General features: G+C 42.9%; 1 protein-coding gene across 1 annotated transcript; it reads right to left on the bottom strand.

Annotated features, from left to right (window-relative positions):
- Positions 1-12185: 12185 nt before the first annotated feature.
- On the bottom strand, positions 12186-66263 carry LRIG3 (leucine rich repeats and immunoglobulin like domains 3). Its single transcript, XM_083699052.1, has 19 exons — positions 65813-66263; positions 55649-55720; positions 55235-55309; positions 32882-33016; positions 32232-32375; positions 30883-31026; positions 30479-30622; positions 29931-30074; positions 29251-29331; positions 27845-27916; positions 26646-26717; positions 23988-24151; positions 19583-19903; positions 18306-18587; positions 16997-17449; positions 16620-16784; positions 14824-14967; positions 14423-14698; positions 12186-13570 (listed from the first exon to the last, which is right to left on the bottom strand). Exons 1-19 carry the CDS (start codon positions 66115-66117, stop codon positions 13323-13325), a joined length of 3441 nt encoding a protein of 1146 aa, XP_083555178.1. The 5' UTR covers positions 66118-66263; the 3' UTR covers positions 12186-13322.
- Positions 66264-72089: the final 5826 nt, after the last annotated feature.

The raw sequence follows: 72089 nt of genomic DNA, 5'->3' as shown, positions 1-72089 counted from the left end.
TGTTGCCTTTTCTTATCCTTTGTGTTGTTTACAAGAACACCATTTAAATCAAGCACAACAACACCATTTAAATCAAGCCATAATTCGATTCAACTGCTGTTCTTTTTTTTGAAGTAATTATTTGTTTAATGTTTGATGATGGCAATGCTGGCTAAATTGACTGGCATTTGCTATCCAAATAATGCATTCAGTTACCAGAATCTTTTGACATAAAGCAGTAAAACAAATACTAAACTATGTGTTTTATGTGAAATTTCTGTTTGAGAAGGAAATCAGGACATACATTTCAAGATGAATGAAGATGAGTTTGCCCTTCCATTTCCCCAGGAAAACCCACAGTTTAATACTGAATTGGACAAACAGCAATGGGATTTTCCATGGATTGCTGTTTGTTCCGATTAACGCTAAAGAACAGGTTTTCCAGGGTAATGTGGCAGGGCAAAGTCAAAACCACTTGAACCTGTGCCTAGAAAACCATTTGTACCCATGCTTTCTAGGTATGGGACAAGTGGAAGCGTGAATGAGCAAAATTATACTGAGCAAAATTGTGTACCAAAATAAACGAATTGGGGGAAATGTGCATGAAAATGCATATGAGATTTGGCTATCCTCAGGATAGAGGCAAGCTGCACTTGACTGTTTGAATAGCATCAGATCTTTCCTCACTTTACATATGGAATTGATGTACTATTTACTTGTTAAATTTGTATCCTACCTTTGAACCCAGAAGCCTATTTTTCCTCATGGTCAGTGCAGGAGTTGCCTGTATGCTGGTGATTTGAAGAGGAGTGAGCAGCTAAAAATTGCAGGAAAATGTCTCAAAACCGTTGCTTACTGTAGTGTGGCCCCTCTCCTTCTGGCTTAAAATAAAAATAAGAAAAACCTGGCAGTTTGAGTCTTAGGGAAGTTAAACAGAAAAAGGATTTATTTCACAATAAGAATGGTAAACGGAAATATTTTGGGAGTTAGAGAGCTTCGAAGTATCAGCAAAATGTACACACCAAACTCAGCAGATATCACAGACTTTTCAATAAGATGGTAAGTGTACACATTAGATTTACTTTGGTTACTTAAACTTATCACAGAGATGTTCCAGCCAGTGGCGTAGCGTGGGTGGTCAGCACCCGGGGCAAGGCAAGTAATTTGTGCCCCCTAACCCGTGGATTTGCGCCCCCTAACCCGTGGATTTGCGCCCCCTAACCCGTGGATTTGCGCCCCCTAACCCTACCCCCAGATGTTGCGCCCGGTGCGGCCGGGCCCCCCCCTGCACCCCCCACGCTACGCCACTGGTTCTAGCTTAGGTTTCAATAACTTGTGAGTTCTGAAACAGGCTGGTACTTTCTGTTAGGCTAGTATTAATCTGCCTATTGTCCTTCTGATTTGATTCCCCACCTTTAGAAATCTCACACCTGAGGCTCCTCTACAGTGGTACCTTTGATTAAGAACTTAATTCGTTCTGGAGGTCCGTTCTTAACCTGAAACTGTTCTTAACCTGAGGTACCACTTTAGCTAATGGGGCCTCCTGCTCCCGCCATGCCGCCACTGCACAATTTCTGTTCTCATCCTGAGGTAAAGTTCTTAACCCAAGGTACTATTTCTGGGTTAGTGGAGTCTGTAACCTGAAGAGTTTGTAACCTGACACGTCTGTAACCTGAGGTACCACTGTATTTGACTCAGCAAGGTTTATTTCTTTTAGCTGGTACTCACCAGAACTCCGTTCCGACACTTCTCAGGTGGGTGCCATTGCCATTATAAGAACAAGAGTGGCATTCATGGTGAGTTCTAGCACCTCTTTTTTCTAGAAAAATAGCACTTTCTAACTGGTTTGGGATTCTTCTTCTCTCATTAGGAAATATATCCCCTTCCTATGGAAGTGGGATTTAAGTAGAGTGTTCCCTGAGAACTCCACTTCTCCCAGAATTCAGCTTTCTCGTGTCTGTATACCCTTTGAAAGACAATAACCACTCTCTTTCAATCTAGCCCCCAGCTCAGAGACTGCCTTCTCTGGCTGCAAATATCCCCTCAGGGTGGGTTTTCCACAGCTCAGAGGTTATACTGTTTTCCCAGCCCAATGCCATGAACAGAGTCCTGTCTCCACCCTCCTTCTGGCTAGCTGTACCTACCACCAATCAAAGTGAAGCTGTAGCTCAGCATATTCCACTCTGGTGGAATTCCACCTGTACTGCTTTTTCCTGGACTTTCCATCACACCTACGCATTTGGAAACTAATGCAAACAACACCATTACCCATATGTGTTAACATGTTCAGACGTAGGAACAGAACAAACCATCTGCTTCTGTAAATGAAGAAACAGTAAAAAACAACAACATAGAAATGCATGAAAGGGTAAGTAGACCGAACATCCCAGCTCCGCAGTAACACAACATATGGGCAACCCAAGGAACAGTAACAGCAACTCGTGGCATACTACAACTCTGGAAAACCATAAGACCACCCACAGTCATCGGCAGTGCTGAGCTTAGCACACATTTTTAAACTGGCAAGCCTCTCCTCATTTCTCAGATGGTAAGCTGGTAATTTGTATTCAGCCAATGCACCTCCCAAAATATTCTTTAAAATGCACATGATCGTATGAGCCTAGAGGAGGAATGGAAGGTGAGGGACTTTAGTTGTTTAAAAAGCAAACAGAAATTATTAAGGTTGTTGTTGTTGTTTTGCAATTGCCTGACCCAACTGAGGACATCTCAGAAGTTTGCTGATAGTGTGACTGACTGGTTCGTTCTATTTTTATATTTCCAGGTAAAGTTCAGAGAGGTGTGCATTTCTCATGTAGGGAAAAATATCTAATGCATGCATCTTTGTGGAATTGACTGAATGCCAATAATGGCGGCAAATTCACTGTTGGAAGTCCACACTGTACATTTGAAGCTGCATCATACCACTTGGCTTTTCCCAAAACATCTTGAGAACTGAGAATGCTGAGAGTTGTTATGAGACACCTATTCCCCTCATGGAGCTACAGTTTTGACAGGGTTTAACAATCAATCCTCTTTTCCCAGAGAACTCTTAGAATTGTAGCTGACAAATCTCTCCAACTTTAACGAACAACAGTTCCTGGGATTCTTTAGGGGAACCCATTACAGTGGTACCTTGGGTTACAGACGCTTCAGGTTACAGACTCCACTAACCCAGAAATAGTATCTCGGGTTAAGAACTTTACTTCAGGTTGAGAACAGAAATTGTGCTCCGGCAGCACGGCAGCAGCGGGAAGCCCCATCAGCTAGAGTGGTACCTCAGGTTAAGAACAGTTTCAGGTTAAGAACGGACCTCCAGAACGAATTAAGTTCTTAACCAGAGGTACCACTGTACTGTTTAAAGTGGTCTGTTACTGCTTTAAATGTCTATATCAGCAACGTGACATCAGCCAACATGACATTCCTGAGCTAAGTTCAATGTATTAGTGTTAGTGTACAAAGCCCTGAATGACCTAGGATCAGGTTACTAGAAGGAGCACCTTGCCTCCTTATACACCAGTCAGGTCATTGTCATCATGCAGAGAAGCTCTCCTGACTGTCCCACAGGTGTTTGTTTAGCAGTCAGTGGTGTAGCATGGGTTGCCTGTGTCCGGGGCATGCAGGGGGTGGATGGGAGAGAGAAAAATGGATGGAGTACGCATGCACATTCAACTGCCTAGCAGAGATTGCAGCCAGAGAGATACGAAGAGTCGTTCTGTTGTCTGAAGAGGTCACTTCCTGATTTGCAAGGAGAAGCCATTTTTAATGGAGCCCGATGACGGAAGCGCGCAACTGTATTGAGGCAGCACCGAGTGTTGAATTTTTGCACCCCCTAACAATTTTGTGCCTGGGGCAACCACCCCCTGCCCCCCATGCCACTATTAGCAGCTTCTGCTGGAACTAAAGCTTTCAGAACAGTAGCACTAACCCTTTGGGATACACTTCCTGTTGAAATTAAACAGGCACTTGCAAATCCTGATCTGTTCCATTGTTTGCTGAAAACATTTTTGTTCTGTCAAGAGTGTTTAGAGAACACACTTAATTGAATTCCTTGTTGGATCACTTGATCCTGTCCATTTGCAAAATGAAATGTGACTGTAGATTTTGCTTTAATTTGGGGGAACACTTCCACAATATTTTATTATAATGAGCTGCTGGTTTAGAAATGCCTTTATAAGTAAAAGTGAATATTCACATGTAATGGCGTCAAGCTAGCAGTCACCTTTCCTGTATTTGTGCATTCGGTTCTTCCTATCAAATTTCAAGTCACGTTGACACCACTTTGGATTCATAACCAGTTCAATATAAGCTTCACCATTTCTTCACTACCACTACCTCCACAAGTCTCAAAAGCTTGAAAAACCTCTGATATGACAGCATGGGCACTGCCAAAACACGTCTTGTTTTAGTTATTCCATACCAGGACCAGATGTAGGTTAGATGAGGCCCTAAGCTACTGAAGGTAATGGGGCCCTTTATATGCCCAGCTGTCCTTTGTCAACAACAAATTGTCACTGTTTTTTTGTGTTGAATATATGCTATATGGTAATTTATGGACCTAACAGGTATCTAAAGCCATTTGCACATAACAAAATATGTATTTTATCAAAGTAATAGTTGAACTGAAATACAATGAAGAAGTATATTAAAAGTGAAATAATGATTAAGCTCTAACATAAAATGATTTTTTATTCATAAAAACTTAATAATGCAAACACATTGGCATTACATCATAGGAGTCTACACAGCACAAAACACTGTTGCTGTATGTAGGTTTTATTTTATTTGTTTTTTATCTTGTATTTTGGAAATGTAGATCCAGTTATTTTTCCTTTAATTTTTTTTGAGGCCCACAAGAGAAGTAGGACCCTATGCCAGGCATCCTCATCCTCGGCCCTCCAGATGTTTTGAAACTACAATTCCCATCATCCCTGACCACTGGTCCTGCTAGCTAGGGATCATGGGAGTTGTAGGCCAAAAACATCAGAAGGGTCGAAGTTGAGGAAGCCTGCCCTAAGATATAGCTTGTTTAGGTTATACGTAAATCTGGCACTGTTCCATACTACATGCACCAAATTCAAAACTTTACCCATTTCCTTCATCCTGCAGTATATAATTCCCATAAAATGCTTGGCAGGTTAAACCAAGCTATTATTATCCTAGAATTATCAATGTCTCTTAGCACATTAAAGCCACAGACAATTGCAGAGTTTCCTTCCTTCCTTCTCTGTTGGATTCTTACCACCTCCCTGTCCCTCCTATCAAAATACACAAAACTCTTGTTTATTTGATATCATTAAGGTTTCTTGCTGGGACACCAGTCTCCCCCAGTCTCTTTCCCATGCATGTATGCTTCTAAGCAGGGCAGTATGGATGCTCATCAGATGCCCAATATACATTGTAGACCATTTCTAACACTAAAAATGTAATTAAGATAATGCTAATGACTTTATCAGATTTTTTTTTTAAAGTAGTTGAATGAAGTCATGGAATTTGGCTCATAGCAAGAGATCTCTCTACACACTTTTTATTTATGACTTGCTTTCCACCTACGCTGACACAGCTGGGAATTTACAACGGCACCAAAAGCATTACAAGTAGTAACCTCAGAAATTCCACATTTTTATCGGACTGCATTATTATGGAACGTTTGTCATGCAGCCCAAACGCTGTCAGTTCTGTAAGTGATTTACGGCAACATCTGAAGGAGAGAAAAAACCGAAACACAAAACACGGGGGAAGGGATAGGAACTCATCCCTGTATTGGACCCTACTGTTTCAGAAGATATTCTTGCCACATCACATTGAGGAACATGCAGAACTAGAAAATGCAGCATGCTTACAAGTGCATATCAGGAAAATGTGGCTGAAGAGGTCTAAAAGCAAAGCCCATCCTATGCCTGTCTACCCAACAAATTCATTGAGACTTGCTCCAGAATCACAAGTATAGGATTGTGGCTTTAGAAATGTCACACACTTGTCGTATAAAACCTCTGTTGAGGGAAATATATTGATTTTAGGTCCTCCCTGAAAAATACACACAATAAAGATGCAGCCAAGGGTGAACATAATTATTTAACAGGTGGGGCTCAATGAGAACACTGGTTTAATATTTGATAATATACAGATACACACAAATCAAAGCAGCAACCAAAAAAAATGAAGCAGTGTCTAAGCAGTGTCTATTAAAGCTAGTGAAATTCTAGGTTGCATCCACCAAAGTATAATGTCCAGATCAAGGGAAGTAATAGTTCCACTCTTTGCTGCCCTAGTTAGACCACACCTGAGTTCTGTGTCGTGTTCTGGGTGCCACAATGTAAGAAGTGTTAAGTTGTGGGTGAACATATCAGACGACACAGCAATTCTTCAAACAGCTCTTGTTTATTCACAGGCCCGAACAGAACTCAACTGAAGGGTTCAGTCAGCCTGCTTATATAGAGCTCCAGTACAACGTAACTGTAACAATCTTCTAAAACTATCCAATCACTGAACTTCACTTTCGATCCCTTATTTGCATAACTATCTACAGAACCCCCCTGCTTGCCCAGGGTGAGAACTTCAGTACATAAGGATATTGACAACTTGGAAAGTGCAGAGGAGGGCGAAGAAGATAATAAAAAGTCTGGAGACCAAGCCTTATGAGGAATGGTTGAGGAATGTTTAGCCGGGAGAAGACTGAGAGGTGATATTAAAGCCATCTTCAAGTATCCGAAGGGGATTCAAATGGTAAGAAAAGAGCTTCTGACGAAACATTCTGTCATTTCAAACTCATGTCCTATCACCTCCGCTACACCTGTATGAATATCAAGCCACAAACTTTATTTTATATCTGCGTCAGAAGGAAAAATAGCATAACATAGTTCTGCATTCCATGAGCGCAGAGTGTCACGGCCAACCGTTCAGCCTCTTTCTAACTAATAAAACTCAGATGCCTGAAACTGTGTGCGGAAGCAAACTAAAAATATATTTTTGCAATGTTTCTACCTCCAAAAAATAATGTGTGACAACATGTACTCTGGAACTGGTTCCTCCATACAGGCACATGTCAGAATGAAGGGTGCCTTGTGAAGAAATCATAGCTCTTCCTTTCAAAATGTGCACAGTGTATTTGTCCAGAGGCAGCCTTCACAGCCAACACAAGCGGCAAATGTTTTTTTACTCAGGAATTTCATCTGTAAGACATCTTAAGAGGTCCTCAGTGTCCAGCAATTGGGAGTTGACAATTGAAACTGGAGCTCCTCTATTAGCTGAAAAGTGTTGCAATATGCTTAACAGCATGATACACTTAAGCACCATTAAGGCCCATTGATGTTAATAGGAGATTTAAGTACAGTATTTGCTCTACTTAAAATCAATGGAAATCAGAAGTGCCCAACTTTGGGTAGACTGGGCCTTCTGACAAGATGTAAAGCCATAATACGAAAAGCAGAATTTTACACTTGTTCGGGTCCCACCCTCCTCTATTTTGGCTTGGTGTCAATTCTTTCTCCTCTTTTCTGGAATTTCCCAGGACTGGAAAGCCAACTTGTTGAAAGCCCTCATCTAGGAAGAAGAGGAAAAGAATCCAAAAGTCTGCCTATCTATGCACATCTCACCATGCAGATCTTTTTTTTTATATAAATATTTTATTTGAGTTTTTTAAACATAAATGCAAAAATAAAAACAGTATAACATATATCATAACATCTTTTCTTGACATCTTTGGACTCCCTCACGCCTCCCGCTCCCATTTGCATCATTTTAAATTCTTGCCAGCAATTTATCATCTTGTTTATACTCTTGTGTCAAATTCATTTAAATATAATCTGTAAATTCTCCAATAGGTTTATAATTTTTCCTCAAATTTACTTATCATCTTAATTCCTTCTAATTTAGTGGTGCACAGTTATTTATGATCTAACATCCTTTCTTAACATTCAACCAAATTACAGTATTTTTTTAAGTAAATCTTGAATTTCTTCCAATCTTCTTCGACCCTCTCCTCTCCCAGGTCTCGGATTCTGCCAGTCATCTCAGCTAGTTCCATATAGTCCATCAGTTGCATCTGCCACTCTTCCAGTGTGGGTAGTTCTTGGGTTTTCCAATTCTTAGCGATGAGTATCCTTGCTGCCGTTGTTGCATACATAAAAAAAGTTCTGTCCTTCTTTAACACCTTCTGGCCGACAATGCCCAAAAGGAAGGCCTCTGGTTTCTTGGTAAAGGTATACTTAAATACCTTTTTCAGCTCATTATATATCATTTCCCAGAAGGCCTTCACCTTAGGGCAGGTCCACCAGAGGTGAAAGAATGTTCCTTCATTTTCTTTACATTTCCAACATTTATTATCAGACAAATGGTATATCTTGGCAAGTTTAACTGGGGTCATGTACCATCTGTATATCATCTTCATTACATTTTCCTTCAAAGCATTACATGCAGTGAAGTTCAGCCCAGTGGTCCACAACCTTTCCCAGTCCTCAAACATAATATTATACCCAATGTCCTGTGCCCACCTTATCATAGCTGATTTAACCATTTCATCTTGTGTATTCCATTTTAACAGCAAGTTATACATTCTTGAAAGTACCTTAGTTTTTTGTTCCAACAATTCTGTTTCCAATTTCGATTTCTCCACCTGGAACCCTAACTTTTTGTCATTTTTAAAAACTTCTTTAATCTGAGCATAATGTAACCAGTCTCGCACTTTATCCTTCATTTTATCCAAACTCTGCAATTTCCAATTGTCTCCATCTTTTTCTAATATTTCCCAATATTTTGGCCATTTGGCCTCCATATTGGGTCTTTTTCGGGCCTTAGCTTCCATGCAGATCTTTAGGTCTTTAGTCCAACTTATGGGTAGGCAAACGAAGGCCCGGGGCCAGATCTGGCCCAATCACCTTCTCACCTTCTAAATCCGGCCCGATGGTCCAGGAATCAGCGTGTTTTTACATGAGTAGAATGTGTCCTTTTATTTAAAATGTGTCTCTGATGTTATTTGTGGGGTCTGCCTGGTGTTTTTACATGAGTAGAATGTGTCCTTTTATTTAAAATGCATCTCTGGGTTATTTGTGGGGCATAGGAATTCGTTCATCCCCCCCCCCCAAAAAAAAATATAGTCCAGTCTCCCACAAGGTCTGAGAGACAGTGGACCAGCCCCCTGCTGAAAAAGTTTGCTGACCTCTGGTCTAACTGTCTGTAAAATTAAACTCTGATCTGTCATTAGTGTAATTCTAGATAGAAGTATTGAAAATTGTTGAGTATGAGCATCCAATGAATAATGAGATTACTCTTAGGAAAGTATAGGATCGCACCACGAGCAAGCAAATCTAATTTAGGGTTTCTTACATTACTGTCTCGGAGCTGTGTGTCTTAACCCTGGAAAAATTAATTTCTCTCAAAACACCGTTAATTATCCCCAAATGCTGATATCAGTGTCTGCCACCACATAACCACATCTGGCAACAATGAAGACAAATTAACAATAACAGTCAGAAAACCTGGCAATTCGATAAACAAAAGCATGAAAAATCCATTCTGTACAGTTAGACCACCGGTGACTGAAGATGGATTAGCTTCCTGTCTCCAATGCTAGGGCTGAAATTAAAGAGGGAAATTACACTGCAATCTGGATGCCAGGTTCCTGGATGGGGAGAAAAAGAGAGAGCTTTGACTTCACTGGGAGGGGCAATGGGGAGGGGAAAGGACCTTTTGCTCCAGACTTACTCTCTGAAAGATGCAGCCTACAGAGTTCTGTTCCAACAGCTGCTTTCAATTAAGCTTTAAAAAGTCTGACAACTATATAAATTTGCACCTTCAAAGTGAAGGGATTTTTTTTTATTTAAAAAGAGACTCATAATATTAGCCTACAGGGAGCCATATGGGTCTAAGCACATTGTTGAGATGAGGATTCACAACTTTCAGGAGCCCTCAAGTAATGAAAACAGATGAGGGCAAATTAGGCTTTCAATACCTTGATATACATTTCTTACCACTCCACCATTTTTGCTTAAAAATGGTGTGGTTGCAGGGTTCCCCCACTTAAAACCTGGTCTAGATGAATTGTACCATTTAACTGAAGAATACCTAAATGTGTATTTTTAAGACAATAGGGAATTATGTGCTTCCTCCATAAGTTGGCCTCCAATTCCTATCAACTGCAGCTACCATGGTCAATGGTCGAAAATTGTAGTTCAGCAGTATCTGGAGGCCACAGGTTAGCCACCCCTACTTTACTTTAGAGTAATACATGGATAAAAAGGTAAAGGGACCCCTAACCATTAGGTCCAGCCGTGGCCAACTCTGGGGTTGCGGCGCTTATCTCGCTTTATTGGCCGAGGGAGCCAGCGTACAGCTTCCAGGTCATGTGGCCAGCATGAATAATCCGCTTCTGGCGAACCAGAGCAGCGCACGGAAATGCCGTTTACCTTCCCGCTGGAGCGGTACCTATTTATCTACTTGCACTTTGACGTGCTTTCGAACTGCTAGGTTGCCAGGAAATACAGGGATAACCTCGACTTAATATAGGGCTGCAAATACAATGGCTTCTCTGTAATATATAAACTTTGCACATGCAGGGAGAGTAGAGAACGTTTTCAAGTAAGCCCTCTACCATGTGCATATTTGGAGGTGATGAAAATCATACCACACACCCTGAAAAATATTTGAGTCCCCCTTAACACATTATACACAGAGACGCGGGTGGCACTGTAGTATAAACCACTGAGCCTAGGGCTTGCTGATCAGAAGGTCGGCTGTTCGAATCCCCGCAACGGGGTGAGCTCTCGTTGCTCTGTCCCTGCTCCTGCCAGCCTAGCAGTTCAAAAGCATGTCAAAGTGCAAATAGATAAATAGGTACCGCTCCGGCGGGAAGGTAAACGGCGTTTCCGTACGCTGTTCTGGTTCACCAGAAGCGGCTTAGTCATGCTGGCCACATGACCTAGAAAAATTGTCTGCAGACAAACGTTGGCTCCCTCATCCAGTAAAGCGAGATGAGCGCCACAACCCTGGAGTAGTTTGCGACTGGACTTAATTGTTGGGGGTCCTTTACCTTTACAGCATTATACACATTTATTTTACCAATATACTGAGTGCGTGGAGGGGTGCGGGTGGTCAAATCCACAGGCATAGGATGTGGGATATCTGGCATGACAGTGCTATATGAGCAAAGAACCTTGAGCTTGTAGTCAGTCTCAGGATGATCATGCCAGCAGTGTTAATGCGGCTGCAAAACACAATTTTAGGGTGCATGAACAGAACCATCATTTCCAAGACTCAAAAAGTAATCGTTCTAGCCAGACCTTGTCTGGAATACTGCGTAAGGTTCTGGTCACGGCATTTTAAGAAGGATATAGACAAATCGGAAAAGGTTCAGAGGAAGGCAACAATGCTAGTCAGTGGTTGTAGGAAGTAGCTTAGTCTCTATCGTAGCACTGAGGAATCTCTGGCCTGCAGGCCAAATGAAGGCCTCGTTTGGTCCATGAGGTTGCTTAGGCCAAACCATGCTCACCTGTCCTGTATGATCACAATGTGGGGCAAGTGAAGATGCAGCTCCCTACCAAAAGGCCCCAGCTGCCCATAATCACCTTCAAAACCCTGTGCCTTTGCCCTTTCGGTCTGTGGAAAGGTAGTTTCCCCAAAGGTATTGGGACCTGTGATTTTTAACTTGTAACCTGGAATGCACTGTGGACATCAAAACTGTTCTGGGTCTTCCCAAGCTGGGTGGACAAGCATTGAAATGGCAAATGCGATTCAACATAAGCAAGTGTTAAGGGAAGTACAACAGGGCAAAACAGTCTAACTTCCCATATACGGTGGTACCTTGTGTTGCGTAACCTCCAGGTTCGGGTTACGGGTATACTTCTGGGTTTTGCCGCTCGCACATGTGCAGAAGCGCTCTATAGCACCACGTGCAGAAGTGGCGCCTCTAGTTATGGATTTTTAGGGGTGCACACGGCACCCCAAAACGAATTAAATCCGTAACCAGAGGTACCACTGTACAGCTTTGGAGTCTGAACTGACAGTGACTGATGGCAAAAGTGTTTGGATATGTGCAGTGTAGCCCCACAAGTACTTTGCCCATCAAAGTGTTTTGGCTCAAACAGAGCAGGGTGCCTTTTGCTGTTTTCGACTGAGGATACATAAGTAGTAATGTTCCAGTTACTTCTTTACAATTAGAAGACTTCATCAGTTGTAAGCTTTGTTCTGTTCCTAGGCAGGTAACCTTCTGAAAGTGTTATGAAAATACTTTATTGGGGTATGCTTTCATAAAGCAGGCTTAACAGACTGTTGAATGACTTGATAAACAGGGTTTAAAACTATTTTTCGATCTTTGGCAAAAATAGTAATAATTGGACGTTGCTACATTTTTAGAGATGATTTTGTTTGGGAAACTGAAATGGTAAAATAACAAGCATAAAATGATTAACTCATATTGGTTTGGGAATGTTTTCCAGTGGTACGCAATCAAAGATTCATACAAATCAAACATGTCTGCCTTAAGGAACGCATCACATGTGGATGGCTGTTCCTTTGCATGTGCAAAGCTCTACATACAACTTGGAATTAGGCCAATATATGGTGGGTTTGAATATGCTGTTGCTCATTTTGCTCTGCAGAACTGTGATGCACATTGGCGAAGCTGCCTAAATCAAAAGTAGCAGCTCAAGTAAAATAATGAACACTATCTTGCAAAGGAGACTTACAAGTGCCTTTGTTCAGATGCCAAATATTCTGCTATGGGCGCTTATGCACTGTAGTGCAGACAAATTGGTGAAAAGATGGTTGGAGGAGGGAAACGACTTTTTAATTTCTCTGAACATAAAAAGCCGGCTGTATATTTCTTTTTATTACAGTGCTTCAAGTGCACAAGGCAGCCCAATGTATTAAAAAGTGATATGGAAATATGACCATTTTACCTGCTTATAACTTTGGAATGACCATTAAATGCACACACACACACACACACACACACACACCCCTTGGAAAGAAAACGTGTACATATGTTGGTATTCCTTTAGAACACTTTAGCACCCATTTCAAGAAAATGAAATCTGTCTTAGTAACAAATGCATAGTTATTATTCACACCGTTAATTTACAAAAAGGTACCATTCAGTTAAAACAAAGCTATAAAATTATTAGAAATATATTCTATAAGGAATGTATAATCTGCATAAAAAATGTATAATGTTTTGGCAATAAAACTGCATCTGTATAAAAAAAATGTATTTCTTTCTTTCTTTTTGAATCATAGCCCTAATAAAAAAACAAGTATGGAGTGTCTTCTTTCCTCTCCTTTTTTAAATAATGTCCACTTTGAGGTAGTATATTCCTTTGGTTCATAAATCAGCTTGCAGGGTAGAGGGGGAGCTATGCATCCAACTCAGAGAACCGAAAAGCAGGAGTCCTAAAATTTTCAGCAGCCTGTTTGTATATACAATTGCCACTGTCCCCTTCATGAAACGTCCGGTCTTTTCTGTTATCATCCTCAGACTCTGAGTCAAAATTCAATGATTCACGAGGATGATTTTGAGAAGCTCTTGGCTGCCAAATCGAAGGCTGCCTACAACTTGAGAAGGAATCAAGCTGGTGTCTCCATATAGGTTTCCCAAACGTTCCTGAAAGACACGCACAAGAGAGAAAATATGTTTGTCAAGTGCTCTCCATTAAGAAGGGACAAAAGGCCACCCCACAGACCAGTGAAATGTTCTTAAATCAGATTCACCTTTCTACCTCTGCCTTTTGACACAGTTAAATGTTGAAGTTAGTAACAAGATGCATTTCTAAAATAGTCAACTCCCTGAGTTTAGCCAGAGGCGGTATACATGTGGCTGCAGATTTTCACTCAACACTATTGCCAGCTGGTTGGGGAATTCTGTGTGAAATGGGTGCTGAATGCTGAATTTCCCAACCAATTTTGAAATAATAATAATAATAATTTAAGGTAAAGGTAAAGGTACCCCTGCCCGTACGGGCCAGTCTTGACAGACTCTGGGGTTGTGCGCCCATCTCACTCAAGAGGCCAGGGGCCAGCGCTGTCCGGAGACACTTCCGGGTCACGTGGCCAGCGTGACAAAGCTGCATCTGGCGAGCCAGAGCCGCACACGGAAACGCCGTTTACCTTCCCGCTGGTAAGCGGTCCCTATTTATCTACTTGCACCCGGAGGTGCTTTCGAACTGCTAGGTTGGCAGGCGCTGGGACCGAGCAGCGGGAGCGCACCCCGCCGCAGGGATTCGAACCGCCGACCTTTCGATCAGCCAGTCCTAGGTGCTGAGGCTTTAACCCACAGCGCCACCTGCGTCCCATTAAATATTTATTATTTGCACCCCGCCCATCTGGCTGGGTTTCCCCAGCCACTCTGGGCGGCTTCCACAAAGACCAAAAATACACTAATAAGACCAAAAATACACTAATAATGGATTCACATTTATTTGCTTTTTCAAAGCTATTTTAACCACTGAAAGCATACCCATGAAAGTGCCGCTTGTAGTAAAAGGAGGCAGCTCTTGATTTCTGCTAAATTCACATGTGTCCAAATTCAGATGCAAGCTTCTTGTCCCACTGTCTTCACGCTGAGTGTAAGCAGAGGGGAGCAATTTACTACTTGGAGGGTGTATTCCAGAAATGCTGATATACTGGTCAAAAGGATCTTCAGGCGGGTGGGGATAGGGGTAGCATTCCTTTTCCTTCAAGCAGCTTGAGTCATACAGGTCCGCAGACACTGTCCTTTGCTCTGGATTGCAGCCTTAAACAAACACCATAAGCAAAAAAACAAGGTTAGGTTAGCTTCGCTAAGCAAAAGAGAGCCTTCAAAAAGAGACAATGAAATGCAGCAAACTATTTTAGATATACATATGGAATGAAGATTACCTGCGTGGTATACGTCAAACATATCTGGGCCACATATATTGCTTTTCAAATATATACTTCCTGAAGTTCCCAGATAATGACATAAGAATGGATCTGTTACAGCTTCCAAGTCATTTTCGCTGCAGTTATCTGTATGGCAGATTCCTTCAAAAGAGAAATGGTGTATAGGTCTGGATCCCTTTATTTTCACTTTAACAGTCATATATGAATACATTTTATAATTTTTTATTGATTTCAAAGCAATATTATTTTGAGGTACTCGTTGATTTCTTTATTAAGTGTATTTAGAGTCCACCCTTCACCCAAAGGTCCCAGATATCATACTAATTTGAGAACTTAATGAGATTTTTCAGAGTTAGTGGTTTCCAGCGTTAAGAGTTGTGCACCCTTAACATGCAGTTCCACAGAGTCTATTTAGACGGTGTAGCACTGACCACGCTGTGGGACCTCTCAGCTTTCTGTAAAAATGCCCCTAAATTCTAGAAGTAGCTTGTCAAACGTGTGGAAAAGCTGCTGCTTGGGCAGGGTGGTGGCGGAGAGGATCTCCTAACAACATTCCTTACAAAGAACTGGCTGTGCAGCCCTCTAGATCACAGTCATTGCCAGGGTCACTGTGATAATGTTCCTTGTCAAGTTAGGTGCACTTATTCTGGCACAAGATTTCCTCAACAGCGAAAGCTATAACAAGGCTGGGGAATCTGTGGCCCACAAGCTGTTGTCCCATCATCTCTGATCATTATTTGAGGCTGATGGGAGTTGCAAGATAATTATTATTATTATTATTTACAGTAATACCTCTGCAAACATCCACCTTGTCTAGCATCCATTCCAGTGAATGTCTGCAGCAAACCCGGACGTACCAGAATGGGTCACTTCCGGGTTTGCCACTCGCGCATGTGCAGAAGCTCTAAATTGCGCTACGTGCATGTGCAGAAGCGCAAACCACTCCATGTGAGCGCGCAAATGCAGCGCTTTGCCCTGCGTCCTTTTCAGCTAGCGGCTGGGGCTCTGGAACGGATCCTGGCTGCAAAACGAGGTACGACTGTATTGTTTATACCCCGCCCATCTGGCTAGGTTTCCCTGGCCACTCTGGGCAGCTCCCAACAGAATATTAAAAACATGATAAAACATTAAACATTAAAAACTTCCCTAAACAGGGTTGCCTTCAGATGCCTCTGAGGGGCCACAGTCTCCCCACCTCTGATCTAGAGCGTTATGTAGGGCACAAAATATGGCTGCCACACCAAGTCCTTCTGTTGCATCTCACAGAAAGAACCAGTGGATACAGACTTTGACTTCTGGAGATGGAAGACTTGGGAAAGTACTAACTTGGAAAAAAGCACCTCTGCTTGATGCTGGGGAATGGAGAAAAACAGAACTTATCCTGTCAAGACCGAAAGGTCTCAGCTGACTCTCTTGCTGAAGACACTTGGTAGCATTAGAATCACTGCTGTATTGATGTCCTTGGCCAATGGTTGAAAAGTTTGGCTCCAGGTGGTGGGGAAAATGAAATAAAATGCACAAGAAAAATCTTCAAGCCATTTCCTGGAAGCACTCCTCAGCAGGATAAAAACGTATGAATTTGCATCTGTACACACCGATGATCTATTACTGAATGCTAAAAGATGGCAGGTGTTTTGATATTCGAATACCCTTTAAGGGACCATAGCCATTAGTTGACAATTTTCTCATCAACAGAGCCTATCTGTCGGAGAAGGTACCCTCCATGAATTAAGGACAATAGTGATTGGATCTCTAGTTTTCAGATGGTACACTTCAACATTTTGAATGCTTACCACCGCTGTCTCTTTGTTGTAAGAAATATCCTCCCACGGATGAGGATGAAGATACAAAATGATGTTGACTTCCATTCTCCAATGACCCATATCCATCTTGCCTTTCAGCTAGAGTTCCCTGGGATGACAGATAGCTTGGAATATCAGCAGGCAGATTTGTCTCATCTGCGATTTAAGCAAACACACGGAGCTATCAGCATCGAAATTCTTTGCCGCATTTTAAGGCTAATGAGCAACAGAGGGATGTATTTGAAAAGCTATTTGCTCTTCTGAATCGGAGTCAAGAGACACAAATAAGCCTGGAAGAAAAACCTCTGTAGGTTAACCACAAACATATTTCAGTCTGCTCTTCCGGTGCCAAGTTTCAGTTTACACACCTGTGTTTGTGATGCTGCAATCTTCATTTCTCCTTCTTGTGTGGTATATGATGACCACCCACACGAGGGAAGTGCCCACCACGCAGCACACCACAGCTATGATCACAACGCCCACAGTGGCCCATCCATCATCGTCCAAAGATGGGGCAGCGTTCTGAGGAGAGTCACAGGTTGGTGTGGGAATTACGCTGAGGCGGATGTTGCCTCTCTCTGTCCCAAGAGTATTAGACATTTCACACGTGTACTTCCCAGCATCTTCAAAGTCTGTGTCCACAATGATGAGCAACTGGTTTCCTGCTGCAAAGAAATGCCTCTCGGTCACCATCAGAGTGCTGTCGTCTTTGGTCCAGTTAAGCCGAGGCGGGGGGCTACCACCGGCGATGCACTGCAAGACGGCCGTTTCACCTTTCGTCACCGTTCGGTCCAGCAAAGGCCTCAAAAACGAGGGCGTTTCTGAAGGAAAGAGGAGGAGCAGCAAATATATGAATATATGAATGTTGCCAAGAATGAATCTTTATTTGCGTCAGCCATCAGCAATAAAACAACAATATGATATACAAAGAATAGAAAGAAAAAGTCAATTATATAAAATACATTTTAAGGTTTTGAATCAATAGTCAAATAGTGGATCTTATTCTGATTGCCCCAGCTAAAAACCTTGCAACCTTTGCTGTCACCTGCTCATCTTGATCTGCCATGAGAAAGGACACTGTGACAGTGGTTGGGCGACCCGGAATGGACATTAAGATAATCTCATTCCTCAAGTCTTTATAAAGAGTGCAAGCCAGAAGGGCATGCGCCACCGATTTGGTACTGCCATCTCCGCAAGGACGTAAGCATTTTTCGTGTGGAATCTGTTGGAATCGTCCCTCAAGTACAGCTGAGGGCAATACATTCAATCTTGCGAGAGTAAAAGCGCGCCTATGTTTTAGAATTGCAAGGTTATGCAGATAGGGTGCCAGAGAGTCGAAATGGAAAGGTGGAAAATAATCATACCATGGGCAAAATTTCCTTATAGTGCCCAGGTTGTTCTGACGCTCGATATCATTTAGGCGCTGACAAATTAGACTGTTTGCTTTACTAAAACCCAAAGTGAGTAGCTTTTGTGGTGATAAACCACAAGAGTGAAGTTTTTGATAAGACAATTTTAGTCCAGGCGCTCTTGTGACAATCTTGCAGCACTAGATATTAGGCCGGGGGGGATTTGAGTCCAAGTCCAAAAATATCTCTAAAGCTTTAATCATGTTACCAGCAAGCAAAGACAAAGGGGCACCCCCAGTGTTCAGTTGGGAATCACATTTTATCTTACCTAACACTGTTAAGGTTGCATTAGCAGAGATGCTCCCAGCAGTGTTCTGAGCTGTGCAGCTGTAGACACCAGTATCTTCGATTTTGACATCCACTATAAAGAAGACATCGTCCTCAGGCATCACGTGCATGCGTCTCTTACGTGCTGCGGGAAAGTCAGTGCCGCCATCTTTCTGCCAAGCGATCTGGGGCACCGGGTGGCCGACTGCAGCACATTCCAGCCGTGCCATCGCCCCTGCACGGATGGTGAGGTCCATGGGCATCTTGGTAAATGAAGGAAGCACTACAAAAAACACAAAGGATGCAAAAATATGCAAGTGAGTTTTCTTATTAGATAGTGTAGACCACAGTTTTCAGTATGGCCATACAACGTAAGTGGAATTGGTGTCACCATCGATTCATGGACAGTTGTTTTCCCTGCTCTCTAACAGCTCAGCTGGGTCTAGATTTTTTAATGCCCAACTCTGAAGGAAACATCTGCAAGCTGCTTTTGAAATAAGGACTGATTTCAGGGAAGCACATACAGGGCAATCATTTCCTCATCCCAAGCACTAGCAGAATAATATTACGATGTGGCTGCTTGCTATGCTATCAATTCTGCTGCTGATTCTCTAGTTTATTTGGGGATAGATGAACCTGTCAATATCAGTTTCTCTCGGTGTGCCTTGTTTCTACATCAGATTTTTTTTATAAAAAAAACTGTCTGCATGAAAATCTGTATGCAATTCCTGCCGATATGCACATTTTGCATTCACACTGTGATTTGAGAAAGGCATCACAAAATTTGTAGATGTACATATTTTGAATGATTGCTGCCTCCTGGTTTACACATTAATTCTGGGAGTGTGAGTTGTGTGAATTTCTCCCCCATGATACTGTATTTCATTTTACTTGAATATTTGACTGAATGGTCTCCTTAACTGGGTATATCTTGGATGGCAATTCTTTGAATCTTTGATGAACCAAATGCAGTCTACTTTATATAAATAATTTCTAAAGAATCAAATGAGGTTTAACAGGTTGTGACGTACGCAACTCGGGAAAACATATATATGAATTAATCTTATTTTAGACAGACCGTATTCATTCACAGTTCACTCCAAGGTTAATTCTGGGACAACTTTGTTGGATATAACCTACTGAATCCCAGATTATTGTGTCCAGAGAAGGCAGCCAACAGCATCTTAACTTCCAGTATCCAAATATTTCGGGTGATGCCTTTTGGATTTCATATCATATGATTTTTGTTTAATATACAGGTAATCTCAAGATGCTTACTGTTCACTGTGAGTTTAGCTTTGACAGAGTAGGATGAGCCAAAGTGATTTGAAATAACACACTGGTATTTCCCCTCGTTGCTGAATTCCACATTGCGCAGCCTAAGAATGGTGGTATATTCCATCACTTCGCCGCCCTGTGCCCTGAGATGTGCGTAATTCTCCATTTCAGCATCATGCAGCAATTCATTGTCCTTCTTCCAAGCAAAAGTCATCGGGGAATCGCTGCTGCTGGCGGCTGAACATATAAAACTTAAATTGGAACCTTTGATTGCTGACTGAGTTTCAGGCTGTACAGTTATCTGTGGCTTCGGAAAATCATCTGTGAATATAAGAGCAAGGGGGGGGGGGAAACGAATTGCGATAAGCTCAGAGACGAAAGTGAGAGACCAGACTAGACCTTTAATTACAGGTTTGGAAGAATCAAGTACTTAAAAGAGATATGATGCAGATTTCCAATCAGCAGTCTAAATCATGGGTGGCGAACCTTTGACTCCAACTCCCATCATCCCTGACCATTTGCTACAGTGGCTGGGGCCTGATGGGAGTTTCAATCCAACATCATCTGCAGGGCCACAGGGCCCCCCATCCCTGTTCTAAATTGTACTCTTGAGGGAGGTTCTTTTACCAATAGTTGGGGAAGCGGGTGACACTAAACCACTGAACCTCTTGGGCTTGCCAGTCGGAAGGTTGGCAGTCAAATCCCCACGACAGGGTGAGCTCCCGTTGCTCTGTCCCAGCTTCTGCCAACCTAGCAGTTCGAAAGCACACCAGTGCAAGTAGATAAATAGGTACCGCTCCGGCGGAAAGGTAAACGGCGTTTCCGTGCGCTCTAGCTTCTGTCACGGTGTTCCGTTGTGCCAGAAGCGGTTTAGTCATGCTGGCCACATGACCTGGAAAACTGTCTGCGGACAAACGCCGGCCAACAGCATCTGGTGGAACACTAGTTCTCCATCTCAGGTATACAGAGTAACTTTGTACTTGAGTTCATCTCAGAAACTGTGTCCGTCAAAGGCACCATCCTTTCCCAAATAAGGAAACAGCACACATACACAAATGGATCCTCTGTTTCTTGTCTACAGAAAGAGGACATTGTTGGATTGGCTGGGGCAAGCAAGCTCAGGCCTCCCATTCCCTCTGATGTTTGGTCATGCTGCTTCCGCATGTGGTTGGGGGTAGGTGGGGCTAAGGGAAGTTAAACAGGGCTCTACTGAATCCCATTGAGAAATTGTTGTACTCTGAACACTATAACGTTTTGACCAATCAACTAATGTTTAGCATTTCACTCATGAAGCAGAAGTACATTCCAACTGCAATTCTCTATGCATTTATCTGGCAGCTGAGTCCTACTGAACTCAATAGAGCTTGATTCTGAATAGCCTAAGATTGTGCTGCCAGTTTCCACTGCTTGTCCGCTATTGGCTTTGCTACTCTGTCAAGGGAGTAAGAGGTGGCATGTTAAAAGTCAGGTTCCTGGCCTGGTGTAAAATTTCATTGCTTATAATCGCAGCAACTTCCATATTGCCTTTTCACCTTTAGGTTGTGCAGCTTTGGCCCAGGGAATACCAGCTGACAACTTCTATTGCATAATCATATGGTGATCATACACACCAATGGATCAGCAAGATTATTTTATATTTTAAATCTCATTTTCACCTTTTTTTTTAAAAAAAATATGCCTTTAGGTCTAAAATTTATCATCTTTTGATAGCCGGGAGAAGTACAAATTACATCAATTTCGAATTATAAGGACAAAGGAACTGGTAAGCACACAATTTCATTTTGTTAAAATGCCCTGTTTCTGTTTCCTCGTCTTCTTTTCTTCCCAGAACTTTAACCTGGCATGTTGAATTAGCTTCTAAAACCACATACACACAGAGAGAGTTGTTTTCATTAAATTTAGAAAGGCATGTGGTATTTTTCTCCTGCTGAGCAATCATTTTAATGAATGCAAGGATGAATATTTAAATTACTGTCATTCAGCTGCAAGATCTGAGAATTAAGGAGCACAATTCTTCTTGACTGAAAAGATATCTTTAAGCAACATTTCCCACTGAAACATTAACGTGATAACTAGGCTATGGAGATCAAAAAGTGTTTATTCAATTCAATTAATGTGTTTAGACCATTAAAGAAACCAAATTTTTGTCCAGTTTTTGGTATATGCTGCAAAGAAAGTTTAATTCAAACAGTAACTCTCTCAATTAGACATGAGGGATTTATTTTAAAAGTTATTAAGAAGCCATATTGCAAAGATGCTATAGCATATATATTTGCAATGTACTGCATTTCGGTGCTTCCCAGCTGAATGCTTGTAACACTGGTTCAGCTGAAAGCATGTCTCTTTCTTGTAGAAGTGATTTTTTGTGGCTTAATTTCCCATCTCTAATAATGGGGTCAATTATGCTTTTGGACCTACAGTTTCATTAGTTATATTTTGCAGCTCTTCAGAGCAAGCCATGGTAGGTTTTTCTTTTTACAAAAGCTGCATTTCTGCTGCCCGTTATGCATTCATAAATCATTTTCTTTTAATGCCAGTGTTAACTGTGTACAAAACTCCAGCCCAGGTTTGCTTAGGGCCACCAACTATGGCCATTAACTGTGGCTATGAAAGAACACTTTTGACAGTGGTTCAATGAGCAGCACATTCATGAGCAGCACAAAAATAATAGAAATCCTAGACCTGAACCTTCCTGCACTGGTGTGTTTTTCACTATAAGAAAGATAAACCAGAGTTAACCCCTCAAATATCCACAATGCATGTCAGATTGTTTGCTCTTTCTGGTCAGTTCCCGTTACCACAGGCTCCCTGCTTCTTTAAAACATGCTCACGTTTCATTGGCTGTCAGGGTTGGACAACCTCCCTCCCTTCCATTGTGAACCGAGAGATGCAAAGATATTCTCACTGTGAGTGAGGTGATGCAGCTGCCCTCCAATAGGGTCTAATGAGGAAAGTGCTCACATCATTAGGGCTGGGCGATATATCATCCAAAATCACTTTGAAGTCCATATTAGGATATCCGTTTCATAATTTTTGACCTGGCGATATATCGCGAATCATGATCCGTGTGCTATGCCAAAAACGTAACTTGAGAAAAACCATAAAGACAGTCAATGTCCCCACATAAAGGTAAAGGGACCCCTGACCATCAGGTCCAGTCGTGACAGACTCTGGGGTTGCGGCGCTCATCTCGCTTTATTGGCTGAGGGAGCTGGTGTACAGCTTCCAGGTCATGTGGCCAGCAAGACTAAGCCGCTTCTGGCGAACCACAGCAGCGCACGGAAACCCCGTTTACCTTCCCGCCAGAGCGGTACCTATTTATCTACTTGCACTTTGACATGCTCACCCCGTCACGGGGATTTGAACCGCTGACCTTCTGATTGGCAAGTCCTAGGCTCTGTGGTTTAACCCACAGCGCCACCCGCATAATTCCATCCTTATTTCGGACAATGTGCTATATCAGTATATTGTGAAGTTTAGCTGGTGATATATCAACAATGCTGAAAACCAGATACTGCCCAGCCCTACACATCGTTTTGTGGTCCAATCTCTTTCTACTCTCTTAGAAATTAAACTATGCCCAAACAAAATTGATTGTGGAAAAGACATTGGAATTCCCTAATTTTTTTGGGGGGGGGTGGTGGAATAATTTTGCTGAGTTGCAAGCACAGAAAAGTGAGTCTGTGAGAAAATATTTCCCTAAAGAACATGAGCTCAATAGAACTTCCTGGGCAGCTGCTAACATGCTGGTCAAAATAGAACGGATGCCTTTGTCCCACCTCTGACTCTTCTCTTAAGGAGGTGGGAGCCAGGAATGCTGGAGCTTTGCTAGAGCTCTCAAATGTTCTTGGATGTAGGAGTGCACAAAGGCCATAAAAATGAAATATTGTGCTTAAAGATGACTATGTGGATTTTGTATGTTAACAAAACTCCCGAAGAACGTCTTAACCTTTGCACAATGAAGGTGCTATTCATATTATACATATTCCTGCTTTTTTGCATTTAAGAACACTAAGCATGCATCTGTCTAAACATTTCACAGAATGCCAAAATATTTAGAACAATGCTTACCTAAGTGGCATTCACATTTTAAGCCTAGCAGCATATATGCATTTGCCACCACAAACCACTGAGCCTTCTTTTGTACACAATATGCAACTATGCAGTACACAAAACCTAATCCTAAACTGTCGTTCCCCATCTGAAATAAAACCACAAACTTGAAATATCTGCAGTGCAGAGCTCATGAACAGTGGGGGGGGGGGTGGGGAAGAGTGTTTTAAACAAATAAACAAAACTATTAACCCTCACAGTTCAGGTAATAAAGCTAAAGCTGTTTAAATCTGCCCTGAAACAACCATCTAGACGGCAATGAAAAAGGATTACAAAAAAACAACAACCTTACCACACACAAAATCTTCTAGGCGGACAGCAAGGACATTCTTTCCTTTTAGTATCTGAGGGTGGGCACAAGTGGCATTGACGAAAGCCTGGAAACTGTTGTCCATCAGCCATTCAGGTAGCCATTTCAGCTGGCAGTCACACAAAAGGCTAGACGTGTTTAGGTACCTATAAAACGAAACAGGAGCGGATTCCATTCATAGGAAGCAGAACTTCACAGCTTCCAGAGCAGGAAAGCAGTATTAAATCAAACCCGAAGATAAGTTAAGCACCAAAACTGATCACAAAAATCAACGGTGTTGCACTGATTTATTTATTTCGTTTGCAGCCTGGCCGGTCACAACATCTCAGGGAAGGTTCATGGAAAGGTGAGAATCATAGGCTATCAGGTGTACATGTGTTGGAGGGAACATATTACATGCTTCTTGCTCATCCTGGTCTAACACATATATAAGAACTGAGTGTGGCAGTGTGTACAAGCCTCCTGCCTCACTCCTAACCTACCCAGATGTGCTACAAAGCCAGCATAAAAGGATTAACTTTTTATACGAACATAGGAAGCTGCTGCCTTATATAGAATCAGAACATTGGTCCATCTAGTTTGTATACACCTGTATACTTGAAGAAGCGTCTCCACCCCCATCATTCAGCCCGGACACTGAGGTCCAGCTCTGAGGGCCTTCTGGCAGTTCCCTCATTGCGAGAAGTGAGGTTACAGGGAACCAGACAGAGGGCCTTCTCGGTAGTGGCACCCGCCCTGTGGAACGCCCTTCCATCAGATGTCAAGGAAGTAAGCAGCTATCTTATTTTTAAAAGACATCTGAAGGCAGCCCTGTTTAGGGAAGTTTTTAATATTTAATGCTGTATTGTTTTTAACACTCGATTGGGAGCTGCCCAGAGTGGCTGGGGAAACTCAGCCAGATGGGCGGGGTATAAATAATAAATTATGGTTGTTGTTGTTGTTGTTGTTGTTGTTGATAGTCCACACTGAATAGCAGTAGCTCCCCAGGGTTTCAGACAGATGCTAGGGATTGAACCCAGAATCTTCTGCATGCAAGGCAGATATTTTATAGCCCTTTCCCTATACTTAGAGGAGAATGAGGGGGACAGAAACAAAACCTTCCCCTACCTTACCTCACTGAGCTAAATCCTGTGCTGGCTCCCTGGTATCAGAACCAGGGTGGTGGAGGAGGAAATTACTTAAAGAAGCAGAGCCCAGCATGATTAAGGGTTTGGTTTTGCGTCATGTACATGCAGCTGAACAGGTAAGTGTCTAATATAGTCAGTGCCGGACTTATGTATAAGCTAAACAAGCTATAGCTTAGGGCCCCACTCTCTTGGGCACAACCCCAAAAAAATTAAAGAGAAAAAACCCTGGATGTACATTTCCAAAATATAAGATAAAAAACAAATAAAATAAAACCTACATATAGCAACAGTGTTTTTGTTGTGTAGGCTCCTATGATGTAAGTAATGGGCCCCGTCTGCTAGCCTGTTCCCTAAAATATCACTAGTTTGTTCCTTTCTATATACAGGGTGCCTACATTCTGCATGTGCAAATGGCTTTAGATACCTATTAGGTCCATAAATTGGGATGCAGGTGGCGCTGTGGGTTAAACCACAGAGCCTAGGACTTGCCGATCAGAAGGTCGGCGGTTCGAATCCTCCCAACGGGGTGAGCTCCTGTTGCTCTGTCCTTGCTCCTGCCAACCTAGCAGTTCGAAAGCACGTCAAAGTGCAAGTAGATAAATAGGAACCACTCCAGCGGGAAGGTAAACGGCGTTTCCATGCGCTGCTCTGGTTTGCCAGAAGCAGCTTGGTCATGCTGGCCACATGACCCGGAAGCTGTACGCCGGCTCCCTCAGCCAATAAAGCGAGATGAGCACTGCAACACGAGAGTCGGCCATGACTGGACCTAATGGTCAGGGGTCCTTTACCCTTTACCTAGGTCCATAAATTGCCATATAGCATATATTCAACACAAAAAAACTGACAATTTGTTGTTGACAAAGGACAGCTGGACATATACAGGGCCCCATTACCTTCAGTAGCCTAGGGCCTCATCAAACCTAAATCCAGCCCTGGGTATAGTTCAGAGTGGCCCTTGCTACTAGGGGGGAAAGAATTTCTGTCTTTTCATAGGACCAAAACAGAGTATTATTACTTGTTGCGCACGAACTTCTAGAATTATCCTTGCCTTAGCTGTATACCTCAAAATACGTACAGTGGTACCTTGGAAGCCAAACGGAACCCGTTCCGGAAGTCCGCTCAACTTCCAAAAAGTTCGGAAACCAAGGCACACCTTCTGATTAGCCGCAGGAGCTTCCTGCAGCCAATCAGAAGCCACACTGGATGTTCAGGTTCCAAAAGAACGTTCGCAAACAGGAACACTCACTTCCGGGTTTGCGGAGTTTGTGAGCCAAAACCTTTGAGTTGCAAGGCATTCCAGAACCAAGGTACGACTGTTATTTCCTTTTTCAGATCCACAGCACCTTTTTTCTTAACTGTGCCCTATGTTGTTCAACAACGACGTAAGAAAGTTGCTAAAGGTACTGCTTTTCAAAATAAATGCATCATCATTACTACCAATGTCCATTGCTATGATTATCTGATATATTCAAACATAACGCACGTCTCATTGGGGCAAACTAGAGACACTTACAATTCTTTAAGTTTCTTCATTTGTGAAAACGTGTTTCCTTGAACTGACATGATGGCATTGTTACTTAGATCTCTGCGGGTGGAAACAAAAGGAAAAGGCAAAATGTAGGATCAAAAGGCAAACAAAGTCAAAGCAAATTCTCACATTCTGCTAAAATAAAACATGAAAAAGAAGCAGCTTGTACCATATAAGTACCACTACACAGAGGCTCATTTAAAAGATAATAGATCATAGAATTGTAGAGTTCGAAGGGACCGTGGGGATCATCTCATTCAAGCCCTGCAGTATAGGAATCTTTCACCCAATGTGGGGCTCAAACCCATTGGGTCTCATGTTGTACCAGCTGAGCTACCCCCATTGTATGATTTGACTATATTTCCTAGGGGAATGCCATCTATAGACCCTATGCTGCAACACAGAAAGTCATCTCATACTCAAACCATCTCTAACTCAGTCTACACTGATAGGCTGCTCCCCTGGGTTTCAGAGAAGGCTTTCTTCTCAGCCCTTATTGGAGATTGAAACTGGGATTGCAACTGGGAACTTGGGTGTGCAAAGCTGTTCCTTTGGAGGAAGAACTGTGAGGGGAGAGACTCCATCTTTCCACCTGCCTTGCCCCACCCTCTGGTCCAGGGTCTCCTCATAAGGAAGCTGTTCCTGGAGGAAGAACTGTGAGGGGAGAGACTCCATTAGGCAAGGCCTCTTTCCATCTGCCCTGCTCTACCCTCTGTCTTTCCATCTGCCCTGCTCTACCCTCTGCTTCTTAATGTGTATTGTATTTTTTGATGTACTGTGGCTTGCTGTTGTTTTATTGATTATAGTTTAGATATTATTGTAACTGTTGAGTGGATTTCTGTTTAACTTTTCTATGTTGATATTATTATTTTATACTATTCTAATGATTGTTGAATGTTACTTTTTTGATGGAGTTTGACTATTTTAAAGTTATGTTTTATTATCACATTTTTATATTGCATTAGATTGTTATAAGATGTACATTTTTTGTTCTTCAGCTTGTAAACTGCCTTGAGTATTGTAAGATAGAAAGGCAGTATACAAATTAAAAATGATGATGATGATGATGATGAAAGCAGGAGCTCTACCACTGACCTATATGCCCCCTTTGAAGATTATCATTGAGTTGGCATCATTGCATATTTTAAAAATTGTCTGGTTCAATGTGATTTTCAACTACTTACAGGTGTTCAAGTGCATCCAGACCAGAAAACGCTTTCTTAGTAATTGACCTAATCCGGTTTCCTTGGAGAAGCCTGGAAATATAAAACACTTAACATGTAACAGATGAAAATGAAATAGATGCATGATTTTTGGAACCGTTAGGAGAGACTCTTGATAATTGCTTTTAAGGCATGTTTTACTGCACTGTGTCTACCTACCTCTCAACACTTTCCTCTCCTAAATATATACATGTATTCTGCTTCAGTTACTGGAGAGATGAAGGCATGTTCAAAGTCTTTTAATGTATATAATTTGGTGAAGCTTTTTTTTTTTTTGGCAAGGGCTGTCAGCCAATTTATTTCTACATCTCTGTATTGTGAAGAAAATCTTTGTATTCTAACAGAGCCATTGCCTCTGAACGCTGGATTGCCCTGCCAAACATCTGCCCTTGTCTGCCTTATGTAGCTTTCCACTAACATGACTGCCTCTAATTTCTGCTCTGAAGAATCTTGGTCTTATGTGAAAGGTATAAGGACTGATTGCACGGCAACATGCATGCAGTTAAGATAATCCAAAGTCTTTTCAACCGAAGAGTATTTGGAAACTTTGTTTGTATTTAATGAAAAGGGAGATGTACTGAAGAGAAGCACATCAAGGAAGGCTGGGTTAAATTAAGGTGACTCCAAAGAGCAAATAAAGAAAAAATCCTGGTCTTTCTGGACTTTTGCTCCAAGGTTTCATAGGATGTGTTAATTCCCACTCTGCCTGCCTCCACTTTAGCTAATTTCGTCTTTCCTGATTACCCTTCTCCCTCCAACTATAAGCTAAATAAAGCAGATTAATATGAAAATCAAGCTTCTGCTAGCTTTGCACTGTTGCAGCTCAGACCTCAGCAGAGAGGGCTGTGTCAGGGAAGTACAGTGGTACCTCGGAAGCTGAACGGAATACGTTCCCGAAGTCTGTTCAACTTCCAAAACCTTTGGAAACCAAGGCACGGTTTCCGATTGGCTGCAGGAAGCTCCTGCAGCCAATCGGAAGCCATGGAAGTCGTGTTGGATGTTCAGGTTCCAAAGAACAATCGCAAACCAGAATACTCACTTCCAGGTTTGCGGCACTCAGGAGCCAAAACATTCGACTTGCAAGGCGTTCGGGATCCAAGGTGCTACTGTAAATGTTAATGTACAGTCAAGCACCCTAGTGGCCAAATCCACCTGACAGATGACTTCCAGCTTCCCTCAACCACCAATACTAGCAATATTTTCTTTCCCACCCTTGCTGCCTGGTCCTTCTTTAATCTTTACTTTTGCCTCCATTGCCTCTCTCTAATGTGCTAAAGTGGAAAGAGATCTGGAAGGACAATAGCAGCTTGGGTGGGATGGGGAATATAGAATCTGCATTTGAAGATAAAGCAGTAAGTTGTACTTACAGCCACCTAAGTTTGTCAAGTCCAGAAAAGGCGCCATTCATATCTTCGATTGTCCAGGAAATTTCATTGTTTTTAAGATCCCTGTTGAGAGAAATAGGTAAGTCAGATCCAGGGTCTTCAAAGTGTACAAGTACGTTTAAATTACAAAAGCAATTGATTCCTAGAAGGAAGCACATTGGGAACCTAGCGGCATGTTCACCCCTAGCCTAAATGTTTTACCCAACTGGAAACCCAGGAAATTGGTTACTCTTTCCACACACAGTGCTTAGAAGCACCCTCTTAAAAGTTGTTTTCAAAAGGAGCAGCTGCATGTCATAAAATCAGCAAAGTAAAACAGCCCTATTATTTCACAATTTTACTTTTTGTTCAACTGATCGTATGACATATTTTTTTTTCAGGCCTGTTGTGAGGAATTATTCTAAAACGTGAGGTGTATATATATATATGTGTGTGTGTGTGTGTGTGAGAGAGAGAGAGAGAGAGAGAGAGAGAGAGAGAGAGAGAGAAATAAAATCGAAACAGTTAAAGTAGCTTCAACAGTTGCTGTCAATACATATCAATGGCAGCAGAGACGAAACCTTCCTTATAGCAAGATGTATTCATCGTTAAGAATTCCTTCACATTCATCTACACTAAGATAGTCTTGCTATTGTAGAGAAAAACCCTACTATGGAACTTACAAAGTCTGCAAACTCGATAGCCCTCGGAAGGCACAATCAGCAATGTAGCTCACTCTGTTGTTCCCAACATTCAACCTCACAAGTAGGCTTAAACCAACAAAGCTTGAATCCTCCAGCCGGGTTAAATGATTATAAGTCAAATCCCTGCAAGTTTGAGAGGGGGAGAAACGTTTGCTTTAATCAGAATTAATAAGGAACCCAAACCCAATTCACAATTCGTCCCCTGTTTAAGTTCAGCCTGATTATTTTTGATATAAGCTTGCACATTATTTTCCATTACACAGAAAATAGCAGAATGGGCTTCCTTATTAAAAAAATTACAGTAACGAAAGACCAAACATAACTTTTACGAAAGGGGGGGGGGGGACGCAGTTGGCTTCAGCTCCTCACAACAAAATATCATTGCATTAACTAACACACAAACAGCTGTTGCCACCTTTAGAAATCTTGTTACAAAAAAATTCACAGCTCACTGGTAAGCTGTTCATGCTTTGGCTTGTACCCTGCTCTTAAAAATGGAAGGGTTTAAACACAAAACTACTACTCACAGCTCACTGAGTTTTTGGCAAAACTCCCAGGCATCAGGGCTGATTCTGCTGATAGCATTTTGGCTAAGATGGAGCTGCTGCAACATCAGCAACCCATAAAGCCAGCCTTTGGTAATCTCTGTTAGGTTGTTATGATCCAGCTGCCTGTACACACACACACACATACATACATAGAAACAGAAAAAGGGGGGGAACGACCTTAAGTTTCATATGAAAACTTAAAAATCAATACATAACAAGAAGAAATTAAGGCTCTTCCTACTGGAAACAGAAGCCAGAAAAGTTTTACAGGTTTGTGGGTTGTACATTTATATATTGTTAGCATCGCAGTTACTCAAAATAAGCAATGTACTAAGGGATTCAAAAATGGTTATTTTTTGAAGACTATGGAAGCGTATACTTACAGGATTTCCATGCTACTTAATCCCCAGAAAGCTCCATCCATGAGCCTAGCTAGCCCATTTCTTTGTATTCTTAAAGATTTCAAAGAAGGAAGTCCTTGAAATGTAAGCCCATCTATTTTTTTAATTTTGTTACGGTTCATTTCTCTGAGGGGAAAAAAAAGAGGTCCAAGTTAACTAAAATAAGTTCAGACTTCCCAGCATATATACACTGAGGTCCAGCACTGAGGGCCTTCTGGCAGTTCCCTCACTGCTAGAAGCCAAGTTACAGGGAACCAGGCAGAGGGCCTTGTCGGTAGCGGCACCCGCCCTGTGGAACGCCCTCCCACCAGATGTCAAAGAGAACAACTACCAGACTTCTAGAAGACATCTGAAGGCAGCCCTGTTTAGGGAAGCTTTTAATGTTTGATGTATTACAATATTTTAATATTTTTTTGGAAGCCGCCCATATATATGGGACACAGGTGGTGCTGTGGGTTAAACCACAGAGCCTAGGACTTGCCGATCAGAAGGTCAGCGGTTCGAATCCCAGTGACAGGGTGAGCTCCCGTTGCTCGGTCCCTGCTCCTGCCAACCTAGCAGTTCGAAAGCATGTCAAAGTGCAAGTAGATAAATAGGTACCGCCCCGGCGGGAAGGTAAACGGCGTTTCCGTGCGCTGCTCTGGTTCACCAGAAGCGGCTTAGTCATGCTGGCCACATGACCCGGAAGCTGTACGCAGGCGACCTCGGCCAATAAAGCAAGATGAGCGCTGCAAACCCAGAGTTGGGCACGACTGGACCTAATGGTCAGGGGTCCCTTGACCTATATATATATATATATATATATATATATATATATATATATTCTGGGCTGCTCCTCTCTTGGTACAATCAGAACGTCAAGGTGTGGCCCCACAAATTGTTGATTACGTACGTTGCTTGTAGCGAGATGGAACAGTAACAAATAAAAGCCAGATCTTCCTGAGGTACCAGGATAACATTGTGAGCTGCAACAGTATGTTAGCATTAGCACTCTGAGGGGCATTACTCAGGGCAAAGCAAGCAGATCATATCCACCTGAAACCTTAGGATAGGGATGGTGGAAATTGTGATCTCCATTGGGTTGTTGGTCTACAGGTCTCATCATCCCTGACAACTGGCCACACTGACTGCAGCTGATGGGAGCTGGTGTCTAGCAACATCTGCAGCACAACCAGTTCCTCATCCTCGGTTTAAAACATGAATGCATCATGAGAACTATGCCTCTGTTCTATCTAAAGCTTTCCTGCCTTTATGTGGTTACTACTGAGGTTGATGCTCAACCGCTGCCAGAAGCCTGCAAGACTAATTTAGAACAGTTAGGCTGTACTCACAGATGCTGGAGATGAGGGAGTTTAAACATCTTCTGTGGGATGGCTGAAATTCGGTTCCTGTTCAGCTTTAATACTTGAAGTGTGCTAGACAGGTTGTCAAAAGTGCCTGGTTCCATGGAGATTATTCGATTATTATTCATGTGGCTGTGGAAACAATGACAGTTAGCAACTATGGAAATTGTAGCAGATTTCGTACCAAGACCTCATTACCGACTACGTGGTAACTGCTAATCCTAACTTAAGAACTTAATAATCGCTTTAAAATATCCCCCACCTCTGTCAACCTCCAATCGGTGGTTAAGGGGAGCTTTGAATGGAAACATACATTTTGCCTTCAGCCAAAGTCTATGGTTCCTAGCAGACAGGAAATAACCAGCACTGATCCAATGACAAATATAATTTAAATTCTGAAATAATATTTCAATGACTGAAAGATATTCTGCCCTTCCACTCGTAGAAGAGACCATTAGATTCAACCCAATGTCTTTATAGGACAACTATTTTTTTTTAATGAAAACATCACACATACTGAAAGGGCTGTTTTTACTTTAGTCTACTACTTTAACTATGCTTATCAGACAGTAAATTAATATATGATTTTAGAACTCAAGATGTAATGAAAGCTTTGTCTTAAATAAAGATAAACTTACATGCACTTGAGCATCAGAGAAGGAAACGACTCCGCCTTAAGCACAGAAATATTGTTGTTGCTCAAGTCCAAAGTTTCTAGAGACTGGAATGGTTTCAGGTCTTCAGGCAAGATGTCTGTAATCTTGTTACTTGTCCTAAATTAAAATTTGCATGTCAAATTTAAGGCAGTTTCCAGACAAGTAATGAAATGATTGTACTTCCCAAGAACTTAAGGAAAAATAAAAAGTTTTGCCAGAATGAAAGTAGCAATCCTATATTCATGCACCTGGTCGTAAGTCCCACTGAACTCCACGGAGCTTATTTCTGACCAGACATGGAGAAAACTGCAATGTCAGAGCCACACATAAAAGCAAAACAACATAAAGATTATGGAGGGTTGGTGGCGTCTCTGACGAGATCGGGCGTGTTCAGGGTAGTATGGCCGTAGACAAAGGGTTGGTGGAGTCTCTGGTGTGCATTGGGGCAGGGGGATGCAGGGGGAAATGAATGGAGGGGAAGTCTCAACATTTCCAACCCCCCCCCCCCCAAAAAAAAATCACATACAAGGAACCATGAGCAAAAGAGGCATAGCACACAAAAAGAGAAGTGGGAAGGGAACTATTAAGATGCAGAAAGCTCTGAACACATGGAAAAGCCAGAGAAAAATGATAAAGACATGAGAGAACAGAGCAGCTAGTCAGACGGATGAGCTTGAGCAATGTGCAAAGAACAAAACATGGGGAGGAAATCAAGAAGAGGAGGACAAACAAAACATGAACGTCTTTGGAATTAAGAAATTTATAATTAATACCACCAGGAAAAGAACAAAAAAAGGAAGAGGTAATGTAATGTAAGGCAGGAGAACAAGTTAAGAAGCAGAATTCAGGAGCCAAAGAAGGGAACTCTGTGACCTTGGGAGCCAAAGAAGAAAAACAACCAAAACCTGAACACAACAAGAATAAGGCCTTCCATGTACACATCTAATAACAGGGTATGTGATCATTGGAACTTTGCTGTTCTGCTACAGTGTTCATTGGTATCATAAATTAAAATTTAGTTCTTTTGAGGAAACAAATTATTCATAGTTTCTTAATGACTATTTCTTTATTTGCTTCCTGTGGGATAGTTCAGTTCAGCACAATAATTGTAGACCTGACCCGGGAGGTATCAGGCACTAGGTCAGTCACAGTGTCAAACATGCTGCTCTTATTCTGTCAAGAGCACAATTTAAAATAGTACAAGCAAAGCTCTCTTCTCCTCAGCTATCAACCCAAGAAAACGGCCACCAGTTGCCCGCTCTAAACAAAATTATAACAATTTGATCTCATGTTTGTGTGTAGGATAGGGTGCTACCAGCTAAAGAGATACCGTGTGTAATGCTTAGGGAAACAGAAGGTGCTTTAAAGTTTTCATAAAGACTGCATCATTTCATCCTTCCACATAATTTCAGGATGTTTTTCTGCATACAGGATCCAACCACGACCCTCTGAAAATTCCTGTCCAAATTGGCAAAGGTCACACAGCAACAACTATCCCATCAGGCTACAGAACAGATGGGAGGAAATGGAAACACAGCTATCCCATTGCCTCTGGCCTACCCTCAACAACAGCCAGTTCCATCCTACTTCCATTCCAACTGGTCGTCATAAGAACTGTGTCTTCAAAAACTGGTACCCGAGTTTGCTACCAACCCTTCCATACATACATGCATACATGCATACATTCCTTTGGATGTCAAGCCTAAAAGCAGCAGGGATGATCTTACTATTGATCTTGGAAGCTACTCTGGGAGCCTTTTCAGCTAAAAAATGAGGGTAAAAATGCTTGAGATCAATAAATAATTGGCAATCCTTGTTGAGATGCCTGCCAGAAGACACCTCCAGGTTTGAGGGAGGACTAGGCAAAGAGCTTTCTGCTGGGCCTTCTCCTATATCAGGCACAAGGAGTTCGTGGCCCTTTGAGTACTGTTGGGACTCCCAACTCCCATCAGCCTCAGTCAGCATCACCAATGCCCAGGCATGATGCGAGATGGAGTCCAACAAACATTTGGAAGGCCGCAGAGATTCCTCGCTCCTATCCTTCATAGATAAGATTGTTGGGCTTCTGAGGCAAGACGCCACGAGTTGCCTCTTTTAAATTGCCTTCAGTACTCTGGAGCAATGCAGGAGCCCTCTGGTAAATTCAAAATGGTGGTTCAGAGCCCTAGCTGCCTATAGCAAGAAACCCAAAGCAGGCACTGTTGCTGGCGACCCAGTTGCTGGGCACTGGGTTACTAGAAGTTGCTGGAAGCTGCCAAGTGCTGATGCCAGGCCCGTCAGGCTACTTTATGGGGCAGATTAGAAAATATGAAAGGGCAGAAACGTAATGTGGTTTATCATGTTTTAAATCTAAGCAGAGGGAGAAGCTGGCTTGCCCACCTCAATTCTGCTAAAATTATACCATTTGAGGGTACTCTGAGCACATCAATGGGACTGTTCCTTCAAAATAAGTTGTTTCTATTTAAAACAGGATGTCTGGCAACTGAGGTACCCATATAAGCACTTAAGGGAAGTTAGAGGCTGAGATTAATCACCACTCATTAAAACCAAGAAATTGGCTAAAAAGAGAAGCCAGAAGTTGTGGATTAACTAGCCCTCACACCAGATGTGTTAAAAAGAAGTGATATTTTGTTACACCTCAGACATTGTTCTCACTCAGCATCAAGTTTCAGCCCTTGGCCTGTCGAGTCTAGGCTCTTTAAATTTAACTCTTAGCTGCAAGGTCTTATTTAAATTTTTTTTTTTTAAAAAAAAACAACAGATGAGCCATGCGGCAGATTTATGAGTGAGCAAGACAAAGTTAGATAACAAGTTTAAGAGGCTTTAGTTTAGACGTTAGTGTTCATAAGGTAATTACTAATAAGGTACTAAAAACTGCCAATTACTTGAGTGACAAATAAAATTTTCCTTGCAGTAAAACTGTGCTTCAGCCTAAGCCAGCAATTTCCTGAACTGCACGCCTCCTAAATTGCAGTGTGAAAGTATTCAGTTAGGGAGAGCGTACACACTGCAGTCTTTGTGTCACCATTGCTTCATAAAAGAGAAATTTCTTACAACTGGCTGGATAATAGCCCCCCCCCCCCATGAATTTCAGCTGTTCCTAATGGATCTGAATAATCTCACCTTCAGATCAGATGTTAACTAACTGGCAAATTACTCCAAGGCAGCCTCCTTTACAGATAAGGCTTGCTGGAGCTTTATTGTGGGAATACGGGAAGAGAAAGAACATTCGTTTGTTAACTAACACCGGGCAAGACATTAGTAGTTTAATTACATCTCAATATAGTTCAAAGGCAGAGTAAGTAATTAAACCACACTAAATTTTTGGTGCTGGTTATCTGAAAGATGCACTTGAAGATAAAGCTCTCTCTGCACTGAGTGTTACACTGTCTTAAAGAACATCATACCTTCAGTCAGAGGTCCTCAATCTTTCTAGGCCCACATGGAGTTTTGAGAGCAGGTCACAGGCAAAAACCCCTTTGCTCCCTTCTGTTCTCCCTCCCAACAACAGGCAAACTATCTGCCCCCCTTTTTTCCATGGGGTCTGAATAAAAGTCAAATCCAGAAAAATGAGACTGGATTTTAGTAAATTCACGTAATTCTATATCCTCCCCTCCAAAAAAAAGCCATAAAATTAAAACTTATACAGTGGTACCTTGGGTTACATACGCTTCAGGTTACATATGCTTCAGGTTACAGACTCCGCTAACCCAGAAATAGTACCTCGGGTTAAGAACTTTGCTTCAGGATGAGAACAGAAATTGTGCTCTGGCAGCTCAGCCCATTAGCTAAAGTGGTGCTTCAGGTTAAGAACAGTTTCAGGTAAAGAACGGACGTCCAGAACAAATTAAGTTCTTAACCCAAGGTACCACTGTACTGGTAGACTGCACCATTAAAAAATGTGAGTAAATCACAAATCTAAAGCTTGCCAGAACCACAAAGACACTGATCCAATGAAGATCCGTATGTGCCATCATGAATTATTTATTTTGCAAAGGATTACAACAAAACCTCCAATAAATTACAGAACACATCTGCGGACACAGAGGTAACCTCTAATTTGATGACAGTTTTGAGGGGATCCCCTGAAAAAATGAGGAAAATTCAAGCTCTCACATAAACTAACCCGAGTTAAATTAGATCTGAATGTCTCTTATTAGCAGGAACACCAACAAAACTTTGAAGTTTCCTCAGACCTCAAATATTTCCTTATATATAACAAGTATGTAAGAGTGCTGTCATGCCGTAGTTTGCATAAGTGTCAACAGGTGGCGCTACAAACTACAGGGGGCAACAAACTGGGCTGTCAGAGCTGTTGAGCCATCACAGCAGAATCAGAGAATTAGGAAGCAGCTTCAGGTACAAGGACAAGACTATCAGGACAGGGCAGTTACCCAGCAACCACTGTGCTCTGCTACTGTCCGTCTCACACTGATGACGCCTGTTAGTGGGCATGCTATGAAGGGACAGGGTGGTTTGGTTGAGCCGTAGGTAGGGGGTTGGAGATTGTGAATGGAACAAGCACAGATACAGCTCTTGGGGCTCCCAGTATCTACACCTGTTTTTCTCTGCCTTGAGTCCTCCAATGCTGTTGGGCTACAACTGCCATCACCTCTAAACTAGCAGAACTAGTGGTCAGGGATGATGTGATCTGTGGTCCAACAACATTAAGGACCGAGGGCTGAGAAAGGCTGATCTATACCGAATATAGCTGGGAAACCGGGGGCATCAACTGAAGTCAACTGGTGAGTGCAAAGGAAGAGGAACCTGAATGACGGACACAAATCCCCAGATACTCTGATTTAATTGTATACTTTTTGTTTCAAAATTAGCATTATATCTGAAACACAAGAATGTGCCAATCATGGCTATAAATCACATCAAAGCTCAGAAAGATTATCAACAGTGGTGACCATTTACAGGATGTCTATCATTACCATGAGCTTCTGGAGAGGAAAATAATGATTTGCCTAACATACTATAAATAAAACAAATTCAAACATCTTTTAAATCAGGGTTGGGCAACCTGAAGTCCAAGGACATATGTGGCCCTCTGTATTGTTTCATGCAGCAGAAAGGACAGAAAAAAACTTCATGAAAGATGAGTGGCAAAAAAACAGAATATATACTTAAAAGCAAAACTAAAACCACACAACTTGTGCTGATGGTTACTGTATCCTTAATGTGAGCTGATAATTTATCAGTAGCAGTATTCAGATATTATTTCTTTTCCTTTATTTTTTAATAATCTTATTATTTCTCTTCATTAAATTTGCAAATAATATATATAAAAAATTAAACTAAACTTTAACAGAGTAGGGACAAAACAGGGTATTCACTCATTTCAAGCTGTACTAGTAAAATCTGCAGTTTTTGTAGTTGGTCCTAACAGGTTACTCACACTTTTTGATAAAGATCAACTCCCTTCTTATTGCATTACGTTTTGCTTGGCAGGCATTCAGAATTGATGTCAGACCATTTGTGGCTCTACCTATTCATCTTATTGAGAGAGGCAGTGTTGTATATTTTTAACTAGTGATTTTATTTATACTTGGATTTTTGTTTAGGCCAACTTGTTTTTAACTTCTGACTTTTACTGATAATTTTAATGTATCTTTTTTTGTTTCTAATGTTTATTTTTGTTCTACTTTTTGTTTAATGTATATTATTTTTGTTCTAAAGCTTAGAGATTTCAACAATTAAACAGTGTATATATGTTTTGTTTTGTTTTTTATAAAAACCCTTAAAAGTAAAGTCATACCTTGAAAGTCAAATGGAATCCATTCCAGAAGTCAGTTCGACTTCCAAAGCATTTGGAAACCAAATCGTGGCTTCTGATTGGCTGCAAGAAGCTCCTGCAGCCAATCAGAAGTCATGGAAGCCCCTTCAGACGTTCGGATTCCAAAAACCTGAACAGTCACTTCCGGGTTTGCTGCCTTCGGAAGCCAAAACATTCGAGAACTAAGCTGTTTGAAAACCAAGGTACAACTGTACAGTGATTAAATAAATAGAAATTCCAAGGTCCAATAATCTATTTGGTTTAGGACAGCCTTTCTCAACCTGGGGGTCCCCAGATGTTGTTGAACTTCCATCACCCCTAGCTAGCAAGGCCAGAGCTCAGGGATGATGGGAGTTGTAGTCCAACAACATGTGGGGACCCACAGATTGAAAATCACTGGTTTAGGACACTGAACATCTTCTATTGGATTGTTTCCCTTGGCAGAGGACTCTCACTATTGTGCAAACAACTAATTTCACATCTTTCACCTCCACTTCTCTTAAACGCCAAACGGCTCTAGCCCTTTGACAAGGAAGACTCCAAGCATGACTGGATCTCTTTGTGCCTGGAAAAGGGAAGCAGCAGCAGAAGCAAGAGGAAATGTCAGGAGAGACTGCTGCTGTCTCCTTTCTCATCCAAATCCTGAGAGAATCATAGAATAAACTGTAGAGTTGGAAGGGACCCCAAGGGCCATCTAGTCCAACCACCTGCAAAGCAGGAATATTCAGCTGCCCCATACGGGGATCAAACCTGCAACCTTGGTGTTATCAGCACCACAATCTAACCAGCTGAGCCATCTCTCAGACTCTCTTCCAGGGCTTCTATGTTTCATCTGCCTAAGTCCAGAGAACTGCAGAAACTATAAAGTGGACCCCAGCTATATCTTTTGCCTCCACCAACTTCAGCACAAATGAGAGATGCTCAAATGAGAATAAGAGGAATCCTGGTGGACTAGATCAAAGGCCTGTATCCCAGTATCCTTTTTCCCATGGTGGCCAACAAGCAGGACAGGAAGCCAAGAGTTGTTGCTCAGTAACTGGTCCTCAGAGGTACATGGGTGGCGCTGTGGGTTAAACCACAGAACCTAGGACTTGCTGATCAGAAGGTCAGTGGTTCAAATCCCCACAATGAGATGAGCTCCTGTTGCTCTGTCCCTGCTCCTGCCAACCTAGCAGTTTGAAAGCACGTCAAAGTGCAAGTAGATAAATAGGTACCACTCCAGCGGGAAGGTAAACGGTGTTTCCGTGCACTGCTCTGGCTTCACCAGAAGCGGCTTAGTCATGCTGGCCACATGACGTGGAAGCTGTATGCCGGCTCCCTCGGCCAATAAAGCAAGATGAGCACCGCAACCCCAGAGTCTGTCACGACTTGACCTAATGGTCAGGAGTCCCGTTACCTTTACCTAACTGGTCCTCATGGCCATACTGCCCCTGAAACCAGTAGGAAGCGTATAGTCCTTACTGATGAATCTTCACTTCCTTCAAATCCTTTACACTTCTGTGACCTCATCTATTTGGCACGCGTCATACACACTGGTACTCCCAGATCAGCCTTTGCTTTCTGTTACCATTTTCCCTTCCAACTTGCTCTGCCACAGACCAAACATTTAACATGCAGGCGTATTCTTCAGCTTTACCGTGAACCACATTCAAGAGCTTGCAGAACCTGCTCCTTCCTCCCTCTGTTTGCAGTCCTTTGTTTGCTGCCTCCCCCCACAAGTACAATTTACCACAATTTTCATTCCTGGGCCTGATTCCAAGTGGATTCCAAGAACGAAACCTTGCCTGTAATTCAATAGGTCATGCATGCACCTTCGTCTCAAGTTCACAACTTCTTTTTCAAGGCTCACGTACCCTTAAGCCCATCACAACAAGTTGCTAGTACATGACCATTTAAACATCTGATAAAAACAGTTTTGCTAGTTTCAGATATAGAAGCTTATACTTTTAGGCTTGTGAGATCCCACCTATTTCCCCCACCCCAGTTAGCCCAGAAGACCAAAGCACTGGTCATGTTCCCATCACTTGTACAGCTGCAAGAAATGTGACTTCCATATGTGTCACAGCGAACATACAACTTTATACCTTCTCAAAACACACCGGTTGACAAGGAGTTCAGGTTATATCTTATGGCCCAAAAAACCCCCCAAAGGAATGAGAAACCAAGTTTATATATATAAACAAGGGACAAGCTTGTATGTGCACATTCATCACACAAAAACCATGCCATCAAGGAACAACTAACATGGGAGCAATCATCATCAGATTAAGCAACACAGAACTTTTGGGCTAACATCATTTCACTGGGGGTAGTTCATATATTATCTCCAACCCCTCAGGTGGTGAATAATTAAATGCTGCATATTTAATTAAATGCTGCATATTGTGTTTTTATTTGGGGGTTGGTGGAGAGGGAAAGCAGCTAGGAGCAACCTGGAAATTGCTGAGATTTGCCCAGTGATCATAACCAATGATTGCACATAGTGATCAATATCCACACAACACAACTAGTCATCTGGTCCCCTCCCAAAACAATTTATAAGCAAACACCAGAAGTAACCAAGGTGCCACATCAGATAAGCTCACATGATTAAATAAATTATTTGAGAAATTATTTAAACAGCCTAGATGGTTGAAGTGACTGTGCCAAACTTTGTATTGTAAGGGAAAGACAAATATTAAGTGGGGGGGGGCATTCTTTTCAGCCTCAAATGTGAAGGTTATTTAAATATAAAGTAGTATGCATTCACACCAATGCTCTAGCACAACTGCAGGTCAAGGAGTTGTTGATCTTAAGTTGTGACTAGCTGCAGCGCACAAAGGGAACCAGAGTAGCAGTTACACACTTCCAGCAGTAGGGGAGCTACGCTCTCTGAGATGGGGTGAGGTTGAGAAAGCTCTGGTTTCACAGTGGTGGTACCACAGCCCCTCCACCCATGCTCTCATGTACTGCTGTTGGTTGTGACAATCTCCCAATGTTGCACTGGGGATAATAGGAAAACAAAGTTATGAGGATGAGGAAATGGTTGCTGAACTCTTCAGGTTCCAACTGAAACAGAAAGTCAAAGAACACCAATCATTAACCAATTGGGCCAGTCAGCTCAACAGCCAAACTCTTGGGCACTTTCTTATTTCCAATGCAAGGGGTTCTTCCAGTTTTTTCTAGGACAAAATTTGTCAGGCAAGAATAGTCTAACATCTTATTTCCCTACCTGTGCCCTCCAGTTGTTTTGGACAACTTCCATCAGCCCCAGTTGTAGTCCACAACAGCTGGTAGACACCGTGTTCTCATCGTTCAGCCCGGACTCTGAGGTCCAGCTCTGAGGGCCTTCTGCTGGTTACTTCACTGCGAGAAGCGAAGTTACAGGGAACCAGGCAGAGGGCTTTCTTGGTAGTGGTGCCCGCCCAGTGGAACGCCCTCCCAGCAGATGTCAAAGAAATAAACAACTATCTGACTTTTAGAAGACATCTGAAGAAAACCCTGTTTAGGGAAGTTTTTAACGTCTTATGTTTTATTGTGTTTTTAATATTTTGTTGGAAGCCACCCAGAGTGGCTGGGGAAAACCAGCTGGATGGGTGGGGTATAAATAATAAATGCTGCTGCTGCTGCTGCTGATGGTTTATACAGAAAGATGTTCCAAGGCAGCTGCCTACCATCATGCAAATCTTGTATCAAGAGCAAAGTTAGAATGGAATCGCACAGCTATTTACAGCACAAAGTCCCCTTGAAAACTTAACAATGTGGTGACTCTAATTGTGCAACAATCTGATCACTTCTAAACTTCTGTAATGTTCTCATTTTGGATGAGGCACGTGGAAGTGCAGGAGACATGGCAATACCCCAGCCCTCAAGGTGTGAGGATACAATGGACTAACTCTACGCACTTATCACTACCATGCAGAGAGTTTGTCCAACCATCAAATTATAGCCATTATATGGTCTGCTTATCTTAACTCTACCACCACAAGATAACTACCAACCGTATTACATGCCTTTCTCAGACATTCATTACCAAGGCAGACATTTCATCCCATTTATGACGGTTAGCAAACAGTAAACCTCACAGAAGCTATAACTGCCCTCCTTGAGAGAGTATCACAAAAGTACCAAGGAGCAAGAAGACGAAGACAGCCAGGAATGCATGAAGTGTTTTACGAAATACTTAAAACCACACAACAGATGGCCTCACAGGTGTTTTGTTTCACTCATCACTGTTCTTATTGCAAAACTTATTGCAAAACAAAAAAATTGTTCATAGGCTTTGTTTGCCCACTATTAGGTGTCTAGTACACACTGTAAGACTGACAAACTATTACCTCACAGTCCTCCCTCAGGCTTGTATAAGAAGTAGACCGGACACAAAAGCCAAGTGGGCTGAAATGCTGAGCCACTGCTACATCATTTTCACAGCATAACCTTGTGCATGTTTATTCAGGAGCAAGTCCGGCTACGTTCAACAGGCCTTACTGTCTAGGAAGTGTAGGGCAGCAACCTCAAGTTTAATAGGTCCTCTCATACAACACATATATTCATATCACATTCCCAGCTCTGGCAAGAAGTCAAGATGCAGAAGCAAGTGCATTAGACAACCTAAACAGCCTGTGACAAACAGGTCTAATTTATGCAAGCACTTAAGAAGGAATCCCATCTAAAGCAATCCCACTGATGATGATAATAATTATATTTATATGCCACTCATCTGACTGGGTTGCCCCAGCCAGTTTGGGTGGCTTCCACCAATTAAAACGTCAAATGCAGAACAACATCAAACATTAAAAACTTCAAATGTCGTCTAAAAGTCATATAGTTGTCTATCTGTTTGACATCTGACGGGAGGGTGTTCCACACGGCAGGCACGGCTACCACGAAGGTCCCTCTGCCTGGTTCTTTGTAACCATATATATATATATATATATATATATATATATATATATATATATTTGTGAAGAGGGAACCTCCTCCAGAAGGCCCTTGGAGCTGAAACTCAGCATCTGGGCTGAACAGAAGATACGCTAAGATTTCATGATATGGCAATTTGTAAGTCATTCATTCACAAGGGAGCTTTTTTAAATTCAAAAATGGTTCTGTGCATGAAAATGGAATGGCAAAGACACTACATGAGGACCTTAACAGAGTGAAAAATAAATGAGTGAATTGACCTTTAAATTGGTGATTAACTTGCACAACAGATTGTACTATGCTGCCTATTGAACCACTCGTTGACTCCAGCTTATCTACAGCAATCAGAAGGTCAACACAAATGTTAAATGTAAGGCCCTGGGGCCTTATTAGAACCTGTGGGATTCATAAAACAAGTGTCCACTCCTGTGCTGCCTGTAACACACAATTCAAGCATGTAAAAGGCTGTCACATGACATGTTTGAGGTGCCCTTGCAACACCTTGCTTTCCTTGTACTATGAACTAAGTCAACCAGACATCACAATCAGATTTGATAGTGGACTTATTTCTAAAGCCTTGTTGCTTCCCTACCTTTGCAGGAGTATCTCTTCTCGAGATATACAGTACTCCAGGAAGAGAAAAACTTTGCGCAGTTAACAGCAAAAAGAGAATTTTGGGGAAATGCTTTCACCAAGAGCGCAATTGATTTTTTTTTCCATAGCAAAAAAATACAGTGCCACTGAACATCTGTCAGGTACAGAATTCTGTTCTTATGAGCATCTGTGTTTTACACCCTACTCCGGGTGTAAATCCTTTCAATGGGGGAAAAAAGGTCCTAGAGTCATCAAAACACAGCGGCTTTGATTGTGAGAATATATTATCTATCTTGAGTTGTTAATTTACTGCTGGTTAATTGTTCTGAAGAAACACCATGCGTTCAGATAGGCAGGCTGCTCCTCTGGCAGGAAAAAATACCGTGCACACTAATTTGCATGAAGATCTTCTATACCAATAGCAAACACATACTTCATGTATGGGTCATTATCAGCCTCCATCACAGGCTGAGCGGGTTCTAGCTGTTCAGTCCCACTCCCTTGCCTCAGAGGACCTTAGTGGGAACTGTTGCCTGCTACCCGCAGAACAAGTCTCGTCTCCATCACCAGCTGAGTGAGTGCCACTTATTTAGCATGACTCCCTTGTCTCAGATGTCATCAGTGAGCTCTGTTGCCTAGTAGGAAAGACCAAGGAGGAGGACAGGGAATGCCACCTGCAACCAGGGCCGGATTTAGGTTTGAGGAGGCCCTAAGCTACGGAAGGTATGTCCAGCTGTCCTTTGTCAACAACAAATTGTCAATGTTTTTTGTGTTGCATATATGCTATATGGTAATTTATGGACCTAATAGGCATCTAAAGTGATTTTATTTGTTTTTTATCTTATATTATAGCTTATATACATCCATGGTTTTTTCCTTTAATTTTTTGGGGGTCCCCCAAGAGAGAGGGGCCCTAAGCTATAGCTTGTTTAGCTTATACGTAAATCTGGTACTGCCTGCAACACTCTGTTGGGAATCTCACTTGCCCTACTGATTTCAGTAGAATTAACCTCCAAGTTTAGCAGGCCTGAGCTGCAAACTCTGCAAAGGTTCCTAGGGAGTAAGTTGCATTGAACCAAGTTTGACTTAGGCATATTTCTGCACAGCTCAACTCTAAAATCTGTTTTTATCTGCTTTACATTGTTTCTTAGCTACTCCAATAAGAGCCATACTAAAGGGCATGGTATATATATATTTTCAAAATAAATAAAATAAACAAGTACTCTCACTTCAAAGTAATCTACCATGTGAGGAAGATGACAGCGCAGTAATTACTTCAGACTTAATGAATGCTGGCAGCTTGTATCAAATTCATTTGTGTCAGTATTTAACCCCAAATCTCTGGGTCATAGTGTTAAGACATACAAATAATAATAACATCATCATCAACAATAACAAAACCTAAATTGCTCTATTTCACTGAGTCATAAAGTGGAAAATGAGGGGGTTTTTTTCCATCTTGCACCAGATTACAGTAGCCTTTTTATTCTATATATAGTTATTCCAGTCATTTGCAGCCTAAAAGCAAAAAGAGCCCATTTCATTCTGAAATTTAGCAACCTTTGTCACCTCAGAATTGGTGACCCTGGCTGCAAGTTACACCTTGCAGAGAATTAAAAAAAAAAAAAGTCACACAGACACAACTTTTAAAGCTGTGCTGCATGAAAGCTCCTAGATCTATCTGCCTACAATCTGGCAAGCTTCATCCACTCTAGAGGGGAGGCTGTGCTTGCAAATTTTAGCCACTCCTATGAAAAGTTTTTCAAAAAGTTACAAACCACTTTTAGATTCCCTGTCATAGTATATTGGGAGGGGGGGAAACGACTTTGTTTTGAACATATCTAATTCTGTTCTGCATGAGTCAAAATGGAAAGACACAGAGCAGCCCCAAAACAGATTGGGCTGCTTCCCAAAGCTGCCGATATAGATACAAGTCAAATCTTGTTGCTGGTGCACACCCCTAGAGAATATTGTCAAAAGATAGCAAACTTTCATCCTTATGATTCATGTGCAGTCAACAATAAAGAGATATAATTTAAAGTAGCCTAAGCCACTGAGAAGCATATTACCAGGAAATAAGTGTGTGGGGGGATTTGCTCCTGCCTCCAACAATTCTATCAAACAGCCTTTTGCAAAAAAACCTCCTTGGAGGGACAGGGCCACACATGGGGCTCCTCTAGCAGCAGCAACTTCTATGAAATTACTTTAGCGGAAGAGAAAGCTCCATGCCTCGTGGGGCAACGCACAGAGAGTTGACATCTTCTTGCAGTGAATTGGAAAGCACACTCACTGAAAGCACCTCTGGGTGTGAACATCAGAATGCACAGCAGGTTCCATGTCAAGTGTCCAGACACAGGGAAAAACTGGCCTCGCCATTAATATAACTGGCATGCGCATGGAAGAATAGTGTGTTTATTTTACCATTTACTCAACAATGTCAATCACACATACCGTTGCAAGACAGAAGGCAACGACTCCCTCTTATGCAGTGAAATATAGCAGGGATCTGAATGAAAGCCAATACAATCAAGAAGTCAAATGCTCTCAGAAAATGACAGCCTACTGGATGTATTGCAAGGCTTTCCATCATTCTTCACATATTGGTTGGCTATGTCAAAGCTGAAGGGTGAAACTTATTCGCTGGTGCCCTCCAACTAAAGTTTGAGAAGTAGCAGAAGGCGGAGTTTGCCAGTGCCACAACGGGCTCTCAGCAAAGCACACTCCATCACTTTCTCTGTAGGACTGTATGAGATACAGCACTACTGAAAAAGTGCAAATTTTCATATAGAAATATAGAGGCAAGCCCCTATTTATGCAGGGGTTACATTCCGAGGCAGTGTGCGCATCAGTGAAATCACGCATATTTGAAACACACTGAAAAAGTCTGCAAGCACCCTGCTCCACACTTGTCCTGCCTCCACACCACTCTAATACAGTGGTACCTCGGGTTAAGTTCTTAATTCGTTCCGGAGGTCCGTACTTAACCTGAAACTGCTCTTAACCTGAAGCACCACTTTAGCTAATGGGGCCTCCTGCTGCTGCCGCGCTGCCAGAGCACAATTTCTATTCTCATCCTGAAGCAAAGTTCTTAACCCTAGGTACTATTTCTGGGTTAGTAGAGTCTGTAACCTGAAGCGTATGTAACCCGATGTACCACTGTATTATAAGAGAAGGTAGGGAACATCTCCCAATCCACTTTTCCCCCACCACATATGATCTTATAACACCTCAACCAAAAAAGTGTCTCTCTTCAAAAACTCGCACCCTTTGTAATCATGATTTCTTCAGTCACAATGCTGAAGAGTTGATTAATGGGTTGGGAGTTGCCAGAGTTCTTATCACGACACCGGGGCATATTGCATCCCATTCTCATAGAGGCTGTCTGTGTTATGAACCCTCCATGCATCTCTAATGGCGGATGGCTTTGAAAGCAGGTGGGGTAATGGGAAGAGAACCCCTCTCCTTCCACCACTCTCAGAAATTTATTGTGTCCAGACAGGGAAACCTTTCCTGAATTATTATTTTTTATTTTTTTAAATCAGAGCATAACTTAGGACTGAAACCACACTTACAAAGGAGATTGCCATGGACCTTCACTTTTAATGAAACAAAGGAAGTGGCCCTTGCCAAAGTATAACAGAAACCAGGTGAGCATCATTTATCTCACGTCCACTTCTCAACTACAGGACCAAGGGAAGCCTAAGAGCTGGAGTCAAGCTTGTCCACATTCACAAAAAGTGCCTTTTCCCCAATTCAGAGACTTCCATTCAACATGACAACAACAACAACAACACAAGTGCAGAATTAAGTACCGGACACGGAATTTCTGCATGCTAGAAATTTGCACATATGTTTGTTTACAGCAACATAGAATGGAACGGAGGTGGTGAGGGCAGGATGGGGTTTTACTGCCCAACACAGACCTGAGAGCGGTAGAAACAGAATTATGCAACAGATGCATGTGCAAATTGGCTTTATTTCCCTAACTGATGCAGGCCACAGACTCCAGCGCTTCTCAGCACATTGTTTGGGGTATCCTGGATTTTTCTTATTAGAACATATGCCACGCCGGTAATAGCAGTCTCGCCCCAGAGTCAAGCTGCAAAGGTGCCAGCCGCACTCCTATCCTGCTCCAACTCATCGGAGGGATTAGTAGCAGAGAAAGGAAGAAAGAGAGGCTGCCAGATATGGAGACAAAAAAGAAGTCCGTCTGCTTTCCAAAATAAGCCAAACGTGCTCTGGGAACGGGAAAATCTGACACAACGATGGCAGGCAGCCGAATGCTACACCCATTTCGAGGAGCAGTTATAAAAGCTCACTCAGTTCAATTCCCAGCCCATATTTACCTTCCTCCCAATTCAAAAGGCCACTAGTCGGACTGGGTTGATACAAGCCATGCAGTTCTGAGCAGAGTGGTCAATTTGCTTCCATGCCAATTGACAGGACAGCACACACAAGAAAGGTCACACACAAGCATTGATCGGAGCAGTATTTATCTGGTTCAGTCAGAATTTGTGGAAAGGTACTAATGGGCACACACTGCAGGCTGAGATTAGGAGCAGTTGTTGCAGTCTGGCCAGATCACTAGTACAGATTGATAACCTGCGCTGCTTAAAATGAGAAAATGGCTACAATACTGCTAGCTGCCCAATGCTTTGCACCCCTGAGAATCCTACTGCAGCAATTTCTACGCCTGAGCATATTTGCTATGGGGCTAATATTCTGCTCAAGGCAACACTGCCACAGAAAAGGTATACACACACACACATATACACACATACACACACTAGGCAAGAAGGGGGTCAAAGAAGAAGAAGAAGAAGAGTTTGGATTTGATATCCCGCCTTTCACTCCCTTTAAGGAGTCTCAAAGCGGCTAACATTCTCCTTTCCCTTCCTCCCCCACAACAAACACTCTGTGAGGTGAGTGGGGCTGAGAGACTTCAGAGAAGTGTGACTGGCCCAAGGTCACCCCCCAGCAGCTGCATGTGGAGGAGCGGGGAAGCGAACCCGGTTCCCCAGATTACAAGACTACTGCTCTTAACCACTACACCACACTGGCTCTCTGCATATTCTACATATCTGTTCCAAGAATGGGACAACACTGAGTTCAAAATGTTATCTATTATGAAAAACTAGCCTGTTATTCCAGGCAACAGCCAAAGAAAATCCACATGCAGCGGGTGCTTCTATAGTTTTCTTTAGGATGCCCTGATCTCTGGCAGCAAAGTGAATTAAACAGTTTAGTAGAAGCTCTCTTTTTCTCTGGAACAGATCCTCATCTGGGAAAACATTGCACGCATTCATCATCCTTAAGATCCCCATGGGAAAGTCAAGGTACAAGCAAGTCAAGCTAGGACACAGGTGCCATTGTTTAGACTATTACAACGCACTCTACATAGGTCTGCCCTTGAAGGTGGTTTGAAAATTGCAGGTAGTGTAAAATGGTACTGCCCAAGTCTTACTGGGTCTGGCACCTAGGGATCATATCACACCAGGCTTCAAAGATCCACATTGGCTGGCATCAACTATTGACCCCAATTCAGGGTTTGGGTCTTGACATATGAAACCCAAAATGACTTGAGGCCTAGTTATTCAAAGCAGTGACAACCCATCCATTTTAACCTGTCTACCATGATTTGAGATCTACTGTTAGATCTCCCAGCTTTAAGGGGAGTTTTGGGGATGTATGTGTGTGTGAAAGAGATGGCTATTACTTGTTGAAAGGCCTTTTTAGGAACAGCACCCAATTTGTGCAATGAGTTCTCCCTAGAGTTCCACTGGCACCAACATTGTTCAACATTAGGGCAACTGTATCAGTCTTGCCTAGATCTCAGGCAAGAGACACACTGTGTTTAACTGTGTTTCAGATAGTGTATTTTGTTTCACTATTTTTTATTGTTTAGCCTATTTATTGCTGTAACCTGCCTTGGGAGGTCACAGGACAAAGGCGATACAGTTGCACCTTGGTTTTCGAACAGCTTAATTCTCGAACGTTTTGGCTCCCGAACACAGCAAACCCGGAAGTGAGTGTTCCGGTGTGCGAACGTTTTTGGGAAGCCAAACGTCCGATCAGAAGCCGCACTTTGGTTTTTCAACGTTTTGGAAGTCAAACGGACTTGCAGAACGGATTCCGTTGGACTTCCAAGGTATGACTGTATATATAGACATTTAAAATAAATCAATAAATCTCAAGAATGTTTACTATAATAGCAAGTTCTGGATGGAAGACTCAATTCTCTTTCATTGTGGGGGTTGTTTTTTGGGGGGAGGGGACAGGTGATCAGACACCTGTGAAAGATGCTGTCAATCCAGGTCATTCACCCCAAACTCTCATCACTCAAGTCTCAAAGACTGCAATGTTGTGTTGTGTGCTAGTAACACATGCTTTAAGAGAACCCTGTGTTCGCTGTATGTGGTGCTTCAAATATTTAAGGAATGCAAATAAGCAAATATTTTAAATATCTGTGTTTAGGGATACAGAATATGGCTCTCTCTCATTTATAGCAGTTTAAATCCGGAATCCCCAATACTGGAGCGTGTGGGGGACTGCATTAATTCCGTGCTAATTTCTTCCAAAACAGTTTTTAATAAGGATGATAAAAATAAGTATTTAAATGCTCATTTGTCAATAGTTGAGTACATAAAAATGACTGGGACTGTGCTGAACCAAAATCTTTTATGGCTAAATTTTAAGTCAAGCAAGGCAACACATTAGTATTTCCTTTAAAATTCCCCCATGAGGTCTAAGAGAGGACATATCCACAAGTACCAGTCAAATAGAAGATGTGGGTACTCTGCTTTGAAAGTAATGCTCACTTTTTAGCATTCCCCCAAAAAACTCCCTTAAAGAGGATACCCGCACTGCCAAATAACTGCACTGATTATCTACCCCAGGGGTCGGCAACCTGCTGACTGATACTGCTTCTGTTAACATACCCTAAGATTGTCTTGGTTTTTTTAAAAAAATCTGGAGCATAAAACATTTGCTCAGAACAGCAGACAATATGTGCTGAGTACAATTCACTAGGCACACAAGGTAAAAACTTAAAGCCTCAAACTTATACAAGGGTTACTCTTCACTGATTCAAAGAGGGACACTGGAACATTTAAGAATCTGAATGGGAAGCAGAAGTATCAGTAGATGCCTTTAGATGACATACAGATAATATTTGCACACTTCCTATGTCATTTGTGCACATGCAAGCACACACGTATCACCAGGACTCACTTAGAAACAGAACTGACCCCTATGCAGAAAAAAAGGCTAGCAGTAAAACACACACACACACACACACACACACACGAGAAAAAGCTTTTCATAAAAGCTCTCCTTCAACAGAAGTCAGCCTTTGAAAGTGGGGGGGGGGGGAACATTGCCATAATGCAGCCACACTGATTCCTAAGATGTCTCTTCCAAACTGCACAACCTCAAAAAATGACTTCCAACTTGCTAGATACCAACTTGGCACAACGTATGGAAAATTTAAGTTCTGCGGTGGCAGGAATTTCACAGTACAATCCCATACATGTCTACTCAATAGTAAGCACCGTCAATTACAACAGTTCCTACTTCCAGGTAAGCAGGTACAGCCATTCTTGCACATTCTAAGCCGTGAGCTCTGGGAGACTCAGCTTCATCCTGGCAAGCCACAGGGTCGATTCTGCTTTGCAGGGGGTTTTGTGTGCCTGTGTGTGGCGGGGAACAGTTAGCTTGCAGAATGTAGAGCGGACATCCCTGATTACATACTCAACTGCCACCGGATCCCTGTCCTTTGCCTTTATTTTATTTTGTGCTCATCCCAAAGTTGGGCCCATGCTGTGCTGACCTAAAGGTGGCTTTCATGTCAAAGCAGCCATAATAAATTGCTACTATTTCTAATTCCAGTCATTCTCTGCAGAGGTCAGGAGGTGGATGGTACATACACTTGTAACCTCAGCCGACTTCTGCTGAGCATAATCAGAAGCCTTCGGAGGCCATTCAGAGGCACTGTGTGAGTTTCAAAGGACAATGGTAACAAGACACCTCTTCTCAAGCAGCCCAACTGTGCCGCATAACAATTCCACATCTTTTCAGGAAGCACCTTAAAAGAAATGTGTACTTTTATTTTATTTATAAGGAAAAGAAACACCATACACACAACCAAAATCAAATAAAGATCTTTATATTTGGCCGGCTGGCTAAACTAACATAAACTCACAAGTTCAAGATTGTGAGACTTAACTTTTGAAGTCTTTTCACAGCTGCAGAGGAATATTTTTAGGTTTTCCTGAGCTGCAGTTACACTTCTTTGGAATGTAAAAAGTAGAGGACACAACAGAAAGCCGTGGTGGCTGGTGCTGATTGAGACATGGTAGGGTGGAAAACGGGGAAACCAACAGTGGATGGAGCCAGAACAAATGAAAGGCAGAACCAAGAAATTCAAGTTTTGTCCCTCATCTTCCTCCTTGTGGTGTTCTGTTGCAAGGGCAACTCTGAGAAGGAAGCCAATAGGCAATGCTATTCACTGGATTGGTCATAAATAATGAGGTAAATATTTGAGGCCTTGCTAAGGGCAGATTGAGGTTGGTGGGGCAATCTCCCATTTGCACTAATGGAGCAGCTTCCACTAGCAGAGATAAATAATCATACTAATACTACTACTAAAGGTAAAGGTAAAGGGACCCCTGACCATTAGGTCCAGTCACGAACGACTCTAGGGTTGCGGCGCTCATCTCGCTTTATTGGCCGAGGGAGCCTGCGTACAGCTTCCGGGTCATGTGGCCAGCATGACTAAGCCACTTCTGGCGAACCAGAGCCGCACACGGAAACACCGTTTACCTTCCCACTGGAGTGGTACCTATTTATCTACTTGCACTTTAAGGTACTTTCAAACTGCTAGGTTGGCAGGAGCAGGGGCCGAGCAACGGGAGCTCACCCTGTCGCGGGGATTCGAACCGCTGACCACCCATCTGACTGTGTTGCCCCAGCCACTCTGATGACTTCCAACAAATCAAAACATCAAACATTAAAAACTTCCATATACTGAGCTGTCTTCAGATGTCTTCTAAAAGTTGTATAGTCATTTATCTCCTTGACGTCTGATGGGAGGGCGTTCCACAGGGCAGGCGCCACTACTGAGAACGCTCTCTGCCTGGTTCCCTGTCACCTCACTTCTCACAATGAGGGGAACTGCCAGAAAGCCCTTGGACCTCAGTGTCCAGGCTGAACAATGGGGTTGGGAGACGCTCTTTCAGGAATATAGAAGATCTAGCCTTGTTCTTCAGAGCCCATGTGATAAGATTTCATGGTATGGCAATTTGTAAGTTGTTCATTCACAAGGGAGCTTTTTTAAAAATAAAAAAAAAGATTCTGTGCATGAAAATGGTAAGCTAAAGACACTACATGAGGACCTTAACATAGTCAAAAATAAACGAAGAAGAAGAAGAAGAGTTTGGATTTGATATCCCGCCTTTCACTCCCTTTAAGGAGTCTCAAAGCGGCTAACATTCTCCTTTCCCTTCCTCCCCCACAACAAACACTCTGTGAGGTAAGTGGGGCTGAGAGACTTCAGAGAAGTGTGACTGGCCCAAGGTCACCCAGCAGCTGCATGTGGAGGAGCGGAGACGCGAACCCGGTTCCCCAGATTATGAGAGTACCGTTCTTAACCACTGCACCACACTGGCTCTCAAACGAGTGAATTGATCTTAAAAATCTTGATTAACTTGCACAACAGCTCAGGCTGAACGGTAGGGGTGGAGACCTTAGAAACTAAACTTTTACGCCTCAAGTTGATATTTCACCTATGGAATTCTATAGTAATAGGCTGCTGTTAATTTTATGGACCAGCTCTCCACTTCTTCTTTTCCCCCATAAACCATCTGCCTTTTCTTTTCAGTTCTCTCCTCCACCCAGCTTAATCTATAAGAAAGCCACACCAATATCAAATGTCATTCAGCTCTTTCCCAAATAGGAGCAGAGCAGACACAGCGGCTGCAACCAGCTGACTTAGCTGACCTAGGCTCAGAGTAAAAACAGCAGGATAATAAGTCACCAGATGTAAGCAATTGAATACTGATCACTTTCATTAACTGAACGGCTTCCCAAAATTTACCATATTATTTTAACCCTTTAGCGTCCTCTACCAACAGACACCGTGCAACTTGTACTTAAGTGCAGATTTTCACTGTTAGAAAAAACGAGACAACCGTGAAGCAATCGAATGGCACTTCCAAGTCACACAAAGAACAACATTTTTTACTTACTAAGGATCAGAAAACTTAGACTGAGAAGTTCTTACAAACATTCCATTTCACAGGAGCAAAAGGTTATGAGTTGGAAAGTTGCCAAATTCTTGAGAAAAGGAAAATTATTGTGATCAATGTTCAGAATGGGATGTTCAATTCTGCTTTTCTTAATTTCTAACTAAACATACAGACCTAGAATTTTAAAAAACAAAAATATGGATCATTAGAAAAAGGTAAAAGTCTTGACAAAGAGGTGCTCTGTTCAAACACTCAATTCAACTGGTGGGAGTTCAGCCTTTTTTTTTTTTAAAAAAAAGAAGTACTTCATGTATGCAGATCCATATGTTCTGTTGGACTGAAGTCTGCATGTTTCCCATAATCTCTATCTATGACATATTTTTGGAAGAAGCCGCTCTACAAAAGCCAGCAACCAACTCCAAGCAAGGAGCAGCAAAGGAAGCCACCTTACACAAAGTCAGAATGATGATTCCCAATCACAGACTATACAAGTGTAGGCCTGGTTTGCACACAATGCTAAACCATAGTTTAGCTCTACATGCACGAGTTAGAATGAGCCCAAGCACACCCAACCCTCCCCTCTCCTCCCACGCAACTAGAAGGACTTCTGCAATATTTAGTTTCACTTGTTATGAATCCTAGAAAGCGAAATTAAGCTGTACTGAAGTGCTTCTCCTAGTGGTCCAGAAAGGAGAGGGAAGTGTGCATATTCAAGGTTTCATTCACTGGAGCTCATTTTATCTTGTCAGCATAGTGTTAAATCATGGTTAAACATTTTGTTTTCAAATATGAATAAAAATATTTTAAAAACCGACTTACAGAGTCAGGAGAGTGATGTTTGCTGAAACAGGTCCCAAATTGGGTATGGCTTCAAATTCATTACTGTTTAGTTTTCTGCCAACATTTAAAAAAAAAACAAACACAAGTCAGCTGACACAGAAACAAGAGCCGATTGGTATTTTCTGATTTCCACTTGACCATTTTAACCCATTGCACTAACTTAAAGTAGCCCCGCCCCCCGCCAAAGGGAAGTGGGGACAAGCTACGGCAACAATGACTTACATAGATACCCTCTGAAATGCCCCCCCCCCCCCGGTAAGTTATAGTTTCATTTCACATTGTATAATTTTGTGCCCATGCATCGCTATGAATACCACCACTCAAAATCATTTAAAGGAATGTATCTTACATCATGCAAATTATAGTCAAACAGAAGAACATGCAGCCACTTACATTTCTCGCAGTTTACCAAGGTGACTCAAGGAACTAGGCTTGATTGAGGACAATTTATTGTGGCTCAGATCTCTACAAGGATACAAGAAGAAAAAAAGCCCTTGTGTCAACTTTCACCAATATCAGGTACATTTCAAAGAGAACAAGCAAGTAGCTTGCACAGAAGGAAATTGGCTCATATATTGAAATATAACACATAAAAGGCACCCTGGTTTTGTTGTGCCTCTCCCCTCCATCTACAGATAACCTTGTTATTGTTCTTCTAAGGCAGGTGTGAGGAACTTGTGGCTCTCCATATGCTGTTGGACTGCAACTCCCATCATCCCTTACCAGTGCCTTTTCATTCTCCACCATCTGATCCAGGGATGAGGAACTTGTGACTTGCCCAACGTTTCAGGACTACAAGTCCCATCATCCACAATCACTGGCCATGCTGGCTGGCTGACTGGGGAGCGTTGAAGGCCCACAGGAAGATACTTTTGCATCCGCTTAAGTTGGTTCAATTAATTGCCAATAAAACACCGTCACAGTTCTACATCTCCTGTTCAGTATATGAGCCAAACTTTTTTCCCTCGCCATAGAAGTCTAGGGGGCCAAAGATTGTTGTTATAGTCTAGCGACATCTGGCAAATCCAACATAAAGCTGTTGCTCAATTTATGGCTTTCACCTGGTAAGTCTAAATTTGCAAAGTCTAGGTATATTGACGGCTGGGTGGTACGGAAACCTCTCCTCTCCTGTGTTCACGTGTCTTTGCACCATTAATTCTCACACATAAAAATGTTAATGCAAGCCATATGTGAGTAGTGGAAAACAGGCCTGGATAAACACTCCGGCCTCAAGGCATCGACATTTCGAATGCAAAGCTGAACGAAACAGCCCCATCTGCCACAGATGTGTCTATCCTGCAGCATCCTAAGCCCACTTCCTCATGTGCATCAGCCATAATGGATGGAGGCATAAGTCTTTCCAGGGCACCCTTGACGGAACTGAAGAGATGTAGGCCAACTAATTCAACAAGACTGAAACGGTGATCTGAATTAAGCTCACTTTAACACAGAGAGAGGCCTTTCTGCTGCCTTGCGCCTCAACTGGAATATTTGGCCTTGGCTCACAGGGATTAGAAGAAACTATGCAAACCCACAGCCAAAATACTATGAAGTCATGGCTGTTAAAAGTCTAATACATTACTGTTCATCCTGCATTAGAAAAGAATCAGCAATTATTTCAACAAAGAGCTTTCAAAATCCTGCTGCAAAAAAGTGCTGTTTCCAACAACCTGCCTTTCTTCAGTTCACCTAAAAAGTAAGAAAGCAGGATTGGGGGGGGGGGGAGAGACACCCTATGAAAATTTATTTAAAACATGCTTGTTTGCCTTAGGACCTACCAGACAGTATCAGACATGAGTGGATTTGTTCTGCTGTAGTTATAACATTGGGGCGAGGAAGGGGGGGGGGGGGGAGAGAGAAATCTGGCAGAGCCTTTAAACTATAAAAATCCTGCAATTACAACCACTGCTGTGCATGATCACCAAACTGGAGCCAGACACTTTCACTCAGAGCTCAAGCTCACCATCCATCTGGAGTCCATCAAGGCAACCATAAGCATAACAACTTGCATTATGTTTCAGACTAAATTTGTGTTTTCTGACACTGCCGATATCCACAGATTTTCCATGCACTGTGCTGCTTTAAAGCGGGGCGGGGGGTGGGGGGTGGGAGGAGATGCAAATATCCCTCAAAAAGCCCTTAAGGTTTTCTTAAACCTGATTCGGAAAATTATGACTCCCGTCCTAAAAAAATTACAATGTGCCTTTATTGCTCAACAGCTCAAATCAAACAATTACCAGCACTTTAATAGGTCTTCTATTTATAGCAATTTTGTACACTATCTAGAATCATCAAGGAGAAGATGACTCTTTTGAAGAGATAAGCATTCCTGCAAAACTGCTAGAAACAGGATGGGAGCTAAAATAATGATATAATCCTTTCTGAAATCAGCTTCTCCCCTGATGCAATAGGTTTTTAAGTGTGCACATTTGTCTTTTTAAAAGGGCAGGAGCAACAAATACAATTTCTTAAACCAGTAGAAAAAATAATGTGAACAGACCTCCTCCTTATAATTTAGGAGCAGAAGCTGGAATCACAAAAGTGGTGGAAACACATTTTCCACTCCCAATTGCCTCCTCCCTCTTTGCCCTTCCCTTAAACCACAGTACATGGAAAGAAAAATCTCTACAGTGGTTTAAGCTTACTAGTAGCACTTTGAAACTTATAAGGCGGCTGGATTCAGGCATTTCAAGCGCAAGCTTCACTTTTGAAAGCAGAGCACATTTTAAAATGCCATGGTGTTGGTACAAACTCAAAAGTACAGCTTGCACACTCTTCTCACCTTAGAAGACACATAGTGGACTGCTGGCTTGGAAGCTTTTTTCTGCAAATGGAAAGCTCAGGAAGACCTTCTTGAGGGGGAAGCTTCTGCACATGAAACTTCTGGTGCAGTTTTGCTTTCAAAACAGAATTCCCCAATGCTCTCTCTCTGACGAATTATGAGAACCAAGTGTGTATAACATAAACTTAAAGGACATTTTAACAACCCTCTGCTAAAAGATAGCAATACTTGCTGCTTTAGTGTATAAATGCAGAATTTAAACTCATCAGTTAACATTATTTTCAGTTCACAAATGAACAGAAATAAATATTTATCTAGCGTCGACACTTGAGTCTGATTGAGGGAGGGATTGACATTTTGGGGGGAGGTACATCAGATAAACAGAAGGGTGTTGTATGTTTAACATCTCCCTTCTCTACTGCATTAGCAAGGAGGAGAGCATTTGCTTCCTGTTTCAACTAACTATGGTTTGTTGGTATGTGGGGATCTGGTTAGTCATCAAACTATGGTTTAGTGTAGCAAGTCATGATCAGAAGAACCAAGGTTTGAACTCTGCTTATTTCCCAAAACTGTGGTTAAGGCAAACCACAGTTAACCTGGTTTCAGAAATATTGATAAACTTCAGTTAGTTAAAGCAAAGGTGCTTTTAAGAGATAGCTTATAGGAGGAGGGACAGTCAGAAAGCAGGACAATCAACAATTGAAGTATTCCACAGTTCCAACTTTTAACAATCCTTGGTTTACGGAATGGTACTAAGCTGTACTAAATAAGGTCTTCCAAGCCTGTGTTTCTGTGTTTGTCCAAGTAATTGCTCACCATGAAGGGTGGTGTTATCAGCAATACGATTCACAAATAATCTCAACAAAGTGAAGTGGTGAAGAAACAGCTCTTCGGATGTTTTATAAATGTGTATGTTAGGGATCAGCTCCATGTGTGCCATTTAGGTGCAATCAATATGGTCTTTCTTGGAAATGCCTGAAACTTAATTCAAAATTTTAAAATGCAAATCCAGCAGCAGCTTCTTAATCAATTCCCATTGGGGCCTTTATAGCTGCTAATTCAGCAAAAAGAAGGAAAGCTAAAAAACAAAGAGGCAGGCTGTAGCTGTTTTAAGACACAGATCCAAAGTGACTCATAAATCAGCATGCTATGTTCAGATTTTAGTCTGGAAAATGCTGAAGAACAGCTGTGAAAACTATCCAAACTTTTTTCCTCTGGCAATTCTGGTAAGAACTGGAAGGGTTAGAAAATGTAAATACCAAGATGTAATACAAACATTAGCAGAAACCATCCTTTAGATTTCCCCCTGTCTCAGTGACAGCTTCAACATTCCTAGACAAACCCTGGTAAAATAATCTAGAATTCCAAAGAGAACTGAAAAAACAGCAAAGATGTATGGCGACTGTTCAGAGTCTCTCTTCCTTTCCCATCCTGGCTGCTAAACTTTAAACCTAACAAAAGCGAAGTTCTTAAACTGTAGAGTGTTTCTCTTGAGCGACTAGCCTCCTGCCCTGAAAGCAGAGGCAAACCGTAAAGAAAATTTGTTGATAAACTATTACAAACACTCCCTAGCTCTGAACAGTCTTGGTTTTATTTAAGTCTGTGAATACCTCTTCAGTGAAAGCCTGTAGTAAAAAACTGTGTTAAAATTGGCCACTTTCCCTCACTCGGAGACTTTTGCTATGTCAACTGCAATTACAAGAGTAACCACAACTCAGACAACACGTACAGATAATACAATTTTGGTCCTCCATCAGCCAGTTCAAAAAACAGGTCTGGGATTCGCAGTTGCATCATTTGTTCCAACCCACCACCCAAAATCACATCCAGCAAGAAATTTGAATGTAAAGGGGGGGGGGGGTAGGTTTTTCACTCAGATGGCTACCAGTGTTTAAGATAGCAAGAAGAGCCTGCTGGATAGCCCATCTAATCTATAATCCTGTTCTCGCAGCAGCCAACCACATGCCTGCAAGCAGCACTTGTGCACAAGAGCACTCTCTCCTCAGAAATGGGGTGGTTGTCTTGAGTGGGAAGAACTAAAGGGACACATGCGATAGGGGAAAGCTCTGCTCAAGCGAGAATTAATCAGCATCTCTCTACAGCACGGATGAAGCACTTCTAGCCCTCCAGATGTTGTTGAGACTCCTATCAGCCCCAGCCAGCATAACCAATGGTCTATGAGAGGTTTACTCACAAAATCATAGAACATAGTGTTGCAAGTAACCCTGAGGATCATCTAGTCCAACCCTCTGCAATACAGTTGTCCCATACAGGGATCGAACCTGCAACCTCAGCATTCTCAGCTCCACGCTCTCACCAGTTGAGCTATATTCAAGCAACATCTGGAGGATCCTCACCTCTGCTCTACAGAAGGACCTAAAATTCACTTCAAAAATTTGCACTGCTTAGGGCAGGTATCCCCAAACTCGGCCCTCCAGCTGTTTTGGGACTACAATTCCCATCATCCCTGACCACCAGTCCTGTTAGCTAGGGATGATGGGAGTTGTAGTCCCAAAACAGCTGGAGGGCCGAGTTTGGGGATGCCTGGCTTAGGGTAAGTCTATAAAAAATCTTACAGGAGTTAGCCTGCAATCCCCCTCCCCCTTGAAATAAATTATAGTAGACTACACTAAGCTTACTTCTGAGTAGACACGTATGGGGTTGCACTCTTAGCATGCTATTTCGATCATTTTTACATACAGCCTATTCCTTAATATGTTTGCTCAAAAGTAAGCTGCATTCTGGGAAAGCAAGCATAGGATTGCTCTCTTGAAGTCCACACCCCAAGACTGCATTCCTTACACATTTGGGAGTAAACACTACTGAACTCCGTGTGGTTTGCTCCCAAGTGTGAAAAGGAATGCAGTCTTAGGCCGAAATGCTAAGCACTCTGGAGAACACATTCCTCTGCACAGTTTACTCAGAAGCAACCCTACTGGAACTTACCTCCCAGTAGATGTGTTTAGAATTACAGACTTTCTGGAAAGAAAGATCCTCTGAAACCAGTAGGAACTCTTCCCTGGGAAATATATTGGTGAGGTGCCAGAGATTTAAGATTTTTGAAGCAAGTAGTTTTGGTTACATAATCAGCTTCAACTCCCATCACGAATATTTCGGCAAAGACGCTTGCAGCCTCATATTATTCACAGACAAAACTATCTGGGACAACAGTGATCTACGCTAATAACAACAAACTATTTTGTTTCCTTATTGCCTCTTAACTGCCTAGAGTTCTTTAGCAGTCTCAGTTCTGCTGCATAAGAACAAAAGGAGGCAAGAGAAGAAGGCCACATGTCTGTCTGCACGCTTTTTAAGGGGGGGTGGAAAAGCAAGTAATGAACAGGAACTTCTAAAGGCATTTAACTCAAACAAAAGAAACATTTGCACAAAACCTAGCAGACCACATGGTCTGGTGACACCTACAAAGATGGTAACCCTGTGAGTTTAAGAACAAGTGACACAGCTGCCCAATGAGTGATCACAGCAGGGTTCCTTACAAAAGGCCAAGTGCTTATTTATACAAGTGGAGCCCATTTTTCACACTTCTTTTAAAGGAATGCGAATGTACATATGGACAATTTACGTCTCCAGGGGAAATCCAATTAGAAAGCTTCCACTGTGCTAACTGAAACAACAAAAGATCTGTTTGTTTTAGTGGCCACTAAATTAACTGTCACAGAGATATCTTGCTATTATTTCTGTTGACCCAATATCCGTCTTAGAAAACAACCCTTTAAAATCAGTTTTAATTCCTAATTAGCATTTTTTCTATAAATTACTTGCTAGGATTTCCTGTGGTTCCACTTGTTTGTTAGATTGTTACTATTGCACCTTTAACCAAGTGTCCAGGAAAACTACCATCATATTTGATAAACTTTTGTTGAAAAGTTTACGGGATTTTTTGTTTGTTTAAAATCAAATCTACAAATGAAAATCGTGACAAACGTTTCTTGTCAAATAATAGCTTGGCCTTTAGATTCTTCAACTATTTGTGGCTCCGATCATATACACAACTTAAAGGTAAAGGTACCCCTGACCATTAGGTCCAGTCGCGGACGAATCTGGGGTTGTGGTGCTCATCTCGCCCTATAGGCTGAGGGAGCCGGTTTTTGTCCGCAGACAGCTTCCGGGTCATGTAGCCAGCATGACTAAGCCACTTCTGGTGAACCAGAGCAGCACACAGAAACGCCGTTTACCTTCCCGCCAGAGCGGTACCTATTTATCTACTTGCATTTTGAAGTGCTTTCGAACTGCTAGGTGGGCAGGAGGAGGGACCGAGCAACGGGAGCTCACCCCATTGTGGGGATTCGAACCACCAACCTTCTGATTGGCAAGCCCTAGGCTCTGTGGTGCCCAACTTACCTGGGAGTAAATGCCATTGAACTCAATGGAGCTTACTTTTGAGTAGGGACTGTTCTGTTAATGTTCCACTGAGTCAAACCCAGGTGTTATGAATACAAGTCACTTTTTCTCAGTAAGGAAGACCTCCAGAGGAGGCAATTGAACAGAATTAGCCAGAACTAATTCAAAGACTTCCTGTTTACTTTAAAGTTCTTATCTGCACTTGCTTCTGAAGTGCAACAGAAAATTAATAAACCAATTGAGATGTGATTGAAATGACAAGAGGTTAAGCTCAATCACACTATTCCAAAGTTTTTCACCTACTTTCTGACTTTAGAAAATTTCCAAGTCTTTGTGGAGGAATCAGTGTGGATACTAGATAAGAAAATACCAGCTCAGTCATGTCCATCTCTCATGCTTGTGTTGATGAGTTAATTTAACAGCCAGTGGAATCAGTAACTTAGCATAAGAGACTGAAACCCACAGCACAATGAATGAATGCTTGTCAAGTTACAACTACTTTACTGTGTCAATAAATCATCACGTGAACAAAAGCACAAGAGACCACAACTTTTCTAAAACTGCTCTCAGCTTGTAGGAATGTTGCTCAGGGACCATTCTGGGTCCCATGTTTGCTTAAACAAGTATCAGCCAGAGCAGTTCTCAAAAATCCACGTTTTTTATATAGCCAACATTTGGAGAAAGTGGAGTTGGAATGTAGGGTGCCAGAAACCCTTGTTTTAAAGCAACATATTTAATATACATTTAATTAGCAGAGTGTCAGAGTCCCCTACCTATTAACACAATGGCATTTCAATACATATTTGTATTGCTTTTAATTCTCTATGGAATCCTGTATTGTTTCCAAGCCATATTTCTGCATCATTCTCCCAATAACAGAGACTCCCAGGGCAATGGCTTCTGCACATGAACTAAAGATGTTACCAACTGTAGATCAGCATCCTCCTTGTGTAAAAAGAAACTCTGTTTGGATGCTTCCTGGTGAACATAGCAATTTTCATTATGCATTAGGATCATCAAACATTAAGTTATATGTACATGATATAATAATGCAAATTTCCACATGAAAGTGCCACCCAATTTCTTTGACTTTTTAATGTGTCATTATAGGATAACGACATTGAGGAAATGGAAGGGGGAACAAAATCGCATCATTTTTCCAAGGAAAGGTACAGATCACTGTTAGAAACTGAAATATGAAAGCTAGGAGCTACATGGCACCTTAAACCTAGGTTATGGGCGCAACAACGGAATGTCTAGGTGCACTTTTTTATAACGAGAATACAAAGCTGAAAATGAATGAACTGCAGCTAAAATGTTATGTTCATTTTTCACAGCCTTCCCCTACCCACCCCCATAATATTCTTAAGAGGGTCTCTCCTCCAGTCTTCAGAGAGTAGCTGGAAGTAGGGAGGCAGAAAAAGGTCCTTCTTTCCTTCCACTCTGCAGTTTTAATCCGAAATCTTAGGCGCAATACTGCGCCCAGAGCTCAGAAACTGCTCACGCTGATGAAATTCCCTGTCGCAAAATGCGCCTAGAATAATGGGAGTTTCAGACAGAATAGGCCTGGGATATTAACCCTGCCCACTACACTCCTATATGATGTCCATTCCAGACAGAAGAAATCCACTTTGCCCTACAGACACACAACTAACCACATTTACACATCCCTCTGCCTCAGACCCCACCCCCCACTCAGAAGTTTCAAGTTGATTACTTGCACCAGTCAAGACTGACATCTGGAGCTGGTACCCTTAGGCAAGGCCCCAGCATCTCAAGGCCCTGGCACCTGCCAACATGAGAGGTTTGGACCCGTCTCAAGAAGATGAGGTTCCACCCTCTTTGAAGCAATCTTTCCTCTTTACCACCTCCTCCTCCTCAAGGGAGGCAGAAATCAAAGCAAGTGGGAGATGCAAGGGGCAGCCACTTTCCCCCTCTCTCTCCCCAACCCCACACATAACCTTTCCCTCTGCACAGCAGTGGGAACAGAACCCAGCCCTGCTTCCAGATGGAGCACCTAGGCGAGGGGGCGGCCTGTTCAATGCCACCCTGGCTGCTCCTTCACCCATCCAAGCCCTCCCCTCAGGACCACAACCTTCAAAGGAGCATTAGGCAACTTTGTGAAGACAACCAGCAAATTACTAGTTACGGCAACCGTGCGCTACCTCCAGGAACAGAGGCGGCGGCAGCAACAGAAGAGAGCTATTGCTTTCCTGCCATGCTTACAGGTCTCCCAGAGGGAGCTGATTGACCACCGCAGGGAAGAGGATGCTGGAATACATAGGCCTTGGCTCTGAAGTTCTTACAGTGGGTTGGAGTTGCCCCCACCAGGGCCCAACTCCACATGCTGGCCCAAGAGAAGCAGTGGTGTCTGTTTTGCTCACCTATGAGCTCCCCATGTGTAGCAGCTTGGAGGCACTCCCTCTAGGAAGGCCCAGCAGATTCCACCCATACCTCCCTGTTGCGTGAGAGAGAGAGAGAGGGTAGGGCAGGGCCTCTGCCTTATCTCTCACCTGCTCACTTTCTAGCTGGCCTCTGGGCAATGCAACAGGCTGAGATTGAGTGCAACAGTCCCAGTTCCATGTCCCAGAGAGAAACAAAGCGAGGGGATTGTGTTGAGGGGGTGGGATTCCTCAAAAGGAGAGGTGGCTCTCCATTATGTTGGTGGGACTCCCAACTCCCAGCCAGCGTGGTCTATGGTGGGGGTTGAAGAACTGGTTTTCCACCTCTGCTTTGAAGCCATCCCTGTCACCTGACAGCTCACCTGCTTTGGAGCCAGAAACTTTGCTTGGACGCCCTGCCATTTGGGTGGGATCATCTCCTCCCACCCTGGTGGCAAAGCACAGACCGTGTGTGGAAGCCACTAACCTCTAGGAATCAGCCTGCTAAGAGGATGGGGAACACAAGGAGGGCCACTCAAAACATGCCATTGCCCCTATGTGCAGCTCAGAGGTAGAGAATCTGCCTTGCCTTGACACAAGGTCCTGGGTTCAAACAACCAAGTTTTATTGGCAGACAGAGAAGACAAGAATATATGAATCGAAATGTAGAATTGGCATCTGTTCACGGGAGGAGATACTTCGAGATAAAACTATGCAGGCCTAATAAGGTGAAAAAGCACCACTCAAGTCTAGGTCCTGGGTTCTCCAAGAGGCCCAAAATCTTGGCGAGCCGCTGTCAGCCCGCGCAGACAACACCGAACTAGATGGGACTCTGCAAAAGGTTCGTCCCTTCCACACTCCAGCCTATTTTAAACTTATTATGCGGTGCAGAAATCAAATGAGAACAGGAATAAGAGCACGCGAAAGAATAAATCAAAGCCATTCGCTCCTGGGACGCGGGGAACCCGGAGCGCCCCCTAGCGCCCCCAAGCCCGGCAGGAGCGAAGCCCGCTCGCCGCTCTCGCTACTCACAGCTGCACGACCCAGTCCGGGAGAGGCTCGGGCACTCGGCTGAGCTTCAGGCGGCTGCAGTCCAGCAGTTCCCCCCGGCAGCGGCACGGCAGCGCCGGGCACCCTTCGGCCAGCGCCGAGGAGGGGGAGAAGAAGGCGACCAGGCAGCAGCAGCATAGGAGCAGCGGCGGCAGCGCGGCGCCCATGGCCGGAGCTCCCTTGGCGCGCGTCGGCGCGGCGCGCTTTCCGACGGGGCGGCCGGGCGCGCTCGGGGAGCGCGGAGCGTGTCCCGTTTTGGGGGTGCTGGGCCGGAGGTTCCCTTTCATGGCCGCCTGCCCCCGCTAGACCCGCGGGCGAGGCTCCGCCGCTGCACAGCCAACTCCAGACGCCTCGCCAAACTTTCCACCGCCGCCGTTGCCTCCTCGTCGCGGCAGCGCTTGCCTCCTGGGCCCGCCCCCTGCCATGTGATGACAACAAGGCGGAGGGCGGGCGCTCGGGAAGAGATGCTCGACGCCAGAGGGAAAGCAGCCGGCCTCGCCGACAGAGCTGCCTCGCCGACGCACCCGAGGCCAGCAGTCCCGCTGTTGGAGGGACGGGGGGGGGGGCAAGACCTCCAGGAAGCGCTCCTTGCTTCCCCCTCTTTTCTACCCGCCTTCGAGGCTTTCTACCAAGACCCGTCTGCAGAAAAGAAACGCGCGCAATTTCAAGAAGTCTCCCAGTCCGCAAACACCTCTCTCTCTCAGCACAGGAACCAGCTAGCAATGCCAATCTGCTAGGAACTCGCCACGAACGCCTCCATTGTTTTCTTATCATGGCATTGGCACCCATTCGGCTGGAAAAAAGAAAAGCCCTGCAACAACGGGTGCCATCAGTGCCGGAGTTACAGATAAGCTAAACAATCTATAGCTTAGGGCCCGACTCTCTTGCCCCCCCCCCCAAAAAAAAATCAAAGGGAAAAAACCCTGTACAGTGGTACCTTGGGTTACATACACTTCAGGTTACAGACTCCGCTAACCCAGAAATAGTACCTCGGGTTAAGAACTTTGCTTCAGGATGAGAACAGAAATCGTGCTCCGGCGGCACAGCAGCAGCGGGAGGCCCCATTAGCTAAAGTTGTGCTTCAGGTTAAGAACAGTTTCGGGTTAATAACAGACCTCCAGAACGAATTAAGTACTTAACCCGAGGTACCACTGTATGTACATTTCCAAAATTTAAGATAAAAAACAAATAGAATAAAACCTACATACAGCAACAGTGTTTTGTGTTGTGTAGGTTCCTATGGTGTAAGTAATGTGCCCCACCTGCTAGCCTGCTCCCTAAAATATCACTGCTTTGCTCCTTTCTATATATAGGGTGCCTACATTCTGCATGTGCAAATGGCTTTAGATACCTATTAGGTCCATAAATTACCCTATAGCATATATTCAACACAAAAAAACAGTGACAATTTGTTGTTGACAAAGGACAGCTGGACATATAAAGGGCCCCATTACCATCAGTAGCTTAGGGACTCATCAAACCTCTTTGAAGACTTAGGGACAAAGTTTCCTGGGCATCTACTGCAATTTGGGGGGGGGGGGGGGTTGAAGTAAATTTTTCCAAACAAAATGATTCCTCTCACCAGCCCAATCCTGTTATGCTCTTACAGCCTTCTTACCAGGTCACCCTTTTAGCTGTGAGCAGGCAGTGGTGCCACTATTGAATAGGGGCTCCCACTCACCGCCGTTTTAATTTGCCCAAATTGCAATGCTCCAGCTCATAGATCTGTGAAACACTGTGTTTACTAGGCGTAAACCCTGCTGAACTCAATTTGGTTTACTTCTGAGTAAAATATATATTAGGATTGTACTGTTAGGGGGACATATACACCCATTTTTGTCATGTATATGAACAGTAAACAGTCTATAGAATGCTTTCCCCAGCAAGGCCTGCCTGGCACCTACATTAACATCTTCTTGGTGCCAGTTTAGACTTCCTTTATTCCCAGGTATTGATGGCACCTGCTGGGTTTTATAAGATATTTTTCTATTGGGTATTAGCTGGCTCCTCTGCTGAGAGATAGGTATTTGTAATGTGGGATGTTGTTCTGTTCCTGTTGCTCTGCTTGAAAATGTGTGTTACTTTTCTGTAAGTTGTCTCGAGTCAGTCTTGATATGAAGCATATAAGCAATGATACTATGCAGCAATGAAATGAAATTATGAAATGCAATAATTATTATTTGTTTACAAATAAACAAAGTGATGCAAAAGCATGCAATACATGTTCTCTTTATATCTTAATTGAGTGAAAATAGCATACATCAATGAAAAAAAGGCTAGCCTACTGACTGCATAATGCTCCAATTCCTGGAGTTCATAGGAAACTGCTTTAAAAAAACAAAAAACCACCATTTTTTTCCTTCTTATCTAGAGTGTTGGCAAGGGCAGTGACTCATATGCAAGTGTTAATAGAGGCATTAAGCTTTCAGCTTTCACTTTCAAGAAAAAGAACAGAAACAAAGCTTGTCTGAACTTATCATGCCGACTGAAACGTTTTGCATAAGTGTAAACTATAAACGGGTGGGAAGGTTTCAGAAATAAAGAATAAGCATAAACAAACTCAAATCTTTAAGGATGCTTTTATAATAACAGGGGCTTAATAAAGCAATATATGCATTACAGATATACTATTAACAAGGCACAGAACTCTTTTAACATGCTTAAGAAAGGGTGGGAGGCAGCATTGGTAGTTATTATACACCCAAATTAGTGGCTTCAATAAAGTACAATGAAACCCTTGTGCTAATTCAGTTCATGCCCCCCTGGTGGAATGACAGTACCATAATTTACCACAAAAACATGCAGGGTGGTGTTCCGGTTTAGCAGCCATGAACCATCTCCATCACCAGATAATACAATAATTGTTTCATGCAAAAACTGTGTGGCCCAGAACCGGGCAAACACTGGATGTGTTTGGAACTTATAACTATTTGTGTTATGACGAAATATGGCATATTCTCATGTTGATTCGTATTGAAAGCTGTGTTTTGGTGTATGGGGGCAACATCTTCATTAGGCCTACCAAAATGTCCACAGAGTAATGTGCAGGTTTTCAAGCGCGCCAGAATTCTTCATCAGGCTAGATGTAATAAATGTAGTCGGGTAAGGGAGGAGAGAGAAAGGCTGTTCTAACCATCTGCAGTGAGTCTTTAAGATTGGGCGTGGGAGGAGGTAGCAAGGATTCAAAGGATGCTTTGCAGTTCAGGTGGCACCCAGGCCTCCCAGGAAGGATAGAAGATGATGGCAGGTCCTCTCTGTAAATACAGCAGCCATATGTTAGTTCTGTGTCCATTTAGGCAAAACAGAAACATCCTTTTGTAGGTGACAAGCAAGAATAAAGAGAAACTGGACTGTAAAGGTAGCCATATTCACCCACAAGAAATTATGGCACACAACATTTTTGTCGTTCTATCAAAGGTATTGGCCTGATAATGCATTTTGGAAGTTTTCTCGTGTCTCAACACAGCTACTTTTACCTTTTTTGTAGCATCTAAACTGCAGGTGGTGGGAGCAGGGGCAGAGGAAGGGGAGTGTGGTGGGGGTGGACTCACCGGGTGTCACCACTCAGGGGGGTGACAAAATGCCGGGTGGCACTCACCGCAGGAACTGAAGCGCACCCGAGCCATGCGTCTCTCCTGGGAGTGGCTGGCTCTGTGCTGCCCCAGACAGTCCACCCGCCGCCTCCTCGCCCCTAGCTGTAGGGCAGGCAGATTCCTAGGAGACCCCCCGAAGCATCCTGCCCCGGCTCACCCCACCTTGCAAGCGGCTGGCCCCACCCCTGGGCGCAGTGCGTGCGTGCCACCCCAGGTGCCTGATCTTCTTGCTCCACCGCTGGGTAGGAGATTAGTGGGACATGATTTAGAGAAGCAAATTGCCTGTTTGGGGGATCACAATTTCACAAACACAAATCCATGAAATCAATCTAAGCAAAGGCTATTTCCTAATCGTTTCTTTCCTGGTTGTTTCACAAGAAACAAATCAAATTTAAGCTGCTTAGGTTACCCAGTGTATCATGAGGCATTGAATGTTAACTTATGTTTTGCAAAAGCTGAGTTCAAATCAGTGGGAGATCATGGGCTAGTTGATCTCTCTCAGTCTATCCAGGGTAGGGCACCTCAGATCCAGCTGCCAAATGTGGCCCTCCAGGCTTCTCTACCTGGCCCTCAGAACTTTTCCCCGAGCACCTAAATATCCTCCTTAAATGATTTTGCTTGGGTGCAATGGCCCTTGATAATGACTTCCTTGCCTGGATGCAAGTTAAGAGGGGCGTGTGTATAAACTAGCCCAGTGTACAGAGGCAATGCCCCTCCCAGCATGGGGCCCCTGAAATGTTGCCTGGAAGGGAATGTGGCCCTCAGACTGAAAAAAGGACCCCCACTCTGGACTAGCCTATCTCACAGGATTTTGGTGATGATAAAAAATGGAACAGCCTCCATGCATATCCATTCTGAAGTCCTTGTACTAACAGGAGCAAAAACACAGAGCAAATTATGTACCAATTTGTTTGGAGAGGATTTATTTCCTTATTCTACTCTTGAGAAAATAAGTCATTTCTATTTGAGTTCAGTGGGCAGCTTGAATGCTATGAGAGACAGGCATGGAATATAGCACATTCCTAGAGCAATCGACAGAGATGAAAGCTAACTACAAGCTAAGGATGAAACAGCCTGTCCCAATCATCTTCAGAAGGGACTTTTACATGCAGTAGATGGACTGACTTTAATCTAATACGATAGACTTCTTTTAAACTAGAACCCCTGTCCTAGCTCCCACCCAAAACATGACAACAGAGGCTCTTACTTGCGAGTAAGAAAGATAACTTTATTCAGATAAGTAATGGTCCAGAATCAGCAGCAGGCTTAGGAGTCAAGAGTCCAGGAGAAGGGCAAAAAGTTCAGAACTGAATGAAAGCAATGGAGATGTCCCAACAAGTTTCCGTGCTCCTCCCACCAAACTTTTAAAAATGTGGGAATGGTGAGGATGTAGATACACATTGCATCTGGGCAGGTGACTCATGTCCCACCTATGGAAGCAGTGCCTGGATCTTGGCAACAAAGTTGAACCTTTACCTTTTGCTGCTGTTTGCTGCACAACCCTGCCCCCATAGTGGTTGGTTGAGGCCCTCCCCAGGCCCCCATGTTGCTCTGCATTCTGAAGGTGGTGGAGGGGAGGGCCAGGGTTCCTGCTCCCCTTTCCCTGGTAAAGGTAAAGGGACCCCTGACCATTAGGTCCAGTTGTGACCGACTCTGGGGTTGCGGCGCTCATCTCGCTTTATTGGCTGAGGGAGCTGGCGTACAGCTTCCGGGTCATGTGGCCAGCATGACTAAGCCGCTTCTGGCAAACGAGAGCAGCACATGGAAACGCCATTTAAGTTCTGTACTATCCAGAACCAGATCCCGTTAGCCAGTGTTCCCCAATTGTCAGTGTTTATTTGCCTTGAGAGAGTCTTTCAACCTCTTTTGTTGACCATTATGCTTTCCATTTTCAAGTTTGGAATAGAGTAACTGCTTTGGAAGATGATCATCAGGCACCCGCACAACATGACCAGTCCAACAAAGTTGATGTTGAAGAAGAATGTTGATGTTGTCCTGGGAAGACAGGCGAACTAATATCAGTGTACAGTGGTACCTCGGATTAAGTACTTAATTCGTTCTGGAGGTCCGTACTTAACCTGAAACTGTTCTTAACCTGAAGCACCACTTTAGCTAATGGGGCCTCCTGCTGCTGCCACGCCACCGGAGTACAATTTCTGTTCTCATCCTGAAGCAAAGTTCTTAACCTGAAGCACTATTTCTGGGTTAGTGTAGTATGTAACCTGAAGCGTATGTAACCCGAGGTAATAATAATAATAATAATAATAAATTTTATTTATATCCCGCCCTCCCCAGCCGAAGACGGGCTCAGGGCGGCTAACAACAATAAAACAGTACAAAAGTACAACACAACACTCTAAAATCATTCATTATAAAATTAATTCAATTCTGTACTGGAAGAAGCAGAGATCACCCCCCCCCCACACACACACACAGGATGCTACTGGCTGGTACTAATTGGTTCACTATAAACTGGATAGCAACTCACAGGTCAATTGTTGTCTACCACCAATAGATACTCTCTATGCAATCTCCCTCCATTTCCCAGAAAACGCGCCATTGTCTTCACAAAGCCTGAGGTGCTCAGACACGGAAAGTTGCAAGGGGACCATAAACTCTACAGGACCTTGCTATCTCAGTTAGATGAAGAGTGGCACCACGATCTG

This window comes from Podarcis gaigeae (assembly GCF_964106915.1).
Source record: "Podarcis gaigeae genome assembly, chromosome: 10".
Classification (NCBI taxonomy): Eukaryota; Metazoa; Chordata; class Lepidosauria; order Squamata; family Lacertidae; genus Podarcis; species Podarcis gaigeae.
The sequence above is the reverse complement of the archived record's forward strand: the minus strand, read 5'-3'. Positions and strand labels throughout refer to the sequence as shown.

Bases quoted from the DNA above. Each gene is read 5' to 3' on its own strand.
- LRIG3 (XM_083699052.1), bottom strand. From the start codon at position 66,117: ATGAAAGGGAACCTCCGGCCCAGCACCCCCAAAACGGGACACGCTCCG. The intron at 16,785-16,996 runs GTGTGTAAACTG...CTTAAATCGCAG, and splicing joins TTGCAGCATCACAAACACAG to ATGAGACAAATCTGCCTGCT. The intron at 14,699-14,823 runs GTAATCTTCATT...TGTTTGTTTAAG, and splicing joins GTTTGACGTATACCACGCAG to GCTGCAATCCAGAGCAAAGG.